Source organism: Vitis riparia, chromosome 1 (assembly GCF_004353265.1).
Source record: "Vitis riparia cultivar Riparia Gloire de Montpellier isolate 1030 chromosome 1, EGFV_Vit.rip_1.0, whole genome shotgun sequence".
NCBI classification, from domain to species: Eukaryota; Viridiplantae; Streptophyta; class Magnoliopsida; order Vitales; family Vitaceae; genus Vitis; species Vitis riparia.
Genome location: NC_048431.1, coordinates 14,097,566 through 14,169,654, shown reverse-complemented (window position 1 = coordinate 14,169,654; position 72,089 = coordinate 14,097,566). Strand labels below are relative to the sequence as shown.

The 72,089-nt window shown below is 34.7% G+C and overlaps 4 protein-coding genes and 1 long non-coding RNA gene across 5 annotated transcripts; 3 read left to right on the top strand and 2 right to left on the bottom strand.

The window, feature by feature from the left end:
* Positions 1-7,854: 7,854 nt before the first annotated feature.
* On the bottom strand, positions 7,855-12,318 carry LOC117934472 (phosphate transporter PHO1 homolog 3-like). The gene is made up of 13 exons (XM_034856211.1): positions 11,526-12,318; positions 11,013-11,367; positions 10,866-10,914; positions 10,602-10,673; positions 10,339-10,468; positions 10,119-10,239; positions 9,553-9,811; positions 9,328-9,432; positions 9,194-9,238; positions 8,955-9,104; positions 8,452-8,733; positions 8,214-8,350; positions 7,855-8,103 (listed from the first exon to the last, which is right to left on the bottom strand). The coding sequence occupies exons 1-13, from the start codon at positions 12,109-12,111 to the stop codon at positions 8,004-8,006; spliced, it is 2,391 nt and encodes a 796-aa protein (XP_034712102.1). The 5' UTR covers positions 12,112-12,318; the 3' UTR covers positions 7,855-8,003.
* A 5,675-nt stretch (positions 12,319-17,993) lies between these two features.
* Positions 17,994-22,136, top strand: LOC117912389. The gene is made up of 2 exons (XR_004651009.1): positions 17,994-18,282; positions 21,696-22,136. It is a non-coding gene; the product is annotated as an uncharacterized LOC117912389 (long non-coding RNA).
* Positions 22,137-29,555: 7,419 nt separating this feature from the next.
* On the top strand, positions 29,556-33,728 carry LOC117923812 (phosphate transporter PHO1 homolog 3-like). The gene is made up of 13 exons (XM_034842281.1): positions 29,556-30,281; positions 30,410-30,767; positions 30,859-30,907; positions 31,123-31,194; positions 31,412-31,541; positions 31,680-31,803; positions 31,908-32,166; positions 32,263-32,367; positions 32,448-32,492; positions 32,600-32,749; positions 32,872-33,150; positions 33,245-33,381; positions 33,491-33,728. The coding sequence occupies exons 1-13, from the start codon at positions 29,696-29,698 to the stop codon at positions 33,588-33,590; spliced, it is 2,394 nt and encodes a 797-aa protein (XP_034698172.1). The 5' UTR covers positions 29,556-29,695; the 3' UTR covers positions 33,591-33,728.
* Positions 33,729-38,215: 4,487 nt separating this feature from the next.
* On the bottom strand, positions 38,216-42,639 carry LOC117922081 (phosphate transporter PHO1 homolog 3-like). The gene is made up of 13 exons (XM_034840099.1): positions 41,698-42,639; positions 41,190-41,547; positions 41,050-41,098; positions 40,763-40,834; positions 40,416-40,545; positions 40,159-40,282; positions 39,796-40,054; positions 39,600-39,704; positions 39,475-39,519; positions 39,218-39,367; positions 38,817-39,095; positions 38,586-38,722; positions 38,216-38,476 (listed from the first exon to the last, which is right to left on the bottom strand). Exons 1-13 carry the CDS (start codon positions 42,281-42,283, stop codon positions 38,377-38,379), a joined length of 2,394 nt encoding a protein of 797 aa, XP_034695990.1. The 5' UTR covers positions 42,284-42,639; the 3' UTR covers positions 38,216-38,376.
* A 7,910-nt stretch (positions 42,640-50,549) lies between these two features.
* On the top strand, positions 50,550-51,548 carry LOC117920401 (amino-acid permease BAT1 homolog). Its single transcript, XM_034837898.1, has 2 exons — positions 50,550-51,169; positions 51,224-51,548. The coding sequence occupies exons 1-2, from the start codon at positions 50,550-50,552 to the stop codon at positions 51,546-51,548; spliced, it is 945 nt and encodes a 314-aa protein (XP_034693789.1).
* The last annotated feature ends 20,541 nt before the right edge of the window (positions 51,549-72,089 follow it).

Below are 72,089 nucleotides of genomic sequence, written 5' to 3'. Positions count from 1 at the left end.
AAGACGCTACGGAGGGCCGAGTAGAAGAACTAGCATAGGTCTTCTTCAAAGCAGCCACCTCTTCAACGTTGCCATTCGCGAGTCCATGTAGCACACAGTAGTTGCAGATCACATCCGCCAACTATAATCTTTTGGGAATGCAGCAACCCATCTCGACACCATCTCGTCCATAGCCCTAAAACCAGATTCAAACAGTGTTGAACCTCTTTGAATTTAAGGTTTGGCTCAGCCATTTTGGTCATTTGTTTTGGCTAGAAGTTTCGTGTTTTTGTCTTGAGGTCTTAGCCAAAACTGGTAGGATTTAAGGGCCTAAAAGGCCACCATTTTCACTGTGTTTTGAAGGGAGTTTGGAATGTTAATAAATCATGTTTGTTTTTGGAAGAATATTTATTTTAATATCTCATATCTCTAAAGTCTCAAAATTTGATTTTCATATACTTGAGTTTGATTGGCTTGAACATAGATGGAAGATTCTTTCTGTTTCCTATAATGAGTTCGGTGTTGGTGTTGTTGATTAAGTAAAAAATAACAATAATAAGGACATTGAAGTATGTGGTCAGCTGTTCAATGAAATAGAAATAATGTTTGTGGTTGGACTTAATGAAACTATTGATCTGTGGTTGCCATGGAAATTATAAATTAATGGGATACAAAAGGTGAGGCCATGCATGGTTACAGCTGGCCATTGGGTTGTTTATGTTAATGTGCCCATGTTCTATTTTTTTTTTTTTTTAATGAAAAATGAGAGCGGGGAAGTACAGGCAGCTGCCACATTTCTTTTGTTAATCTTCTTTGGATTAAAAGAAAATGAATTTGAGATTGAGAAAAGTGTGTGACCTTCATTTTTTTCCTTTTTTTTTTTTTGAAGAAAGCCATTCCGATTTGTTTTAGAAAGTTATTAGTTCTTGTTTTATTTATTTATGTTTTAGAATATTTAAAAATCAATTTGAATTGTTTCTTATTAATTTGTAGTTGTTTAGAGTTTCCTTTGGAAAGTTATTAGTTCTTAGGGTTTTAGTTTACGTTTTAAAATATATGAATTCATGTAGTATAAATAATTTATACGGCCATGGAATACTTTCAACATGTTAGTGGTTTGTTTTATAAAATAAAATATATATATATATATATATATATTATATATATATATATATATATATATGTATATATATATATATATATATAATTTAAAGTTGACACGGTCAAGACATGGTGTCAATGGTTTGTATTGTTTTAAATTTAAAATTAAACAATTGGAAGCTAATATCAATGTAGGTTTATAATATCCATGCTAGTTTATGTAAAATTATTTGTTGGTAACTTTGAATATTCATGTCATTTTTTTTATTATTTGTTGTTGGATTTTGAAATTCCATGTTTATCTATATTATCCTTGGAATTATCAATTCTTATTTTATTGATTCATGTTAATTTTTAAAATTTTTAGTTGCTATTTAAAATATCCATGTTAGTTTATATTACCCATAAAATTATTAATTGTTATTCTAGTTGATCCATGTTAATATTTTTGTGCTCCTTTGAATTAGTTCTCAATCATTCATCTTATGTAGATTACGTGTGTTTCATAATTTATTATATTAATTTAATTGGTTTCATACTCCAAGTTTATTATTTTAATTTAGGATTTAATATCAATTTAGTAGATGTATATAATTTTATTTAATTAATTTGGTTAGTTTCATGTTATTGTTTACTTGTTTTAAAGTTTGCTAATTTTAGTTTTGAAGCATCAATATTTAATTTGTAGTTGTTTATATATATAACTTTAGTTAATTGATTTAATTAAATTGGTGCCATATTTTGCATGTTTTCACTTTTGTAGTTTTAGTTGTAATCCGTTGATTAATGTGGAATAGTTAGAATTCGTTTGGGTTTGTTTGATCCAACATTTTAAATGAATGAGCTTGACCTTTCCTTTATTATTATAATTTTATCGAACATCCAAAGTACATTAATTTGATTATTTAAGGATTAAGGAATTATTGATGCATGGTGGTCATTGCATTTCGTGTGGGATTTATATTATAATGTGCGGCCATAACATGTTCAGTTTCATGAATTATATTATTTCTATTATTTATTGGGCTATTACATTATTTCTATTATTTAATAAGTTTTTTTTTAAACTTCTTTTAATTTTAAATAAAAATTTTCAATTTTCCTTGATTTAGAATAGTTTTCCCAACTCTCACCTTTTTTTAATAAACATGAATAAATCTTCTCATTTTCCTTGATTTAGAATAGTTTTCCCAATTCTCACCTTTTTTTAATAAACAAGAATAAATCTTCTCATTTTCCTTGATTTAAAATAATTTTCTCAATATTATTCATGATTCAAAATTTCTCAATTTTCAAAACTGTCTCTGGCTAGGTGTGGCCTCCTAAGGTGGTCCCCCCACCCCCCAATGAGGTCCCTAAAATGCAACTTACTAAAACTATAGAAAGGTTCAAATGGGCCCAACCCACTCTTGAAAAATGAGGAGTTATTTGAAAACTCAAGGTGTTTGAGAAAATGATTTTAAAAATCATAAAAAATGCATGCCAAGAAGAAAACATGGCAGCATGAATTTTATTCGCCTATGAAAATTTCTAAAGAGGAAATTTTGAAAAGAAAATATAGCAAAATAAAACTCACCTTGGGAGGAGGCCATACATGGAATAGGTGGATGTCCACGTCCATGAGAGATGGTATGGGAAAGTTGGCCATGAAATGCCAAGTATGAAGAAGATCCAAGCATAAGGTGCAAAAGGAGAGTAGCCTTGCATAAAGAATTTTGGTGGGGACCACGCGCAATCATCTTGTTGTTCCCATTAGTCTCTTTTTTTAGTCTTGGAAATGAGCCTTTGGGATCAATTCCATACTCATACCCCCCACTTGGCGAGAAAGTGTTGTAATTTCCATAATTGCACTTGTGTGGTGGGTCCACATCCAATACTTATTCCCTTTTTCTCCACTCACATGGTATCATGATCACTAGGATTCCAGTTATACAAATTGATTAAACTGATCATTGAGCCTCTTCTTTAACTAAAGAAAACCATAGCCCCTCGAAATTCAACCCTTCTGAACCACAAACCTGAATAGCCGCAAGGATTAAAAAAAATCCAGTAAATTCCAACTTGGAAAGTCTTCTTGATTTGCAATTCTTTGACATTCGAATAACCATGGGAACCACCAAATTTATTTTGACAAATTGATAGTTCATGATATCCACATCCGCCAAAATACATCTTCTAACCCCACCGAGTGGTCAGTCCTTGGAGTTCCCATCCTGTTAACCTCACCATGCACTGGCTTCTTTTGCAACCCAGAAAAAAATCCATCTTAGAAACCTCATTCACTGGTGCCTTCACAGTTTCCTGTGTGACTTGGAGCTCATGTTTCAGATTTTTTTAACTAGTTGAATTTCGCCACCCGCGTTTTTGTCTCCAACTCAGTCCGCGATTCCGGGTATTCCTCAAATTTTCTTCTAAATTTCTCTCTCTGACAAAGCCACCTCTCTCTCTCTCTACTGAATACACTTCTCAAATAAGGTTACCCCACTTTGGCCTTGTTTCTGCTGTGGAAATCCTGAGAGCTTTCTTGGCCATATATTGTTCCATGCAAAGTCAGTAGCAACAAGAAGTGAAACCGAGCACAATTTGACTTAGTGAAAGCTTCAGCAACGGGTTCCAAAGATGGTGACTACACGGAAGATACATCTTGTATAGGATGAAGACGAGATTTCCACCATGGCAGGGATGCCGTTAATAATACAGAAAGCAATGGCAGTCTCAAATGAGAAGTTCACAGGTCCGGGAAATCAGCAAGGTTGATGAGACATTCCTTCCCCTGTTCTTTCTCTCTTAAAATCCTTAGGAACATCATTACTCACCCCATAACACAGGGAGGGCACCAGTAGAATTCCTCTTGGGGAGTCAAAATGAACCCAAACCAAACTCCAATAGTATAGAGAAAATATCAAAAGCACGATTAGCAAAACAGACTCACAAACAAAGAAGTCTTCTTAACCAAGTATCTGTCATGAGTCATTCCTGTGCTTATGAATAGAGAGGGAAGAAGCTAAACCCAGATTTATGAATGAAAAACAGAGATGTAATCTTCCAAGGCACAATGTAGTTAAAAAGAAAAAGATAATCAGATTATTTTCAAGCTAGACCAAAGGAGAAAGGGATAAATAAGCCACACCAAGCTCGTGAACAACCATAAAGAAAATCAATCAGGTTCAGATGCTTTCTCTGATACTCACATCTAAATAGCAAACTGATTTTTGAGCTCTCTGAAGAAAAGAAGAGAACAGCATGAATGAATAAAGGTGAAACCCACAGTGACCATACCTGGAGGACCCAAAAGCCCTCTCTAGAAGCTAAGGCTCCTCTGCTCTGCTCCTCTCCAATCCGTTTCCAGATGTTCCTCCTCCTCAAGGCCCTGCTCTCTAAAAATGCTCTTCGTTCAAATCCTCTCTACTCTGTTTTTCTCTTCTCCAAAGATGCTTTCCCAACCGCCGCCTTTTTCTCCCAAAATGGAAGGTCCTCTCCTTCCCCTAGAATTGCGTGCTCAAACCCTCACCGAAAATGGCAATAAAAAGGCTCAAATGGATGGCCAAGTGAGGGCACTTGTCCTCATCTGGGTAGGCCAAATAAAAGCTCAAATGGGCCTACTCTCTTTAAAAAAAGGGCCAAGCCCAACAAAGACAGCCCAAAAAAGAAAAAGGCCCAAGGGGTGGTCTACAAATATATTAAATTTAAATACATTTTAGTATTATATAATATTATTCAATCTAATTTTAGTAATATATCCTAATAAAAACATAAAATAATATTTAAAAATGTAATATTATTTTTGGATCATATAACATTAATTAAAAAGTATTTAATGTAACAAAATGTTACAATTACAAAAGTGTAACTATGTCATACATAGATTTAATTAAACAAAATTTTAAAAACTCACTATATAAAAGACTAATCAATGCAAAGGAATTTTACATATTAAAATCTCATATCAAATTCTCATCCAATTTAATGACTCGAGTAGAAAATTCATACTACATATATGGATTGTAATATATTAAATTTAAATATATTTTAATATTATATAATATTGTTCAATCTAATTTTAGTAATATATCCTAATAAAAATATAAAATAATATACAAAAATAAAAATATCATGTTGTTGCAAAATAACCATAAGTGGCAAATTTTGTGTCTAAATTTCTATATCATTTTTTACTAACAAAAAATTCAACAAAATATTTCATCGTCAAAATATATATCTTGAAAAAAAAAATCATCCTTAAATGTTTACTTTCATAGCCAAATTTTTTATGAATAACTTACTTATGTGAATGTCTTCATATCAATATATTTGGTGACAAAATCTATATTTTTGTCTCTAAATCTCTATAACATTTTTAGTAACAAAACATTAAATAAATTATTTCATCACCAAAATATATATCTTGCAACAAAAAAAAAAAAAATCATCCCTAAATGTCTACTTTCGTTGCAAAATTGATTATGAACAACTTATTTTTTTTGAAAGTTTGCATATTAATATAATTGGAAACAAAAAGATACATTTTTCGTCTCTAAAACTATATATATAAAAATATTGAGACAATTTTTTAATTTCGTCGTTAATTGATACATTTAGGGACAATTTTTTTCCCAATCTAAAATTTTTGTCGCTAATTATTCTATTTCTTGTAGTGCAACCTTTTATGCCATAACTCCAAGGAAGTATCCTATATAATATGTATGTCATCATTACAAAATTTTCCTTGGGTCATATACAAAGTGCAACATGCTTCTCCTTTTGCAACAACCAATGAGCCCTTATTGAGTTTCAATTTGCCTTTGCCAAAGTGGTTTTCATAACCTTGCTTGTCCAAGGGAAAATCTGACATTAGATTAAGGCTTAAATCTGGAACATGTCTTACATCTTTCAATGTCAACTTACACCCCATATTGGTTTCAAAACAAACTTCACTCATCCCTACAATCTTGGAATGACTAGAGTTTCCTATCTTGACTATGCCAAAGTCTCCAACTTTGTAATAAAAAAACAACTTCAAGTGAGGAATAGCATTGTAGAAGGCTGTAGTGTCTACAATCCACTCAACTCCTTGCTCATCTATATGCAAAACACTCATCTAAGAGTACTAAAACTTTATCATTGTTGGATACAGAGGCTATGACATTTTTGTCATTTTTTTTTCTTGATTCTACTTATTTTGTTCTTTTTTCTAAATTCGACAATTCCTTTTCATATGCCCTTCATTTCCACAATGGAAACATTTGATTTTATCGCTAGACTGGGACCTTCCCTCAAACTTTGTCATGAATTTTCTATCCTCTATTCCTATTTCTTCCTTTACTTTTTGTGATGAAGGCCTATGCATTTTCTGTTTCATAAGCCTCCTTCTTGTCTTTTCATTGAACAAATTTCCCTTCACAAGCTCCATAGACAATGCACCATTCAAAATAGAGTTGCTAATAGTCACAACTAAAGTTTCCTAACTATCTAGCAATGAATATAAGAACAAAGATGCTTGCATCTCATCATCCATAACAATTTTCACAGCAACCAATTAATTAACAATACTCTAAAAAGAATTCAAGTGATTTGTTACTAGTGTTCCTTCCTATAACTTCATGTTTACTAACTTCTTTAACAAGAAAATTTTATTACCAATAGTTTTTTGTTCAAACACTAATTCCAATTTGTTCTAGAGATTATAGGCATTTATTTCATTTGCTACATGATAACATGAGGATGTGTTAATCCATTGCCTAATATAGGCAATTGCCTTTTTGGTCATCTTATTCCATTCCAAATTAGAAATATCTTTGGGTTTAACTTCTTTATCCTTAAGAGTATCTGACAAATCTTTAATGGTGAGAAAATCTTCCATCGTGGACTTCCACATGGCCTAATTTGAATTGTTAAGTTTTATCATGGAGGTTGAGTTCTCTTCTATCTCCATCACTTTCAAGAATAAAAGTTCCCACAACCAGGCTATGATACCACTTATTGGGAAGTTACAAAGACAGATCTATACTATTCACCTACCAAGGTTAAAAGATTCCTCCACGATAATAACAACCACTCAATAATAATAACCACTTCTCAACAATAATAACAACCTAACAAGAATCAAGAATGATAATCCAAGAACATTCAACCAAAAATAGGACACCAAATATAATGTGGAAAATTTCTCCAAATGGAGGTAAAAAACTATAGAGAAACTTCAATAAAATAGGGATACAATAATTAAGTCCTCACAGGTTTCTCCACCTTGAAAACTTCTATAAATTTCTCAATGCTTGAGGTGGGAATCCATCACCCCAAATAACAATGAATAGAAAGAAATCAAGGAGAAAATATACCACAGAAATTCCCCAAAAAGGTTGATCAAGAAACTTGTAACTTTACCCTTCAACCCTATAATACTGCCCAAAAAAACAACCCTGATTTTCTTTCCTTTTTTCAATCAAATCCCCTACTCTCATAATACTAAAGACCTAATGCTATTCATATATCTATATTTGGGCTTAGGAAATACCCAAATATAAAATAGCCTAATACATGGGCTCATGGGCTAGACAAACTTAGCCCAATAGTTCATTTAAGATTAAGCTTCTTGAAATTCTTGATTTTCAACGAAGAAAGAATAGAGGACATAATAGAAATTGTACCTGCATCATTCTTTAAATTAATAACATTTCAGTTTGATAAAAAATATGTTTCTCGAAGAGAAGTTGGAACTTTTTTGCTTTCCATTTCCTTTTTTTGTATTTCAGAGTTGAGAAGGTGATGGTGGCATAGGACAAAAGAACTGCGATTATGAGTCAATTGAATAGAATTACATTCACAAGGAATTGACATTTTTGTGCTGCTTCTACCCACTTGGACATTTGCTGAACATTCTTTTTTTATATATATATACGCTCTTTGGAAACTATTTCTATAGCCTAATCATCTTTGTCATCATCCTCATCATGGTTGAAGGGTAATGGTACTGACTTGAATGCGCGGTATGCACCCACATTGTTCAAATGTTCGTTCTCCAACCTGATCATTCAACAGAAGGATTAATTATTAGAAATTGGTGACTATCTTGCAGGGTAAATATCACTCACAGTATGCATCACAAATGAATTTTCTCATATCCTGACTAGTACCTGAAGAAATTCCATATGCCACGACGGATGATCTCCAAGCTAGCAAAAATTGCAATCATGGCTTCCCTATGTAGGAAAGAGACCTGGAAATTCAACACTGTCTGTAACCAGGCAAATCTCAGCAAAACATTCAGCACCTGCGTATTTCATGAGATTTGTCTAAGATTGTTAGGGTCGGATTTTAACTGAAATACTTTTCTAAGTGCTGAGAATTTCATAATTTCCAGTACTTGCTCACCATAGCTCCAAAATATACGCTTTTGTAGGGGATGAGGAGTTTGTCTCTCAACCAGCGGTTCTTGGATTGCCTTTGCAGAAGACCCCAGTCAACTACCAGGTCCCAGTATGTACCACATACTGCTGCAATGACCGAGAAAATCCAGGCCATAATGTTCCAGTTTATTTTCCCCCTGTCAAGGCTGTAAGCTGTCCTCACACTAATGGCAACCAGGGTCGAGAAATATTTCAGCCCATTGTATCCTTGCATCGGATCCTTCTCCTCAAACAGCCTTCGCAGGCACTGAAAAATTGAAGTATCATTCTTTCAGTAACTATTGCTAATATGAAGAGACTGATGAAGGTTTCAGAGAACCTTCTTTTATTTTCTTTTTCTTTTTGTAAGCTACATGGCAGGGTTGATATAAATCAATGTTTTTTCATGTTCAATTTTCAATTGAAATGGCAATCTGAAGAATGCGACCAAGTTCAGTTTACAATTACTTCATTTGATAGAGCTCGTACCTGAAAGAGGCGACACCAGTATGGAATTGCAACAACAATGAAAGAGAAGGCTTTGAAGACATCATTTGTGCTGCAAGTGTTCTGTCTGAGTTTGTAGTCTCCCCAACCATAGTAGCAAACATAGAACTCCAGGCTCCTAAAGGCTTGCAACTGCAACACAGACATTATTATTATTATTATTTCAGGCAACGGAAAAGGTGTTGTATGGACAACCCTATGGCACAAGGCATTGTATGTACCTGGCTAGTGAGTTGATCTGCCAAGAAGAAATCTGGGAGTGTGACCTGCAGAAACACATCACATGTAAACAAACCCATGTCCTTTCAAGTTTTTTTCAATCTTTTTATGAGTACATCATAATTTTTCATTTTACCTTGTAAAGAGGAGCACAGAGACTGTGAAATAAGCATGTGAGGAAGAAGAATCGACTTGAGCGAAGGATGATGTTGAATGGGCAGAGGAGTATGATAAGTATAAGCTACATAGAGAATGAAAGGAATCGGTTTAACAGGTGTATCTGAAGACATCAAAGGGGGCTAAAGGAATTGGGGGGGGGGGGGGGGGGGGGGGGGGGGAGGGGTTCAATTTAATTTCTTACCACAACTAGTACCAGAGGGATAAGTTCAGTGACTGCTTTATAGTCCTTCGTTTTGGGGTCCATTTCCATGTCGAGGTTTGAGACCACACTAGCCAGGGCTAGCGTTGCCAGACAAAAGCTGAGGAGGAGAACTTCTCGGTAGCCCATCTCTGTTCCTTGCTTGAAACCAAATATGAAGGAATAATTGACTCGGTACCGCCTCCAGAAGTAAATATTAGCAGCATACATGAGCATGTGTAGGACAAAAAATCCAAACAGGCTGCACAAAATATAAAATGACTTGTCAAACAATTGCAGATTTTATTGGGCTTTGGGAGGTTAAAAAACGAGGCTTAAGATTTAAAGATTCGTTTTTACTGGACAAACACTGGGCCAAGTGACTCGGTATCCAGCAAGCATTGGGCCGGATTTGTTTAACTAGGATTCTAGGCTGACAGCAACCTAGCCTTATATATATATAATACCGTCCAACAAATTGAAAGGGATAAGATTTTTCTTTGGGTTGAGATGACCGGAGTGCAGAAGTGCCAACACAATATACTAAGCTGAAGAGTGAGCGCCCGTACCTGTAAAGGGGAAACATAGTTTCCATGTACTGGGTTGCCCCTGGTTGATCTATGAGGTTGCGAGCCCGTGCAATCAAAACAAGAGCCACTATCAGAGCTGCTGTGCATCCAGCAAAGAAACCTGAAAATTTTCCAACGAACAAAGCGAATTCAAGATGGGCTATGTAGGTGTAATCCTTTCATAAGACGTTTACAACATGTTGAAGGTTGTAAAAATTACCCATGAAAAATGTTACTCTGTGCCTTTCTCTCTTTGCTTTTGGTCTCAATATGCTCATGCCTTTACTGCGGTTTGCATTTGAGAAATGTTTGATGAATGTGGCTTCCACTCTTTCCATGAGTTTGGTTACCTGTAATACCACACGCCTAATCAACTTAACCATCACTGGAAACACTTCCGGTTCATAAGCAACTCTCCTTTTTTCAAGAGAAATGTAAAGCAAATTCTTCCTAGTGTAAATTATTAATATTTATTATCTGCACCTCATCAGAGCTACCAAGGTAGGAGCTATCCACCATTTTCAAGTAAGCTTTTGATGCATTTCTTGACGTGATCTGCAACAATGAGGCAAGAAATTAATATAAAAGTCTAATAGCCAACCCTATGCAACAAGAGAACGAAAGGAATTGGAACCGCTCTCAAATTGATTTGCACTTCTTACACACAGCCCATTGGATGACATACAAAGATCTAGAGAAACTTAAATGCTTCTATTGACATTTGAACCATTAGGAGGGAAGACATACCTTGTCGTATTTCTTCATGATCTTTGACAATGCCATGGTATTCAAGAAGCTGATTTATTCATTGGTAAAGAGAAATATTAGACAGAAATTGATGGAAATAAGGGAGGCCTACCAAATTTAGTGATTAACAGAGTTAGCATTCATTACCTGTAGCTCTTTAGAAGCCGCAGCTTGTTATAAAATACAACCAAAGCCTGCTTAAGCCGTTGTTCAACTTTCTTCAGACACTCTGTATTGAAGTTTGGCTCTGTCCACTTGGGAATATTGAGGAGGCCTTTAATGGTTGATCGAGGAGTCTCAAGAGTGTTGTTGATTTTCAAACGTTCGAGTATTTGTAACGGAGCAGGTCTAGCTGCCCTGAAGTTATTTGGCTTCTGTTTCTCAATGTTTTGGTGGATAGCATTGTCCTCCTTGGTTTCATCCTTTCCATCGCTCGATTCATCTGGTTGCCTCCTCCTGCTGGTGGGTTCGACATCTAGTAGAAAGTCCTTGAAAACTCTTCCTGCACATTAAGCATATATATAAGGCATCCATCCCAACATCTTATTTGCATGGCCAACGAAGTTGTTTGTCGGCCATATATCAATTAGCCAAATAGCACTACACACACAACACTTGTGGGGATTTCACATTGTTCTTAGCTTCGTTAGAAATGCTTACTGCTTGCTGCTCTGGCCCCAGATGGAGCGGAGGCTGACAATGCAGCCGATGAAGCTGCAACATCAGAAGAAAGGCGAGTAATCTCATTTGACCTATCAGCCCAACCATTTGGATTCTCCACTTTTATCCGAAAAGCAATCAAGGCATTCATTTGCTTGGTCAGCACGTCAGCCTCCTTCAAGACCTCCTCCACCTTAGACCTGTAAAACTTATTAACTTTATTGAACTCATCATCTAGCCTTCTGAAAAACACCAGCTCGTATTCTCCTCCTTCTTCCCCCGACATCAAAAACCTAGTCTCGTAGCCCTGTGAGCCATCTTGGGCCACAGAATTCACCACAATGACTTGGCTCTCCGCGTCTGGCGAGGTTAAGTTTGTGGGTTGGTTTTGTGACTTCTGTCTCTGTATTAGACCACTGAAAGCTCTGTAAAGCGATGACGTCCGCTTCACCAAGCGAGCCGGTGCCCTATCCCTTGCATGAAAAAGCTGGATTTCTTTCAGCTGTGTCTTGAGATAATTGTAATCCATATATGCTGCCTGCCATTCCGGCACCATCTGTGCCGTGAACTCCTTCCCGAACTTCATCTTCTTGCTGCTCGAATAAAAGCACAGTATGAAATGCTAGCACATCAATGTCAAGCAGCCCATTATATAATGCAGAGTGGTTCTCTCTGAAAAGTTAATGAGACAGTGGGAGGGAAGGCGGATTGGAATGGCAGGCGGGATGTTGTCGTTGAATGTGCATGGTAATTGAAAAAACATTATTTTGACCCAAAAAAAGGAAAGCAGTCATAGTTGACAAGCTCAACACTCTCGGGGACTCAACCACACGCCTTTTGCTTTTTCAGATCCTTTGAATTCTAGTGCGTGAACTGATGTCTCCTCCTGAATTTATTCGTTTGTTTGCTTCTCCTCTATCAGTGCCACCAGCTACAAGCTTAGCTTCCAATCTCTTTCTTCTCATTGTTGTGGCTAACATTCTTTTCCTCTGCCACAGTGGTTGGCGCCTTTATATTATTATTTTGTTCAGTGCTCGAATTATTACACGTGATAGGGTCCTTATTTGTCGTGAGCCGAGACAAAAAGCTATAATAATATTCATTATAATAAAAATTTATGTGACCACCCACAATGATTATTATAATATACACTCCTTGCTTCATGACTTTTCTGGTTTCGAAGAGTTTTCGGGCAAAGCAAATTTATTGAACCTCATGGCCTGATGCTCAATCCATTGTTTATTTATAATTTTATACGCACCATAAAGTTCAAATGACATGTTTAATCTTGATGATTATAAAAATAATAAATTGTGAAGGGTACGTGGAAAGAAAATCCATGGGTCCTAGTTCGTTTTTGTCCTTTCTCTAGTGGTTAATATCTTTCAAGGAATAAGTGAAGCTTAATTAAATTTATAAAAAAATATTAATGAGTTTGGCATGATAGAAAATGGCATACTTTTTCCTCTAGCTGGGTGAACCATAAGTTTATGGATTCATACTCACCTAATAAAGGTCATTGAATACCTATATTAGAAGTAGCCTCCACGTGCATTATGAAGAAAAGTATGCAAAATTCTATATTTCTTATATTAAGCATTTGTTTGGAATCGTTTAAAAAACAATGACAATAAAAAAATATTTTTTTATCTTTTATTATTAAGAATAAAAAACATGATGTTTTAAAAGAATATTCTTTTAGTTTTTTTGTTATTTAATTTTTAAGAGTTATTTTAAGAAATAATTTTACAAACATATTAAATGATTAAAAATAAAAAATTAGATATAAAAATTATTTTAAAAATATATTAAAAATATTTTAGGTTTTCAAGTAGAATTTTATTTTATAAAAATTTAAAAAATATTTTTTAAAACTTTTTTTCATAATTGTTTTGGAAAACATTATCAAACACGTAATATTTTCCTCATATTTTTTGAAAAAATGGATTTTGGAACGGGTGTTTGTTTGAGGGGGTTAGGGTGTGAGTAATTAAGAAAATAAGGGTTTTCTTATTACAAATTGTCCAGTCTCATTACCATTGAGGTGGACTTGGTTGACAAGGACCGTTGATAGAAAGCTTGTTTCAGCAGGGAAGGGAAAAGACTCTTTTAACCTCCACACCCATGAATAGGATGGGGGATATGAATTGCTTTATGCATTTATCATGATTTCTCCGACTTACCACTGGTAATTATCTAGTATATACACATGGGTTTTTTTTTTAACTTCTACAGCAACTTTAAATTTTCTTTTTTAGAAAATGGTTTTGCCAAAAATATTGATAAATTTACGGTATTTTTGTTATATCGGAAACATTGGAAAGTATCCCAAATTTCAAATTAGTAAATATTTCTTTTTGTAAAAAATATTATATAATTTTTTTTAAGTTGATATATTATTATAATGTTATATTATCTCGTAAAATAAGAAAAATTGTTGAAATATTTGCATAAATATTCTAGGTCATGAGGAAAAAGTTATAAGATGAAGATAGATTATAGAGATTGTAGAAACTATGTGAGGTGAATAGAGATCTGAGAAAGAACAGAAAATACTTAATAAATTAAGAGAACTCGTGGTTCAAGGTATGAATACAAGGAATAAGGAAATATGAGATGTTTCAATAACCCAAATAGTGAAATGATTTTCTCTTGTCATGGATATGAGCATGGTTGGTTGAACCACGTTAAAACCTCATGTACCGTGTGTGGTTGTTTTATCTTTGTGTTCTCAATCTAACAATATTTGCATGAAAGCTTCTGCTTGCACAATAAAGTGTCTTTTGAAGATACAGTTTTCATAATTTTCCTATCAATGATATATGTTAAAAAAAATTTTGAATTTAAAATAAAGGTATATTTTCAAAAAATACTTTTCATAATTTTCATATCAATGATACACATTATTAAAAAAATTAAATTTAAACTAAGGGTATCTCTTTAAGAGACACATTCCATAATTCCAAAAAATTAAATTTATAGTAAATGTGTCTTTTCAAGAGACATTTTTCAAAAAAAAAAATTATTAGTCAAACATGTTAAAAAATTAAATTTAGTATAAAAATTGAATTTATAGTAAATGTGTCTTTTTAAGAGACATTTAAAAAATATCATTAGTCAAGCATGTTAAAAAATTAAATTTATATTAAAAGTGTCTCTTGAAGAGATACCTTTTAGAATAACATAAAATCAAATTTATACTAAAAGTGCATCTTCAAAAAGTACCTTCTACAAATTTCATATTTATTACATAATAAAAAAAAATTAAATTTATACTAAAGGTGTGTTTTATGAGATACTTTTAATAAAAATTCGATTTGGTTTTGAAGAAATACTTTTATAATTTTTTTGAATTGTGGATGGTGACTCTTGAAAATATAATTTTCATTTAAATTTAATTTTTTAATGTGTATATGTAGACCCCTTTGTAGACAGGGCCCGGGGTAGTTGAATTTTTTTTTTCTTTTCATTTTTGGAGGGGGGACCTCCTTATGCGGGGAGGAGCTACAGCCTACATGGGCAAGTGGCAAGAACGCACCACCACCTCGCCATGGTGGTGGTTGAGATGAGGTTTGTTCAAGACACGGAATGACGAATGACGACTGTGGGAGCAGTGGAACGGGTGAGGGAGAGGTCTTCGTTCTGAAGAGCTGTTTGAAAAGGGGGGGGAGGGACGTCTGAAGGGAGGTGTGGAGAGACAGAAGGAGCTTCACTGGAGGAGCTCAGGTATGGCCCATGCTTTGGGATTTCTTGATTTTTTTCTTCCTTGCCATTACTGATCTTGAACATCGTTTGTTGTGGATTGGATCTTGTTGAATCTAAGCTTGCTTCACACTTGCTTTGTTTTAGTTCCTTCTATTTCTCCTATAAATGAGTGGGATATTGGGTTGTTTTCTCATAATTTGATATTTGTTTAACCCCTAAGTGCTCATTGTTTGTTCCACCCACTTGTGTCCGTTTAGTACATCATGAAAATGGGGTTTAGTTTAATTTTAGAGCATGTTCTGCTTCTTATAATCCATCCAAAGCTTGCACATGAACCTGTATATACATCCTCCATAAATCATTTAACTAATCAACTTTCATACCTACCAATGCCCATCATTACCCAGATCTTCATCGACACACCCCTCATACCCATTTCTCTCACTACCCATGGCTACCCATCACACCCAAGATGCCCCACCAGCCGCCCACTGCTCATGTCTCATTCACGCATAAGCACCATGCATGCATAGTCATATCCATTTCTCTCACTTTGAATCTCATTCTCATGCCCACTGAACCCGCCAATCATACCCTTCAACCTCGCTCCGGGCACTCTCCGGCGCGCTATGATCCAGACTCAACCCCTGCGGATTACCTTCTCCACCAGCATGCGCATCAAACTCAAGCACGAGCTCATCATCAAACAGCTTCAAGACCATAGACGGGCGCGAAGCCAACATGCACATCACCGACAGGGGCTGCATGATCCTGCAGTACGTGAGTAACGTCATTATCCACGGCGTCCACGTTCACCACTGCATGCCCTCCGAGAACGCCAACATCCGGTCATCCCTCACACACGTGGAATGGCGTGGGAAATCGAACGGCGACGAAATCCATAACCGAGATGACCAAGGGAGCAAGCCCCATTCCTGTCGATAGTCTCTTCAGTACCGGGATCCATGCCGACACTAGTATCTGTTGGTGTAGCCATGCCCAATCTAGAAACGAGGAAGAAGGGATGGAGGTCAGGACCCTGGGCGTTTTCGCCGATCAGCAAAGATGAAAAATTCCTGGTGATTCCACCAGCTACAAGCTTAGCTTCCAATCTCTTTCTTCTCATTGTTGTGGCTAACATTCTTTTCCTCTGCCACAGTGGTTGGCGCCTTTATATTATTATTTTGTTCAGTGGTTGAATTATTACACGTGATAAGCTCCTTATTTGGCGTGAGCCGAGACAAAAAGCTATAATAATATTCATTATAATAAAAATTTATGTGACCACCCACAATGATTATTATAATATACACTCCTTGCTTCATGACTTTTCTGGTTTCGAAGAGTTTTCGGGCAATTCAAATTTATTGAACCTCATGGCCTGATGCTCAATCCATTGTTTATTTATAATTTTATACGCACCATAAAGTTCAAATGACATGTTTAATCTTCATGATAATAAAAATAATAAATTGTGAAGGGTACGTGGAAAGAAAATCCATGGGTCCTAGTTCGTTTTTGTCCTTTCTCTAGTGGTTAATATCTTTCAAGGAATAAGTGAAGCTTAATTAAATTTATAAAAAATATTAATGAGTTTGGCATGACAGAAAATGGCATACTTTTTCCTCTAGCTGGGTGAACCATAAGTTTATGGATTCATACTCACCTAATAATATTAGAAGTAGCCTCCACGTCCATTTTGAAGAAAAGTATGCAAAATTCTATATTTCTTATATTAAGCATTTGTTTGGAATCACTTAAAAAACAATATACCATAGAGCACGAATGGCATGAAAGCGAGTAGAGGAATAGATAGGGCGCAATTGACAGCTCAATGTTGATGTTGAATATGGATGGTTGATTCTCCTCCGTTTACAAAACCTGACATTACCACTGAGGTGGACTTGGTTGACAAGGACCGTTGATAGAAAGCTTGTTTCAACCGAAGGGAAGGGAAAAGACTCTTTTAACCTCCACACCCATCATGATTTCTCCGACTTTGCACTGGTAATTATCTAGCATATACACATGGGTTTTTTTTTTAACTTCTACAGCAACTTTAAATTTTCTTTTTAGAAAATGGTTTTGCAAAAAATATTGATAAATTTACGGTATTTTTGTTATGTGGGAAACGTTGGAAAGTATCCCAAATTTCAAATTAGTAAATATTTCTTTTTGTAAAAAATATTATATAATTTTTTTTAAGTTGATATATTATTATAATGTTATATTTTCTCATAGAATAAGAAAAATTGTTGAAATATTTGTATAAATATTCTAGGTCGAGAGGAAAAAGTTATAAGAAGGAGATAGACTATAGAGATTGTAGAAACTATGTGAGATGAATAGAGATGTGAGAAAGAACAGAAGATACTAAATAAATTATGAGAGCTCATGGTTCAAGGTATGAATATAAGGAATAAGAAAACATGAGATGTTTCAAAAACCCAAATAGTGAAATGATTTTCTCTTATCATGGATATGAACATGGTTGGTTGAACCACGTTAAAACCTCATGTACCGTGTGTGGTTGTTTTATCTTTGTGTTTTCGATCTAATAATATTTGCATGAAAGCTTCTGCTTGCACAATAAAGTGTCTTTTGAAGATACAGTTTTCATAATTTTCATATCAATGATATATTGTAGACCCCTTTTGTGGGGGACCCGGGAGAGAGTTTTTTACTTCTTTACATTTGTTTTTAAAATAAGGGGAGGGGACCCTTTTTCTGCTAGGGGAAAGCGGCATTGGACGGGTAACAAATGGGGGATGGCAGCCATGCTGGTGGTTGAAAAACACCATGCTGCTGATGGGTGAACAGGAGAGTTGGTGATGGCTTGTGAAAGAAGGGAGAAACAGGGAAAAAGAAAAGCTAACGGGGGGATCCGGGGAGAGCAGCTGAAAAAAGAAAAATCTGAGGGAGAAGGAGGAGGACTTTTGGGGCAAAAGGGATCTTGGAGAAAAAACAGAGCAGAAACGGAGAAAATAGAAAAAAAACAGAGTAAGGAAGGAGGGTGGAAGACAAGTGAATCCGGATCAATGAGACACCCCAGGTATGTTCTCTGCTAGTTATGTATTTCTTCATTTCTGGATATTATTTTGCTTGGTATCTCTGTTGATTTTTCCGTCATTCATGCATTCATGTTGCCGGCTCTTACTCTGTTTCTTTGATATTTTTTTTATTTTTTTGAAAAACTGGTGAGATTCTCTTCATCATATCCAGTACAAGGTGTTTCGGATTATTTTTCGCACTTTTGCTTTGGATTCGCTTGAGTTTTTTTTTTTTTTTTTTCTTTCCACCCATACCCAGCCCATTGATCTTTGCGAAATGAAACTAAGTTCAATCGTTTGTACATGCTTTGTTTTACTTTTTCTTCTTCGTTTCCCTTTTTGTTTCTGGTATTTTTGGAGTTGGGTACCATGATTGGGATGGTTGTCTGGGTTGGGATACTCCTGAGAGAGCTCATCATCAGAGTTTTCGAGAAACATTGTCTTATTGTCCATTCTGGGTAGCAGCAACCTGCAGTTGCGTCAGTATCAGGATTCAACCATTTTTTTTCCAATGATGCTGATCAAAACCGTGATAGTGTGGTCCTTGTTCTCTTAAATCATGGAAGCATGAAATCTGAACATGACATCCTTAAAGAAGAAGGAAAAGGAGAAGAGGAGCAAGAGGAGAGAAAAGTCGAACCACCTTCAGCTAGAAAGCTCAGTCCCGTGCCCACATCCTCTTGACATCACACCCACGTCTGCGTTATCCATGCATGCATGGCTGCCTAGGTTTTTTTTTTTTTTAGCCTCCTCTAAGGTCCCGAATCTATCCAGCCTCTGTAGTGGCAGCGAGGATATAATAAAAAAGAAAGGGATAGAAGGGATAGAAGGCATGAGAAATAAGAAATGTGGCTCAACAACCTCTAACCTACAGCTCCATGGTCCGTGACACGAAGGTTCTCGTCAAGCAAGCGACCTTGAAGGCTGTTCTTGGAGCAGCACTGGGTTATGGGTCTGCACTTTTTGAGCATATTATTTCGAACGCTGTTATGAGGAGTTTTATGAGGACACACAAACCGAGTTCCTGAAGTTTGGGGACATGGTGAACTTTAAAGTGTACAGAAAAGGTCATACAGCCATTCCTCAGCATTCAATCGATTCAATATTGGCAGCTTCTAATGTGATTGTGAGCATTATGGGTTTACTTGAGAAAACAGAAGAAAGAAATGGTGTATCTCAGGGAATTAAGCGAATGGTTAGTGTGGGTATGGCAGAGAGGTGCATTGGAGAATGAGCTTGCTTTTTTTTTCTTTTCATTTGTTTATTCCTTATAGACTTGCTGTACACGTTTGGTGGCCATTTCCTTTTTTTTTATTATTATTTTTTTTTTGTTGTTATTATTTCCTTAGTTTTCTCCAATTTCTTATGTCAAAGATTTCATTTCTAAAATTTTAATTTCAAGATAATTTTTTTTTTTCAAGGCCCCAATATTAATTTAATTTCTCAAAGCTCCAATTTTACTTTAATTTTTCAAAAACTCTTTTTTTTTTAAAAAATAATAATAAAATAAAAAATATATATATGTATATTTAGTTTTCAACATTTTGACTTCCTAAAATTTAATTATTTTCAAATTTAATTTTCTTTTATTGAAATAAAAATAAAATTCCGTCTTTAAATATTTTTTCGGGTTTCCACTTTTTGAAATTTAATTTTTCGGCGTTTCGTCCTTAAAATAATTTTTCGGGTTTCCACTTTTCAAAATTTAATTTTTTTTGACATTCCATCTCTAAATAATTCTTCAATTTTCCAATCCCCAAGTTCACTTCCCAATTTTCACAATTATTTACCTAATCTTTATAATTTCATCATTATTATTATTTCATTCATTTATTTATTCACTCATTCGTTTATTAAAATTTTGTCTTTAAATAATTCTTCAAAATCCCGATTCCCAAATTTAGTTCTCCGAAATTCCAATTCCTTTCAAATTTAATTTCTAAAATTCTCATTCTTGTATTTAATTTCAAAAATTCCAATTTTCAAATAATCTTCGAGACTCCAATTTTCAAATAAATTTCAAAAATTCAATTTTCTCTCGAACAATTTTAATTCCACTCTGGTTTTCAAATAATTTTCTATCTTTCTTAATTTTATATAAGCAAGAACGATTTTTTCGTAATTCCGAATAATGGAATTTATGGGATTAATTCATGCAAAATCAATCGGGTTTTGGTGGGGGCCCCACATACGTGATTTTATGATCGATTGGAGGATTGATTGATTTGATTGCTATATGTGATTGACTTACACTATTCTATGATACACACACGATTATTCTGTGTTTAATTGCTAACATTTGTTTTCATTGAAGTAAATCGGTTCATCACTCAGGTACATTCTTTGTCTTTCCTATTCATTCAGTTATTTTTGTTTTGAGTGATATTCATTTGGTATCCATGCTCGACATTATTTCTTAATTGTGCACTAACCTCACTTCTTGATAGCACTTCATGGATCACTACCCAGGTACGCATCCACATCCGCTCTGGTCATTTTCGGTATGCATGTTTAGATTCTCACGTGTGCATGATCACTTTGAGTATTCATTGATTTCCTCATCAATTGCCATGATTGCTTCATTTTATTAGTAGAGACCCGACTTTAGGGACTTAAAGGGGTGCTACGGTCTGTACCGTACCTTCCCGATAAGTAACCTGACCCCCGAATCCGATCCGGTTTTTCGCAAACCGCTTTTTCCAAAATAAGGAGTCACACTTAGGGTTTTTCTTTCTTATTTTGTTTACCCTTTTAAAAATAAAACAAAAATAAGTGGCGACTCCAAGTCATTTTCTTAATCAAATAAAATCAATTTTTCAAAAATAAAAATCGAGCTCGCCGTCGAGTGGGAAACGCATGAGCCGAAATGCGGGGTCCACAAAATGGCGACTCCGCTGGGGAAACCCCATGTACTTTTAGAGGGTCAAGCTTGAACTTAGGATGAAGCAAATATGGCGTTTGATGAGTCGGTCAGTGGATACCTGTCTCTTAATTGCACATTGAGAGTTCCCGATACTATTGGATGCATGCTTGGGTGTTTGTTTTTACTGGGGACATCGACATGTTGATTATGAGATTGATTATCTTGATTGGGGCTTCCGATGCCGTGATTTTTTTTTTCTGTGCTTCATCGCTATATTTGTTTGAGACATTGACATGCTAATTATATTGATTGATCATCTTGCCTTGCTTAGCATAGTCATTCTGATTTTGCCATGATTGTTCTGTTCACCTCACATGCATGGATTCACTGGTGTATATTCATTTGACTTGATGTGTTGATTCTCTGGCTTGTATATTGCCTTGATCGTCTTTTGAGCATGATGTCTGTATCACTATTCGTCTTGATCGTCATAGTTTGTGTGGACTTGAGTGATATACCTGCACTCTGCTTGACTGTATGGTGCATGGTCAGTTTCTTTCAAATTTCTAATCGGAATCAGATTCTCACCGGGAAAGACAGTATGTGACGACACGCCTGACTCCCCGCGTGCATGGCGTGCCGACTCCATCATCTCCGTGGTTGGTCTCCTCACTGCCGTCGGCAACGGCGGCAGCAGCTATGAGGACAATCCTCTCGCGTGGAGGGTTGCGACGTCGAGTTATAGTCCGCACCAACCACCCTTTAAGGCGCATGTAGTGGCCATCATTGCCTCGTTTCCTAACTCCCAGCACTAAGAGTTTTATTTTTCTTTGTTTATTTTATTTTAGTCATTCTCTTTTCCTTTGTTTCACATTGTCAAATGACCCCTATAAAATCCCTTAAAATTTCAAAGTCCTAGATTTACTGATCTATTCATTTGTTCTCAAAAATATATTTATATTTATGTAGCATTTCCGAAATAACCTTCTCAAATTTAATTCTAAATTCAGTTCGTATAACTCCAATTCTTGATATTCAATTTTCCCGAACTCCAATATTTCTTTTAAAAATTCAAATTATTAAAGCTCAGTTATTCAAAAATCTGACTTCCTAATTTAATATTTAGTCTCAAAAATTTCACTATTCACTTTCATTCGTTTAAATGTTATTTATTATTATTAATATTATTATTTCATATTTATTTAATTATTTCATTTAAAAATTCAAATCATTCAAATTCAATTCTTCAAAAATTTGACTTCCTAATTTATTTTTCAATTTCAAATATTCGACTATTTACTTTCATTTGTTTAGATATTATTCTTGTTATCATTATCATTATTTCGTATTTATTCATTCAATTCTTTTAAAAATTCTAATAATTAAAATTCAATTCTTCAAAAATCTGATTTCCTAATTTATTTTTCAATTTCAAATATTCGACTATTTACTTTCATCCGTTTAGATATTATTCTTGTTATCATTATCATTATTCTGTATTTATTCATTTAATTCTTTTAAAAATTCTAATCATTAAAATTCAATTATTCAAAAATCTGACTTCCTAATTTATTTTTCAATTTCAAATATTCGACTATTTACTTTCATCTGTTTAGATATTATTCTTGTTATCATTATCATTATTCCGTATTTATTCATTTAATTCTTTTAAAAATTCTAATCATTAAAATTCAATTATTCAAAAATTTGACTTCCTAATTTATTTTTCAATTTCAAATATTCGACTATTTACTTTCATCTGTTTAGATATTATTCTTGTTATCATTATCATTATTCCGTATTTATTCATTTAATTCTTTTAAAAATTCCAATCATTAAAATTCAATTCTTCAAAAAAATCCGACGTCGTAATTTAATTTTCAATCCCAAAAATTTCACTATTCACTTTTATTCGTTTAAACATTATTTTTGTTAATTAGAATTATTATCGTTAATTTTATGTCATTCTAAAAGGTATCTCTTCAAGAGACACTTTTAACATGCTTAGACTAATGATATTTTTTAAATGTCTCTTAAAAAGACACATTTACTATAAATTCAATTTTTACACTAAATTTAATTTTTTTAACATGCTTGACTAATAAATTTGTTTTTTGAAAAAACACATTTACTATAAATTCAATTTTTTGGAATTGTGAAAGGTGTCTCTTAAAGAGATACCCTCGGTTTAAATTTAATTTTTTAATAATGTGTATCATTGATATGAAAATTATGAAAAATATTTTTTGAAAATGCACCTTTATTTTAAATTCAATTTTTTTTTAACATATATCATTGATATGAAAATTATGAAAACTGTATCTTCAAAAGACACTTTATTGTGCAAGTAGAAGCTTTCATGCAAATATTGTTAGATTGAGAACACAAAGATAAAACAACCACACACGGTACATGAGGTTTTAACGTGGTTCAACCAACCATGTTCATATCCATGATAAGAGAAAATCATTTCACTATTTGGGTTTTTGAAACATCTCATGTTTTCTTATTCCTTATATTCATACCTTGAACCATGAGCTCTCATAATTTATTTAGTATCTTCTGTTCTTTCTCACATCTCTATTCATCTCACATAGTTTCTACAATCTCTATAGTCTATCTCCTTCTTATAACTTTTTCCTCTCGACCTAGAATATTTATACAAATATTTCAACAATTTTTCTTATTCTATGAGAAAATATAACATTATAATAATATATCAACTTAAAAAAAATTATATAATATTTTTTACAAAAAGAAATATTTACTAATTTGAAATTTGGGATACTTTCCAACGTTTCCGACATAACAAAAATACCGTAAATTTATCAATATTTTTTGCAAAACCATTTTCTAAAAAGAAAATTTAAAGTTGCTGTAGAAGTTAAAAAAAAACCCATGTGTATATGCTAGATAATTACCAGTGCAAAGTCGGAGAAATCATGATGGGTGTGGAGGTTAAAAGAGTCTTTTCCCTTCCCTTCGGTTGAAACAAGCTTTCTATCAACGGTCCTTGTCAACCAAGTCCACCTCAGTGGTAATGTCAGGTTTTGTAAACGGAGGAGAATCAACCATCCATATTCAACATCAACATTGAGCTGTCAATTGCGCCCTATCTATTCCTCTACTCGCTTTCATGCCATTCGTGCTCTATGGTATATTGTTTTTTAAGTGATTCCAAACAAATGCTTAATATAAGAAATATAGAATTTTGCATACTTTTCTTCAAAATGGACGTGGAGGCTACTTCTAATATTATTAGGTGAGTATGAATCCATAAACTTATGGTTCACCCAGCTAGAGGAAAAAGTATGCCATTTTCTGTCATGCCAAACTCATTAATATTTTTTATAAATTTAATTAAGCTTCACTTATTCCTTGAAAGATATTAACCACTAGAGAAAGGACAAAAACGAACTAGGACCCATGGATTTTCTTTCCACGTACCCTTCACAATTTATTATTATTTTTATTATCATGAAGATTAAACATGTCATTTGAACTTTATGGTGCGTATAAAATTATAAATAAACAATGGATTGAGCATCAGGTCATGAGGTTCAATAAATTTGAATTGCCCGAAAACTCTTCGAAACCAGAAAAGTCATGAAGCAAGGAGTGTATATTATAATAATCATTGTGGGTGGTCACATAAATTTTTATTATAATGAATATTATTATAGCTTTTTGTCTCGGCTCACGCCAAATAAGGAGCTTATCACGTGTAATAATTCAACCACTGAACAAAATAATAATATAAAGGCGCCAACCACTGTGGCAGAGGAAAAGAATGTTAGCCACAACAATGAGAAGAAAGAGATTGGAAGCTAAGCTTGTAGCTGGTGGAATCACCAGGAATTTTTCATCTTTGCTGATCGGCGAAAACGCCCAGGGTCCTGACCTCCATCCCTTCTTCCTCGTTTCTAGATTGGGCATGGCTACACCAACAGATACTAGTGTCGGCATGGATCCCGGTACTGAAGAGACTATCGACAGGAATGGGGCTTGCTCCCTTGGTCATCTCGGTTATGGATTTCGTCGCCGTTCGATTTCCCACGCCATTCCACGTGTGTGAGGGATGACCGGATGTTGGCGTTCTCGGAGGGCATGCAGTGGTGAACGTGGACGCCGTGGATAATGACGTTACTCACGTACTGCAGGATCATGCAGCCCCTGTCGGTGATGTGCATGTTGGCTTCGCGCCCGTCTATGGTCTTGAAGCTGTTTGATGATGAGCTCGTGCTTGAGTTTGATGCGCATGCTGGTGGAGAAGGTAATCCGCAGGGGTTGAGTCTGGATCATAGCGCGCCGGAGAGTGCCCGGAGCGAGGTTGAAGGGTATGATTGGCGGGTTCAGTGGGCATGAGAATGAGATTCAAAGTGAGAGAAATGGATATGACTATGCATGCATGGTGCTTATGCGTGAATGAGACATGAGCAGTGGGCGGCTGGTGGGGCATCTTGGGTGTGATGGGTAGCCATGGGTAGTGAGAGAAATGGGTATGAGGGGTGTGTCGATGAAGATCTGGGTAATGATGGGCATTGGTAGGTATGAAAGTTGATTAGTTAAATGATTTATGGAGGATGTATATACAGGTTCATGTGCAAGCTTTGGATGGATTATAAGAAGCAGAACATGCTCTAAAATTAAACTAAACCCCATTTTCATGATGTACTAAACGGACACAAGTGGGTGGAACAAACAATGAGCACTTAGGGGTTAAACAAATATCAAATTATGAGAAAACAACCCAATATCCCACTCATTTATAGGAGAAATAGAAGGAACTAAAACAAAGCAAGTGTGAAGCAAGCTTAGATTCAACAAGATCCAATCCACAACAAACGATGTTCAAGATCAGTAATGGCAAGGAAGAAAAAATCAAGAAATCCCAAAGCATGGGCCATACCTGAGCTCCTCCAGTGAAGCTCCTTCTGTCTCTCCACACCTTTCTTTAGGCGTTCCCCCCCCTCTCACCCTCCTTTTCAAACAGCTCTTCAGAACGAAGACCTCTCCCTCACCCGTTCCACTGCTCCCACAGTCGTCATGCGTCATTCCGTGTCCTGAACAAAACTCATCTCAACCACCACCATGGCGAGGTGGTGGTGCGTTCTTGCCACTTGCCCATGTAGCTCCTCCCCGGAGAAAAAAAAAAATCAACTACCCCGGGCCCTGTCTACAAAGGGGTCTAAATTATATTTTCAAGAGTCACCTTCCACGATTCAAAAAAATTAAATTTATACTAAAAGTGTTTCTTCAAAACAAACCTTTCTATAATTCAATCAAATCGAATTTATATTAAAGGTATCTCATAAAAGACACCTTTAGTATAAATTTAATTTTTTTTTATTATATAATGAATATGAAAAGGTACCTTTTGAAGATGCACTTTTAGTATAAATTTGATTTTATGTCATTTTAAAAGGTATTTCTTCAAGAGACACATTTAATATAAATTCAATTTTTTAACATGCTTAAACTAATAATTTTTTTTAAATGTCTCTTAAAAAGACACATTTACTATAAATTCAATTTTTATACTAAATTTAATTTTTTAACATGCTTGACTAATAAATTTTTTTTTGAAAAATGTCTCTTGAAAAGACACATTTACTATAAATTCAATTTTTTGGAATTATAGAGGTGTCTCTTAAAGAGATACCCTTAGTTTAAATTTAATTTTTTTAATAATGTGTATCATTGATATGAAAATTATGAAAAATATTTTTTGAAAATACACCTTTATTTTAAATTCAATTTTTTTTTTAACATATATCATTGATAGGAAAATTATGAAAACTGTATCTTCAAAAGACACTTTATTGTGCAAGCAGAAGCTTTCATGTAAATATTGTTAGATCGAGAACACAAAGATAAAACAACCACACACGGTACATGAAGTTTTAACGTGGTTCAACCAACCATGCTCATATCCATGATAAGAGAAAATCATTTCACTATTTGGGTTATTGAAACATCTCATATTTCCTTATTCCTTGTATTCATACCTTGAACCACGAGCTCTTTTAATTTATTAGGTATTTTATGTTCTTTCTCAGATCTCTATTCACCTCACATAGTTTCTGCAATCTCTACAGTCTATCTCCATCTTATAACTTTTTCTTCTCGACCTAGAATATTTATACAAATATTTCAATAATTTTTCTTATTTTACCAGATAATATAACATTATAATAATATATCAACTTAAAAAAAATTATATAATATTTTTTACAAAAAGAAATATTTATTAATTTAAAATTTGGGATACTTTCCAATGTTTCCGATATAACAAAAATACCGTAAATTTATCAATATTTTTGGCAAAACCATTTTCTAAAAAAGAAAATTTAAAGTTGCTGTAGAAGTTAAAAAAAAACCCATGTGTATATACTAGATAATTACCAGTGGTAAGTCGGCGAAATCATGATAAATGCATAAAGCAATTCATGCTGTTGAAACAAGCTTTCCATCAACGGTCCTTGTCAACCAAGTCCACCTCAGTGGTAATGTCAGGTTTTGTGGACGGAGGAGAATCAACCATCCATATTCAACATCAACATTGAGCTGTCAATTTCACCCTATCTATTCCTCTACTAGCTTTCATGCCATTCGTGCTCTATTTCTTCCTCTCTTTGCGAGACTGGACAATTTGTAATAAGAAAACCCTTATTTTCTTAATTACTCACACCCTAACCCCCTCAAACAAACACCCGTTCCAAAATCCATTTTTTCAAAAAATATGAGGAAACTTGACTTAGATAGCTTGCTTTGATCATTAGTCCTTACCATTTTGGATGATTGAAAATTATTATCTTTCCATGGAGCCTACATTTTTATATATTAAGGTAAATATTTGTTATACTTTGACCAAGCGATCAGAAACATATAAAAATGAAAAGAGTGCTATGCAAGTTTTTATTCTATTGCCGTGATCTATGACTGAAATAAGGGAAATTCAATTTTTAACATGCATGTGCTCCACGTTACTACAGTGAGCATAATGATTAAAACAGAAAATATTTTAAAATTTTGGAGTAGAGATAACAATGGGATGGTTTTCTTCAATTACTTGATACGCTTAAATTTAAAATTTAAATAAATAAACTTCAAATTTTGTAAACAGATCCAAAACAGATTCAAGATTAGTTTAAGTATTATCTTGTATTGTCCCACGGCTTCGATTATATATAAAATTTAATTATAAAAATTAATTTAATTTTTATTTTTTTATTTTTAATATATATATTAAAATATTTTTAAAATAAGTTATAAAAATGATAATATTTTAATTATTTATAAAATATATTTATTTTAATATAATTAAAAACAATTAAATAGGGCATAGTTGGACCGGCATATGAAAATTTTTTATACCCATCTCTTCTCGCTCTTCCTTATTTAATTTTTTAATGAGATAAAAATAAAAAATATTTCAAACAAATATGATGGGATTAGGATGAACGCGACACACACCGCTTGTGATCTAAACACACCCCGTTGTGATCGATAAGGATAAGGAGGGCGACATGATATGCCAAGGTAATGTTTCAGTTGGGGTGGAGGTGGATGACCGCATTGTTCTCTCTCCTGCGTTATTATTGGAAAAATGAAGAGTTTGATTGAAGATTATTCAATGGAACTAAAATGCTTTCTCTGCTCATGCGATTTCTTCCTTGTCTATTCAAAAAAGCAGGTTTTTTTTGTCGGTGTAACTAGATACATGGCTTTGGAAAATTAAAGCACGCCTTTGCACAAAAAGGCTGGGCTGGTTGAGATTATTCAATGGATTTGGTAGTCGCCTTTGAAACTGCTTTAGAAGAAACAGAGAGGATTACCAAATCCTCTTTCGCACCCAACTATAATATGAAGTTCCTTTTAGAGATGTATATTAAATACACTGATGAAAAGAGGAATTAGTATGAAATTCATCGTTTAAAGGGTCTGGGTAGGGCTTTAGAGGAGTTTTAAGAAAGAGAAAATAAACAAGTGATGAGTCGACAATCGTCCATTTCTATTTTGTAATGATGCCCCAGTGAGTCAACCGTGACCGCTTCAACTCTTTGAAATAAACTTTTCAATGCCACATTTCCAACAAAAAAAATAAAAAACGCAATATAAAACTGTTGATGCAGTATAAAACGACAGTTTTGGAGCTTTTGGGTGTCTTTTTCCCATGCGAAGCAGCAGTGAACCTGTCTGCGCCCTCACTCTCATTTCAAATTTCACCACTTGAACTTTGAGCCAGTAAAACTATGGGCGTTGTTTCAACCGAAAGAGTCGCAGTAGGACAACGCACAGTTATCGGTGGCTATTGAGGTGTGCTATGGTTGACCCGTACGGTTTGAATTTTCACTTACAAATTGTTGAGAAATTTGCACCACCACAAGTACCTTTTCAACTCCTTCATTGTCTTCCAAGGAAGCGTCTCTCTCTTTGTGCTGCCTTCCCTCAGTGCTCTTCCCTGTCGAGGCAATTATAGAAGAATCGCAGCACAAACACTCCTTGATAAACCCCCCTTCATCAGCAATTCATACCGCCGCAGCTAGAACATGAAGTTCGGGAAGGAGTTCAGGGCACAAATGGTGCCGGAATGGCAAGACGCATACATGGACTACAATTTTCTTAAGACCCTCCTAAAGGAAGTGCAGCATTTCAAGCAAAGAAACAGACCACCAGTCACACCCAACCGTGGCCTGAAGCGGAAGATGACATTATACAGAGCCTTCAGTGGCCTAACACGACACAACAGCCCCCCGAGCCCTTCCGAATCCGACATTGAAAGCCAAGTCATTCTGGTGAATTCGGTGAGGACGGACGGGGACGGGTCTGAGAGCTACGAGACCAAGTTTCTCATGTCAGCAGACGAGGGAGGAGAATACGAGCTTGTCTACTTTAGAAGGCTCGATGATGAGTTCAATAAAGTGGACAAGTTTTATAGGTCTAAGGTGGAAGAGGTGATGAAGGAGGCAGCCTTGTTGAATAAGCAAATGGATGCTTTCATTGCGTTTCGATTAAAGGTGGAGAATCCGCAGGGTTGGTTTGATAGATCAGCTGAGTTAACTCGTATCTCTAACGATGTCGCCACTTCAACCGCCACGTTAGCAGCTACTACTCCATCTGGAGTCCGAGCAAGCCGTAAGTTTGTTTAATCGAAGCCTAAGCTAGTACTTCTCTTTTTTTTCTCTTAAGCTAGTCTATGATTTGGATTCAACCTTGTCAAAAAATTTATAGATTAATTTGCATATCTTATAATTGATGCACAGGGAGAGTAGCTCATATGGATATAATAGAAGAAGGAGGATCGATCAGTAATCATGAACAGTCGGATGAACCAAGTGATGAACAGAAAGATGTGAACATAATCAAACCTATAAACACAAGTGTCCAAGAACAGAAGCCAAGTAGCATCAAGGCAACAAGACCAGCTCCATTAGAAGTACTTAAACGTGTGAGGATAAACAACACCGTGGAGACTCCTCGTTCCACCATTAAAGAAATCATTAGTGTTCCTAAGCCAGAAGAGCTGAATTTTACTCGAAAGAATCTAAGGAAAGTTGAAGATCAACTTAAGTGCGCTTTTGTCGAATTTTACCACAAGCTTCGGCTCCTTAAGAGCTACAGGTAAGAATTGCTATTTTCTCACTAAATTTGGTGGCTTTCTATCCTTCAAAATTCTTGTTATTAATCCTTTCAATGATCATCAATAAAACAGCTTCATGAATACGTTGGCATTCTCGAAGATCATGAAGAAATATGATAAGGTACCCCTCTGAAAACCCTGATTGCATTTTATATTTAGGTTCATCTTTCTAAATTAAGGTCAAATTTAAGGCAAGATTTCTGTTAATTCATTTCAAATGGAAAGCCTTTAAAACCTTAATTCTTTATTGAATTTACTCTGGTATTTCTTTGGGATGGACATTATTCTAGTCTATTTTACCTTTTATATATGTCATGTTTTGCGTCATTTTTGCAGATCACTTCTAGAAATGCATCAAAATCTTATTTGAAGATGGTGGATAACTCCTTCCTTGGCAGCTCTGACCAGGTGGGCTTACTCAATGTGTAGGATGATGCCACGACTTAAAATCTTCTCTAGGCTGTTACAAAAGAGCCTCATTAATCTTTACAACTTAAAGAAATAGACTTTACTCTTTAATTTATATGATTAATTAATGATCCTTTTGATCATCTAGGGCCTAATGGCTCACCCAACACATTGTTTTCCTCATTATGGATTTGTTTTGGCATATATGTTTGTAAAGGTCACCAAACTTATGGAGAGGGTAGAAGCTACCTTCATCAAGCATTTCTCCAACTCAAATCGAACTAAAGGAATGAAAATTTTGCGACCACAAGCAAGGAAAGAAAGGCATAGACTAACATTTTCTTTGGGTAAGATTTGTACAATCATATAGTGGCTCTTCATATTATTAGTGAGAGGAAGGATTTTTTTTTTTTTCCCTTACCATTTGAATTATATACATGGGTCTTATATTGTTTACCGGAATTTGCTTATTGGAAAATTTTCAGGTTTCTTTGCTGGCTGCACAGCTGCTCTCATTCTGGCCATTATTTTGATCGTTCACACCCACCATCTCCTAGATTACAAGAAAGAGAATGACCAGTACATGGAAAACTTGTTCCCTCTTTACAGGTAATTGACATCGGCCTCTAGTGAAAGTTAGGAAGCCACTCGTACTTTCAGTTTTTTACAGAAAAACAGAGACAATCTGCTTAACGAGTTGATCTAAATCTCAGCTTGTTCGGGCTAGTTGTTCTGCACATGCTTATGTATGCGGCAAATATATTCTTCTGGAGACGCTACAAAGTCAATTATTCATTTATATTTGGATTCAAGCGTGGAAAGGAGTTGGGCTACCGGGAAGTTTTCCTTCTTGCTTTTGGTCTAGCAGTATTAGCACAAGCCTGTGTGCTCTTAAACCTCGATATGGAGATGGACCCAAAAACAATGGAATATGAAGCTCTCACTGAACTTCTTCCCCTGGGTCTAGTAATGGTATGATTATCTTATCTAATCCACCCTATTTCTTGGTCCCCTCCAACTTCTGGTATATGCAGGCAACTTACTGGCTTCTTTCTTCTTTCTATGCAGCTAGTAGTTGTCATATTAATCTGCCCCTTTAACATAGCATATCGCTCCAGTCGATTCTTCTTACTCACATGTTTACTTCATTGTCTCTGCGCACCTCTCTACAAGGTAGTATATTGTGGCAAGGTTGGCATAATTTGAATGAATAAGGCTTTATTTTCTTACTAGTTTCTTAATTTCCTCTGCAGGTCACACTCCCAGACTTTTTCTTGGCAGACCAACTAACTAGCCAGGTATGTATAATCTGTCGGCCCATGAATGGACCATGCCTACAAATTAAATGACTTTGTTCTGTTTGAAATAATTAGGAGTACTTATTGTTATTATTATTCTATTGCAGGTGCAAGCAATTAGAAGTCTGGAGTTTTATGTCTGCTATTATGGTTGGGGAGATTATAAACATAGACAAAACACCTGTAAATCAAGTGGTGTATACAATACTTTCTACTTCATTGTCGCTGTGATTCCCTACTGGACCCGCCTCCTTCAGGTATGCCCATTTCTTTTTTCCTCTAAACTAACTTTGTGGTTTGAGAGGAGTTGAAGAACGCTATTAGAGACTATTAAATAAAACATGCTCTTAGAAAGAATTCCTCCATGTTTTTTTCCCAGTGCCTCAGACGCCTGTTTGAAGAGAAAGATCCAATGCAAGGATACAATGGGCTGAAATATTTTGCAACAATTGTGGCAGTTTGTGTGAGAACAGCTTACAGTCTTGACAAGGGAATGGGGTGGAGAGTCATAGCGTGGGTTTCCTCCATAATTGCAGCAATATCGAGTACATATTGGGATCTTGTTATTGACTGGGGCCTACTGCAAAAGAACTCCAGGAACCGTTGGTTGAGGGACAAACTCCTTGTCCCCCACAAGAGTGTATACTTTGGAGCTATGGTAAGAAGGGAGTGAACATAAGATCCAACACTTTCTATTACTGTTAATCGACTACTAGATCAATAATTTCTAATAATGTTGGCGACATATGCAGGCCTTGAACGTGTTGCTGAGACTGGCCTGGATGCAAACCGTGTTGAATTTCCAGTTTTCCTTCTTACATAGACAGGCCCTGATTGCAATTGTTGCCGGCCTAGAAATTATTCGCCGTGGCGTATGGAATTTCTTCAGGTAATTTCATTCATTTAGGTATAAATTTGAAGTTCATAAGCAAATTAATTTAGTAAGTTGTGATAGCCAGGGTTGGTTAAAATATTCCATTTTCAATGAATTGAATCAGGCTTGAGAACGAGCATTTGAATAATGTTGGCAAGTATCGTGCATTCAAGTCAGTACCTTTACCTTTCAACTACGATGAAGAGCAAGAAAAGGATGAGTAGCTGTGCAGACAACATTAAACCGACGATGTTCTTAATTTTTTGTTCAATATTTCAATATCAAAGTAATTAATTAACATTGGACCGGAAACCTTAAAACTTGAATAAATAGTTTAAAATATAAATAATATTATTCCTCTCTAAACTTTTATTACATTATTTTATTATTTAATTGTTATGTGTTGATTGAATGAGTTAAGATGCAAAACATATATTAAATGGGGGGAAATTTTCACTTGTTTTGCACCACTCCGGGGAAATTTTCCATCTTTTTTTTTTAAGTAGGGGATCCCTATGCATGAAGGTAGCTGCATTGGACAGGTAGCAGCAAGAGGGAGATGGCGGCCATGCTGGTGGTTGAAAACGCCATGCTTGCTGAGGGATGAACAGGAAGGCAAGTAGTGGCTTGCCAAGGAGGGAGAGGAGGGGAAAGAAAGCTGGAGAAAGAGAGAGGAACGGAGGAGAAGGGGATCAGAGAACAGGGAGAGGAATGGAGCTGGAGTCTTCCCGGTTTTGGAGTAACAAAAAGCGTGAGAAGCTGACCAAGCTTTGAGAAACCTAGGTATGACCGTCATGGATCTTTTATTTCTTTTCGTCAGCATGTAGTCTCTTTCTCTTTTCTTGGTATTTGATGTGAATTGCTTGATTAGGGGTTTAGTTCCATGGTTTCTGTTTGGTTTATTGTTGTTATCTCCTTCATTTTCTTTGGGGTGACTTGAGAGCAACACGGCTCTGTTTTAGTTGCATTATCATCATGTGGGAGTTTTTTTTTTTTGTTTTCATTTCCATGGGATGCACTTAGTTCATATCTACTTCTAAGCTAGGGAACCAAAAACACGAAATGTGGCCTTCACCGGTTCATCTTGGTTTCATCCTCCATACTCTGTTTTTCTTGGTTGCTGTCCTCTGTTCTCTGTTGGTACTTTGGATGCGTGGCATTATGTGCATCATTCGTTGATAATGTTGGAGATTGGTTCTTGGATGTCGACGAAACTTGGTACCTGAGCTTGTGAAAAGGGGAGAAGACTTGGTGGCTTCATGGGAATACCAATTCATGAGAATGGTGGCTCCATACAAAGAAGTTTTAACAATGATGAATTTAAAGCAGTTGAGTTAGAAGCTTTTATTAGATCCATTAAGGATGCGAATATTGATCTTAAAAAAGGAGTGGTAGCCTTGTCGAAGGAGCTCTCGTCGGATAAGGACCAGATTCTCAGAATTAGTGCGGACTTTGAAAATTTCTGGAGAGGCAGATGGAGGAGTAGATGGGGTGTGTGGTCAGTTTCTTTCAAATTTCTAATCGGAATCAGATTCTCACCGGGAAAGACAGCATGTGACGACACGCCTGACTCCTCGCGTGCATGGCGTGCCGACTCCATCATCTCCGTGGTCGGTCTCCTCACCGCCGTCGGCAGTTGCGGCAGCAGCTATGAGGACGATCCTCTCGCGTGGAGGGTTGCGACGTCGAGTCCTAGTCCGCACCAGCCACCCTTTAAGGTGCATGTAGTGGCCATCATTGCCTCATTTCCTAACTCCCAGCACTAAGAGTTTTATTTTTCTTTGTTTATTTTATTTTATTCATTCTCTTTTCCTTTGTTTCACGTTCTCAAATGACCCCTATAAAATCCCTTAAAATTTCAAAGTCCTAGATTTACTGATCTATTCATTTGTTCTCAAAAATATATTTATATTTATGTAGCATTTCTGAAATAACCTTCTCAAATTTAATTCTAAATTCAGTTCGTATAACTCCAATTCTTGATATTCAATTTTCCCGAACTCCAATATTTCTTTTAAAAATTCAAATTATTAAAGCTCAGACTTTCTAATTTAATATTCAGTCTCAAAAATTTCACTATTCACTTTCATTCGTTTAAATATTATTTATTATTATTAATATTATTAATATTATTATTCCATATTTATTTAATTATTTCATTTAAAAATTCAAATCATTCAAATTCAATTCTTCAAAAATCTGACTTTCTAATTTATTTTTCAATTTCAAATATTCAACTATTTACTTTAGATATTATTCTTGTTATCATTATCATTATTCCGTATTTATTCATTTAATTCTTTTAAAAATTCTAATCATTAAAATTCAATTATTCAAAAATTTGACTTCCTAATTTATTTTTCAATTTCAAATATTTGACTATTTACTTTCATCCGTTTAGATATTATTCTTGTTATCATTATCATTATTTCGTATTTATTTATTTAATTCTTTTAAAAATTCCAATAATTAAAATTCAATTCTTCAAAAAAATCCGACGTCGTAATTTAATTTTCAATCCCAAAAATTTCACTATTCACTTTTATTCGTTTAAACATTATTTTCGTTAATTAGAATTATTATCATTAATTTTATGTAATTCTAAAAGGTATCTCTTCAAGAGACACTTTTAATATAAATTCAATTTTTTAACATGCTTAAACTAATGATATTTTTTAAATGTCTCTTAAAAAGACACATTTACTATAAATTCAATTTTTACACTAAATTTAATTTTTTAAACATGTTTGACTAATAAATTTGTTTTTTGAAAAATGTCTATTAAAAAAACACATTTACTATAAATTCAATTTTTTGGAATTGTGAAAGGTGTCTCTTAAAGAGATACCCTCAGTTTAAATTTAATTTTTTAATAATGTGTATCATTGATATGAAAATTATGAAAAATATTTTTTGAAAATGCACCTTTATTTTAAATTCAATTTTTTTTTTAACATATATGTGGACCCCGCATTTCGGCTCATGCGTTTCCCACTCGACGGCGAGCTCGATTTTTATTTTTGAAAAATTGATTTTATTTGATTAAGAAAATGACTTGGAGTCGCCACTTATTTTTGTTTTATTTTTAAAAGGGTAAACAAAATAAGAAAGAAAAACCCTAAGTGTGACTCCTTATTTTGGAAAAAGCGGTTTGCGAAAAACCGGATCGGGTTCGGGGGTCAGGTTACTTATCGGGAAGGTACGGTACAGACCGTAGCACCCCTTTAAGTCCCTAAAGTCGGGTCTCTACTAATAAAATGAAGCAATCATGGCAATTGATGAGGAAATCAATGAATACTCAAAGTGATGATGCACACGTGAGAATCTAAACATGCATATCGAAAATGACTAGAGCGGATGTGGATGCGTACCTGGGTAGTGATCCATGAAGTGCTATCAAGAAGTGAGGTTAGTGCACAATTAAGAAATAATGTCGAGCATGGATACCAAATGAATATCACTCAAAACAAAAATAACTGAATGAATAGGAAAGACAAAGAATGTACCTGAGTGATGAACCGATTTACTTCAATGAAAACAAATGTTAGCAATTAAACACAGAATAATCGTGTGCGTATCATAGAATAGTGTAAGTCAATCACATATAGCAATCAAATCAATCAATCCTCCAATCGATCATAAAATCACGTATGTAGGGCCCCCACCAAAACCCGATTGATTTTGCATGAATTAATCCCATAAATTCCATTATTCGGAATTACGAAAAAATCGTTCTTGCTTATATAAAATTAAGAAAGATAGAAAATTATTTGAAAACTAGAGTGGAATTAAAATTGTTCGAGAGAAAATTGAATTTTTGAAATTTATTTGAAAATTGGAGTTTCGAAGATTATTTGAAAATTGGAATTTTTGAAATTAAATACAAGAATGAGAATTTTAGAAATTAAATTTGAAAGGAATTGGAATTTCGGAGAACTAAATTTGGGAATCGGGATTTTGAAGAATTATTTAAAGACAAAATTTTAATAAACGAATGAGTGAATAAATAAATGAATGGAATAATAATAATGATGAAATTATAAAGATTAGGTAAATAATTGTGAAAATTGGGAAGTGAACTTGGGGATTGGAAAATTGAAGAATTATTTAGAGATGGAATGTCAAAAAATTAAAATTTGAAAAGTGGAAACCCGAAAAATTATTTTAAGGATGAAATGCCGAAAAAATATTTAAAGACGGAATTTTATTTTTATTTCAATAAAAGAAAATTAAATTTGAAAATAATTAAATTTTAGGAAGTCAAAGTGTTGAAAACTAAATATACATATATATATATTTTTTTATTTTATTTTATTTTAAAAAACTAGGTTTCTCAAAGCTTGGTCAGCTTCTCACGCTTTCTGTTACTCCAAAACCGAGAAGACTCCAGCTCCATTCCTCTTCCTGTTCTCTGATCCCTTTCTCCTCCGTTCCTCTCTCTTTCTCCAGCTTTCTTCCCCCCCCCCGCCCCCCCCCCTTCCTTCCTGGCAAGCCACTACTTGCTTTCCTGTTCATCCCTTAGCAAGCATGGCGTTTTCAACCATCCCCTTCTCCTCCGTTCCTCTCTCTTTCTCCAGCTTTCTTTCCCCTCCTCCCCCTCCTTGGCAAGCCACTACTTGCTTTCCTGTTCATCCCTCAGCAAGCATGGCGTTTTGAACCACCAACATGGCCGCCATTTCCCTCTTGCTGCTACCTGTCCAATGCAACTGCCTTCATGCATAGGGATCCCCTACTTAAAAAAAAAGATGGAAAATTTCCCCCGAGTGGTGCAAAACAAGTGAAAATTTCCCCCCATTTAATATATGTTTTGCATCTTGACTCATTCAATCAACACATAACAATTAAATAATAAAATAATGTAATAAAAGTTTGGAGAGGAATAATATTATTTATATTTTAAACTATTTATTCAAGTTTTAAGGTTTCCGGTCCAATGTTAATTAATTACTTTGATATTGAAATATTGAACAAAAAATGAAGAACATCGTCGGTTTAATGTTGTCTGCACAGCTACTCATCCTTTTCTTGCTCTTCATCGTAGTTGAAAGGTAAAGGTACTGACTTGAATGCACGATACTTGCCAACATTATTCAAATGCTCGTTCTCAAGCCTGATTCAATTCATTGAAAATGGAATATTTTAACCAACCCTGGCTATCACAACTTACTAAATTAATTTGCTTATGAACTTCAAATTTATACCTAAATGAATGAAATTACCTGAAGAAATTCCATATGCCACGGCGAATAATTTCTAGGCCGGCAACAATTGCAATCAGGGCCTGTCTATGTAAGAAGGAAAACTGGAAATTCAACACGGTTTGCATCCAGGCCAGTCTCAGCAACACGTTCAAGGCCTGCATATGTCGCCAACATTATTAGAAATTATTGATCTAGTAGTCGATTAACAGTAATAGAAAGTGTTGGATCTTATGTTCACTCCCTTCTTACCATAGCTCCAAAGTATACACTCTTGTGGGGGACAAGGAGTTTGTCCCTCAACCAACGGTTCCTGGAGTTCTTTTGCAGAAGGCCCCAGTCAATAACAAGATCCCAATATGTACTCGATATTGCTGCAATTATGGAGGAAACCCACGCTATGACTCTCCACCCCATTCCCTTGTCAAGACTGTAAGCTGTTCTCACACAAACTGCCACAATTGTTGCAAAATATTTCAGCCCATTGTATCCTTGCATTGGATCTTTCTCTTCAAACAGGCGTCTGAGGCACTGGGAAAAAAACATGGAGGAATTCTTTCTAAGAGCATGTTTTATTTAGTAGTCTCTAATAGCGTTCTTCAAGTCCTCTCAAACCACAAAGTTAGTTTAGAGGAAAAAAGAAATAGGCATACCTGAAGGAGGCGGGACCAGTAGGGAATCACAGCGATAATGAAGTAGAAAGTATTGTATACACCACTTGATTTACAGGTGTTTTGTCTATGTTTATAATCTCCCCAACCATAATAGCAGACATAAAACTCCAGACTTCTAATTGCTTGCACCTGCAACAGAATAATAATAACAATAAGTACTCCAAATTATTTCAAACAGAACAAAGTCATTTAATTTGTAGGCATGGTCCATTCATGGGCCGACAGATTATACATACCTGGCTAGTTAGTTGGTCTGCCAAGAAAAAGTCTGGGAGTGTGACCTGCAGAGGAAATTAAGAAACTAGTAAGAAAATAAAGCCTTATTCATTCAAATTATGCCAACCTTGCCACAATATACTACCTTGTAGAGAGGTGCGCAGAGACAATGAAGTAAACATGTGAGTAAGAAGAATCGACTGGAGCGATATGCTATGTTAAAGGGGCAGATTAATATGACAACTACTAGCTGCATAGAAAGAAGAAAGAAGCCAGTAAGGTGCCTGCATATACCAGAAGTTGGAGGGGACCAAGAAATAGGGTGGATTAGATAATCATACCATAACTAGACCCAGGGGAAGAAGTTCAGTGAGAGCTTCATATTCCATTGTTTTTGGGTCCATCTCCATATCGAGATTTAAGAGCACACAGGCTTGTGCTAATACTGCTAGACCAAAAGCAAGAAGGAAAACTTCCCGGTAGCCCAACTCCTTTCCACGCTTGAATCCAAATATAAATGAATAATTGACTCTGTAGCGTCTCCAGAAGAATATATTTGCAGCATACATAAGCATGTGCAGAACAACTAGCCCGAACAAGCTGAGATTTAGAGCAACTCGTTAAGCAGATTGTCTCTGTTTTTCTGTAATAAACTGAAAGTACGAGTGGCTTCCTAACTTTCACTAGAGGCCGATGTCAATTACCTGTAAAGAGGGAACAAGTTTTCCATGTACTGGTCATTCTCTTTCTTGTAATCTAGGAGCTGGCGGGTGCGAGCGATCAAAATAATGGCCAGAATGAGAGCAGCTGTGCAGCCAGCAAAGAAACCTGAAAATTTTCCAATAAGCAAATTCCGGTAAACAATAGACCCATGTATATAATTCAAATGGTAAGGGGGAAAAAAAAGTCCTCCCTCTCACTAATAATATGAAGAGCCACTATATGATTGTACAAATCTTACCCAAAGAAAATGTTAGTCTATGCCTTTCTTTCCTTGCTTGTGGTCGCAAAATTTTCATTCCTTTAGTTCGATTTGAGTTGGAGAAATGCTTGATGAAGGTAGCTTCTACCCTCTCCATAAGTTTGGTAACCTTTACAAACATATATGCCAAAACAAATCCATAATGAGGAAAACAATGCTTTGGGTGAGCCATTAGGCCCTAGATGATCAAAAGGATCATTAATTAATCATATAAATTAAAGAGTAAAGTCTATTTCTTTAAGTTGTAAAGATTAATGAGGCTCTTTTATAACAGCCTAGAGAAGATTTTAAGTCGTGGCGTCATCCTGCACATTGAGTAAGCCCACCTGGTCAGAGCTGCCGAGGAAGGAGTTATCCACCATCTTCAAATAAGATTTTGACGCATTTCTAGAAGTGATCTGCAAAAATGACGCAAAACATGACATATATAGAAGGTAAAATAGACTAGAATAATGTCCATCCCAAAGAAATACCAGAGTAAATTCAATAAAGAATTAAGGTTTTAAAGGCTTTCCATTTGAAATGAATTAACAGAAATCTTGCCTTAAATTTGACCTTAATTTAGAAAGATGAACCTAAATATAAAATGAAATCAGGGTTTTCAGAGGGGCACCTTATCATATTTCTTCATGATCTTCGAGAATGCCAACGTATTCATGAAGCTGTTTTATTGGTGATCATTGAAAGGGTTAATAACAAGAATTTTGAAGGATAGAAAGCCACCAAATTTAGTGAGAAAATAGCAATTCTTACCTGTAGCTCTTAAGGAGCCGAAGCTTGTGGTAAAATTCGACAAAAGCGCACTTAAGTTGATCTTCAACTTTCCTTAGATTCTTTCGAGTAAAATTCAGCTCTTCTGGCTTAGGAACATTAAGGATTTCTTTAATGGTGGAACGAGGAGTCTCCACGGTGTTGTTTATCCTCACACGTTTAAGTACTTCTAATGGAGCTGGTCTTGTTGCCTTGATGCTACTTGGCTTCTGTTCTTGGACACTTGTGTTTATAGGTTTGATTTTGTTCACATCTTTTTGTTCATCACTTGATTCATCCGACTGTTCATGATTACTGATCGATCCTCCTTCTTCTATTATATCCATATGAGCTACTCTCCCTGTGCATCAATTATAAGATATGCAAATTAATCCATAAATTTTTTGACAAGGTTGAATCCAAATCATAGACTAGCTTAAGAGAAAAAAAAGGGAAGTCTGTTGTTCATGGAAAACTAGTACTAGCTTAGGCTTCGATTAAACAAACTTACGGCTTGCTCGGACTCCAGATGGAGTAGTAGCTGCTAACGTGGCGGTTGAAGTGGCGACATCGTTAGAGATACGAGTTAACTCAGCTGATCTATCAAACCGACCCTGCGGATTCTCCACTTTTAATCGAAACGCAATGAAAGCATCCATTTGCTTATTCAACAAGGCTGCCTCCTTCATCACCTCTTCCACCTTAGACCTATAAAACTTGTCCACTTTATTGAACTCATCATCGAGCCTTCTAAAGTAGACAAGCTCGTATTCTCCTCCCTCGTCTGCTGACATGAGAAACTTGGTCTCGTAGCTCTCAGACCCGTCCCCGTCCGTCCTCACCGAATTCACCAGAATGACTTGGCTTTCAATGTCGGATTCGGAAGGGCTCGGGGGGCTGTTGTGTCGTGTTAGGCCACTGAAGGCTCTGTATAATGTCATCTTCCGCTTCAGGCCACGGTTGGGTGTGACTGGTGGCCTGTTTCTTTGCTTGAAACGCTGCACTTCTTTTAGGAGGGTCTTAAGAAAACTGTAGTCCATGTATGCGTCTTGCCATTCCGGCACCATTTGTGCCCTGAACTCCTTCCCGAACTTCATGTTCTAGCTGCGGTGGTATGAATTGCTGATGAAGGGAGGTTTTATCAAGGAGTGTTTGTGCTGCGATTCTTCTATAATTTCCAAGACAGGGAAGAGCACTGAGGGAAGGCAGCACAAAGAGAGAGACGCTTCCTTGGAAAACAATGAATGAGTTGAAAAGGTGCTTGTGGTGGTGCAAATTTCTCAACAATTTGTAAGTGAAAATTCAAACCGTACGGGTCAACTATAGCACACCTCAATAGCCACCGATAACTGTGCGTTGTCCTACTGCGACTCATTCAGTTGAGACAACGCCCATAGTTTTACTGGTTCAAAGGTCAAGGGGTGAAATTCGAGATGAGAGTGAGGGCGCAGACACGTTCACTGCTGCTTCGCATGGGAAGAAGACACCCAAAAGCTCCAAAACTGTTGTTTTATATTGCATTTTTTTTATATTAAATGGGGCATCATTAACCCAGACCCTTTAAACGATGAATTTCATACTAATTCCTCTTTCCATCAGTGTATTTAATTATACATCTCTAAAAGGAACTTCATATTATAGTTGGGTGCGAAAGAGGATTTGGTAATCCTTTATTATTTATTCCGCCATGCCTCTCTGTTTCGTCTAAAGAAGTTTCAAAGGCGACTACCAAATCCATTGAATAATCTCAACCAGCCCAGCCCTCGACTTTTGAATGATATCACCAGCCTTTTTGTGTAAAGCCGTGCTTTAATTTTCCAAAGCCATGTATCTAGTTAGCGGAACCACCGACAAAAAAAACCTGCTTTTTTGAATAGACGAGGAAGAAATCGCATGAGCAGAGAAAGCATTTTAGTTCCATTGAATAATCTTCAATTAAACTCTTCATTTTTCCAATACTAACGCAGGAGAGAGAACAATGCGGTCATCCACCTCCACCCCAACTGAAAAATTACCTTGGCATATCATGTCGCCCTCCTTATCCTTATCGATCACAACGGGGTGTGTTTAGATCACAAGCGGTGTGTGTTTAGAATGCGTCGCCTTCATCCTAATCCCATCCATATTTGTTTGAAATATTTTTTATTTTTATCTCATTAAAAAAATTAAATAGGGAAGAGTGAGAAGAGATGGGTATAAAAAATTTTCATTTGCCGATCCATCTATGCCCTATTTAATTGTTTTTTAATTTTTTTAATTATATTAAAATAAATATGTTTTATAAATAATTAAAATATTATCATTTTTATAATTTATTTTATATATATTAAAATAAAAAAATAAAAATTAAATTAAATTTTGTAATTAAATTTTATATATAAGCGGAGCCGTGGAAGTTGGAACAATACAAGACAATACGTTGAATTAATCCTAAACCCCTTTACGATTTTTTTAAAAATTTATAACTTATTTTAAAATTATTTTAATATATATACTAAAAAAAATTTAAATTAAATTTTATATATAATCGGAACCATGGGATAATACAAAACAATACTTGAACTAACCTTGAACCCGTTTTTGATCTTTTAAAAAAATTTGAAGTTCCCTTATTTAAATTTCAAACTTATTTCATTAAGAGCAAAACAAATTAAGTAATTAAAGAAAATTACCCCATTATTATCCCTACTCCAAAATTTTAAAATATTTTCTGTTTTAATTATTATGCTCATTGATGTAGTAACGTGGAGCACACGCATGTTAAAAATTGAATTTCCCTTATTTCAATCATTGATCACGGCAATAGAATAAAAACTTGCGTAGCACTCTTTTCATTTTTATATGTTTCTGATCACTTGGTCAAAGTATAACAAATATTTACCTTAATATATAAAAATGTAGGCTCCATGGAAAGATAATAATTTTCAATCATCCAAAATGGCAAGGACTAATGATCAAAACAAGCTATCTAAGTCAAGTTTCATGTCAATTTCAGATAAATTATAAATTATAGAATGTCGTTAGTTATGGATAACTACCATAATTATTACAGATATAGTATTAACAAAAGGTTTATGAAATAATATTAGTTACAAGAGCGGTTGGCCTAGACTACTGTAACACGCAACAAACATCTCACTATGAAAGGATGAACTCAAAATGAAGGACCAAATCACGTGACCCCCTAATGAAATTGCATGTTGTACGATTTTGATTAATTAGCCTGCCCCAAATGTGGCAGGGATCTGTCCTCTTGACCAGCCACGCAGCGCTCTTATCTCCTCTCCCATCACATCTTTCACTAGCGTCCACTTCCTTTAATTTCAGCATACAGCTGGTCCTCAAAACAAACAAAAGCATCTGTTCCATGTGATTCGCCCCTTGCGTTTTATCTTACTTCAACATTTAGTGTCATGAAGAACTATAACGAAGAAAGAGGAGGGAGGATGAGGGTTGGTATACCAGCTCTGCCCATCCTTTCAGAATTTCATTATTCATTTGAGAGGGATTTTAACTTAGGAGCCTCTCAGATCTTTTCCTAGGTATTATAGACAACAAAGGGAAAAACAAGTGTGAAGCCGGACATTAATTATTGAATGGAGATCTATTTAGAGAGTTGGCCAATATGGTCACACTTAAGTTGTACCATAATTAATTCTCATCTATGGGAAGGTGAACAAAAAGTTTCAAGCTATACCGACGACGATGATTATGCGCTGTAACACCAACACAGAAGAGACCAAAGTCCCTCTGGTGCTATCAGTTGAGAATGATTTTTTACCCTATGAGTCAAGTTAGAAACCTGGCAAGCTGAGATGGTTAATAATTAGAGGGCCTACTTCCCATAAAAAATTTTGTTTTTAAGCTGAGATGGTTAATAATTAGAGGGCCTACTTCCCATAAAAAAATTTGTTTTGTGATGTGACACCATTTTATGTGAGATATTTGTTTGTTGGCAAATCCCTGTATCATATGTGCCAGTAGAGGAAAGGGAAGGCTGAAATGATATTTGCGTATAATATTGGAATGTGTCGAGAGTTGGCATCCTAGCTTGAATTATCAATATTTTTTATAAACGGATGATCATTCAACTAAAAAAGTTAATGATTCATAGTACAATGATCGAATTGGTGATCGAATCGATGATGTTATAAATTTATAATTTATATATTATTTAATAATTAAAATTTCATTTAAAAATCATAAAATTATTTGAAAATCATAATACTAGTTCCAAATGAGAAATTTAAATTAAAATCAGAATTTTAATTTAAAATTAGAAATTTTAAAATAAAAAATTTATTTAAAATTATATTTAAATTAAAATCACAAGTTTTAAAAATCATAAAATATAAAAAAACAAATTTAAAATAAAAATAAATATTAAATAATAATGGAGATGATTCCAGAAAACAGGAGAGAGAGGGGACGGCGCGGGAGGGAAGACTCTTGGTGCTCTACATGGGTGGGGGGAGGGGGCATAGACTATTGGTGCTCTGTGTGGGGGTGAGTCTCGTCAATAGTAGGCATAGGTAGTGCTTTGTGTGGGGGTATGGGCTCGTCAACAATAGTTGTTGGAGTTGGGGAGGTGGTGGGGTGGGGTGGGGAGGGGGTGGAACTGGGAAAAAAAATGCTTTTACAATCATCAAAATGATGTTGTTTTGATTCCAAAAGCATCAAAATGATGTCGTTTTAATGTTATAATAAATAAATAAATAAATAAACAAAATAAAAATAGTTGAATTGTCCAATTCAGAGGGAATCGGTTGGTTCGCCTGGTTCGCTGGTCGAATTGTAGGTTCACCCGGACCAATTCTGATTCAACCATCTTTTGGTCCAATTCATCGGATTGGACTGAAACCATGATTGACCGATGGTCAAACCAGTCGAACTGGTTAGTCTTGTCCAACTTTTAAAACCATGTGAATTTTGCATGTGTTTGATTGACCATATATCGTGTTATACGATGTTGTATGCCAATTTGATTGTTATACTATATATTATTTATGATGCGTTATGAAGCTCTCCTATTTTGAAGAGACCATCCTAAAAACTTGCATTATATTATCATTCATTGAGTTATACTCACTTTATGGTTTTTTAGTCTTTTTAGATGAGAACTTTGTAGAAGCAAATATTGAACTAGTTCTAGAGGATGAACAACAAGGCATATAGACATTGTTGCCCTTTCTTTTATGTTTTTTTTATGGAATGATGGAATATAGACATCTCCTTACAAATGTATAGGGCTTGTAACTAGGCTTTGATTCCAACTTTTGTGTACTCATAAAAATAATAATGTTAGGATCGAGCTCTTAAAAACAAGACATAATGTAACAAAGTTAAATTTGAGTTTCTACTAATCTATCCTTGATTTGCATTGATATTGATTTAAACATTTAGGTATGCATAAACTTGCATTGTATAGGATATGGGTTTATTAGGAGTTAAACAAAAAATAAAACTCACGAGTTCTTTACAACATTGATGAATTATTCACAGTCAATTCATGGACTTAGACAATCCATCTAAGGTTATAATACATTACCTCTTAATTAAAACAATGATTTGTCTTGGTTATTAGGATGAGTTTTCTTTAGTGAGTGTACTAGTTTATATAGTTACACATTAAACAGGAATATGGTGAATCATAACACACTATAAGAAAAAAAGGTAATAATGAAGCTTTTTATGCGTCAGTAAATGTATACGATAACGCTTCTCGAAAGCATCCTTTTCGCCTCTGTCAAGGAATGGGTGCAGACAACCATGTCGCTTCTAGAAAGCGTCATTGTTGATTGATCTATATTAACACGTTAAAAACGTCATTATTGATCTACCTAGGTTAACACTTACACTAGCGCCAAGGAATGACCAAAATATCATTTGTCTATTTCGACACTCAAAAAAGTGTCATCTTATGTGGATAATAATATTGAAAATCCCCTTATTGAAATGATATATTTTGTATGTCCTATTATATATAATTTTTGCTGCATGATTATTTATAAAGTACAAAACAATAACTTCAATATTAATAACTACATCTTCCAAAAGAAATTGAATAAATTTGGGAATAATATCATGATAAAGAACTAATGTCTACATAGTTAATTAATATGCAAATTTGTAAATGTATCAAAATATTTACAAGCATATTTTCCAACTTCAACATATATAAAACAAGTACACATCTACCAAAAAACAAGGTCTCTAAATTCCTTATCAAAAATAATATTACAAGAAGAAGAAGAAGAAGCCAAAAGTATTTCTGTTGGTTGCATATCCACTCCTGAACTTGAAATCTTTTACCTGTATACATTAAAAAAAAAATTAATAGAAGAAACAAATTATGTTTAGTTAATATACATGCAATGAAAGTTAAATTTAAATCTATAAATGGTCCATGAAAGAAGTGAAAATGAGAATAACTAGGTATTTAATGAGATGTTATGCTTCAATGAAGATGAAAATTTGTTTAATTTGATACTTGTTTATAAAATATTAATAGACTTTTTAGTTCATTATTAAGTAGGCTTTCAATGGTATAAATTCTACAATATGGAATGTAATATAATATTTTCTTATCTATGTCTAACATAGGAAACTCATTTCTCATAAATAAATATATGAAGATACCAATAGGTATGGTTTATAATTAATTTCAATCATAAATAATCATATCTAGTAATATAAGACATTATTTTCTTATCTATGTCTAACATATGAAACTCATTTCTCATAAATAAATATATGAAGCTACCAATAGTATGGTTTATAATTAGTTTCAATCATAAATCATCATATCTAGTAATATAAGTGTAGACCCCCATTTGGGGCTCGTCTTTCATGCAGCTTGTTTTGCCAAGTGTCGCAACCATAGGAGGCCACATGGCGTCTTTTAATTGGCTGCCATGGAATCAGATAGTGCTTTTTGAAGAGCTATCAGGAGGCGACACCTGGAGGGGGAGCTGCAGGGGAGGTACGTTTCTGTTGTGGGGGAGCGTCTCCTGAAGGGGGTGGTGGTTGTTGCTGAGAAGGAAGTGAGGGGCAGACGAGAGAGAGAGGTTTTTGGGGGCTGCAGGGGGAGTTTTTTTTAGAGAGAAGAAGGGAGCTTTTGGGTAGGAGGTTACAGAGAGGCTTGAAGGAAGAGAGAGGATTCTGCAGGGGTGAGGGCTTTTTGAGAGCTTGGTGAGAGATATCCTAGGGGGGGAGACGACAGGAAGCTAGAAAACAGGGAGTGACTTGAGGAAGTTAGAGAGGAGGGTCTTTGCAGCCGGGGAGAGAAGGAATTACAGTGAGATATTTTTGGGAGAGTGGAGAAGAGGTGCTGGGAGGAGATCGTTCTACAGGAGGTATTTTGGAGTAGTGTTTGAGGAACGTTTGAAGCTGAACGGAACATCAGCACTCTCAGGTATGAAAGCAAAAGGTTTATTGTTAATTTTTGATTCTTATTGCTCCTCCATGGTTGTTGTTGATATTGTGAATGTTGTTTAGTTTGCTGGGATGAAATCTTGCTTTCACGGTTGCCATTTTTGATTTTGGTATACTCTGCTTCTATTGTGAATGTGCCTGAATGTGGTGTTTAAAATGGATTTTCTCACTCTCAGAGGGTTCATGGATGGCTCATGAAATGAAACCTCTGAGAATCACTTCACTCGTTTTCTTTTATGCTTCATACTCCATCCATTTGGCTCTGTTTCTGGGTCTTGATCAATGCTAAAGCTGTGGGAAAATGGATCCGGTTTTGGACTGTGTGCTCCTTCAAAGATCTGACATGGAGGGGGCAAGGAGAGCTGTGGCTTTCTCTGGACCGCTTTCTCCATTGTTATGCTTGAACCATCTGCCAAATCAGTAGCTTGGGTTCGTGGGACTGCAGAAGTTAAGAAGCTCGCTCTTCCTATAAGTATCCTTGTCGGCATTACTGCTGTTTCAGGAGCATTTGTGCAGGGATTGTGGCGACCATGCCTTCTACTACCAGCTACCTGAGGTGAGGTTTGGGGTAGCACCTTCCCAAGGTAGTGGGCTTCGAACTGTTTACCTCTTTGGAGATGGCTTGGTTCAAAGCAATCGGATCTAGCTCAGAGCTTCAAGAAATCATTATGGTCATGACTCCAGGGCTGTTCTTTAGTCTTGCATTGGTTTGTGATGGTTTAAGACTATATTGTGTGCAAATACCAGTGGTTTTTCTCTTGGATCATCATGGACTTCATGTAGCTGGGAACAAAGGGATTTATTGAAATGTTCTGCTATCTCTGAGCTCTCAAATCGGTTAGGAAAACTAAAGGCTGTCAATGGTTCGTGTTTAGAGAGGTTGGATGCGTGCTGATATTGGTGTGATTATGTGTAAATCATATGGAACTCATTTAAGTTATATCTCGCTACCATCTAAGATGCTTGTTGAAGTTGATAGTGCTGGCGTTGCCTTTGAGAAGCAACAGGATACCGAGCATGAAGTTGACGTTTCATGGAGAGAGGAATATTTGCCCAGAAAATGTGACAGTAAGTGCAGAAGGAAACACTGATTTGCGATCACCCCACGGCCTAAGAAGTGTAAATATATCAGTATTGGGTGCAAGCGTTTCGGGTAAAAGCTTATAAATGGGTGCAAGCCAGAGAGGAGGGAGCAGGGTGCTTTTTGTTACTGGCTGAGAGATAGTTCTGTCCTCGAACGACGCCGGCGGCTTGTCGCCGGCGGCGAAACACCTTCGTCACCAGCCAGAACTGAGGTTGATTTTGATGAGTGCAACCTTAGATGTAGAGTTTTTCTTATCCTACTTTGATGGGGGCTCCAGTTGCCCACATTTCGGGTTTTATATACCCAGCTGAAACATATTTCCTGGAAAAGATTCTATAGATGACGGGATACAGATTGGCTTCTTACAATCATATTGATGATTTTTTAGTTGACTAGCACCACTCGCTGATCCAGACGGCGTTAGTTCAAGCGGAACCTGAGCATCTTCTCTCTCTCTATTGAATCTCTCACGTTCCTTCTTTATGTCTTATCTCTGAGAACCAACAGCCAAGCAAACCTCGCCGCTTGAGTGTAAGCTTCACTCCCTGGGCAGTTTGGATAAAAGCATGGATACAGAATCGCGAGTCTAGCCATTCCTACACTGCTCGCTGCAAGTTGCAGGACCCTGCTGCCAGTCCATTTCGGGACCCTGTATGAAGAGGAATTTGAGATCAGTGTTGAAGAAGAAAGTGCCCAAGGTATTGCCACTGTTCAAGATGCCGCGGATCTCATTGAACAGTTCATTACAAATAAGTGAGATAAAATATGGCGGCAAAACGCCCTACAGTGTCTCATTTGCTTGTCATCAAAGTTAATTTGGTTTAAGTTACGTGGAAAGTATCACAATGCTACTGGAGCAATCATCTTGTTTTTTTATCATATGGGGATCTTTCTTCTTTGGTGGACTTTCAATCACGATCAGTGCAGCCAGAGTGGTATATGCTCTGTCAAGAGATGAAGGGATTCCTTTTTCATCCATATGGCGAAAAGTCCACCCGAAGCATAAGGTTCCTTCAAATGCAGTGTGGCTTTGTGCAGTCATCTGCATTCTTCCTGGGCTCCCAATTTTGAAAATCAATGTGGTCTTTACGGCTATAACTCCAATATGTACAATTGGATGGGTGAGTAGTTATGCAGTTCCAATCTTTGCAAGAATGGTGATGGCTGAGAAGAACTTCAAACCAGGGCCCTTTTATTTGGGTAGAGTGAGAAGACCAGTTTGCTTGATAGCCTTTCTATGGATTCGTTACACATGCCGTGCCTTCCTTTTGCCTACTTTTTACTCGATTACTTGGGCTGCTTTCAATTATGCCTCGGTGGCATTAGGTGTGGGTTTAAGCCTCATAATGCTTTGGTGCATGTTGGATGCAAGGAAATGGTTTAGAGATAGAATCATAGAGGGTAAAGCTGGAATTGCACCTACAGTTGAAGAATTGGCTAGAACCAAGGCTGATTTGCAACATGCGTCAGCTTAAAAGGAAGAAATTGAGGATGTGAAACATGACTTGCAACGAGCCAGAGCTGCCATTGAGTATGAGAAGAATGGATATGCAGAGAATTACCAGCATGGTCAGCTGATGGAGAATAACCTGATCTCAATGGCCAGGGAGTTGGAAAAACTTCGTGCAGAGTTTGCTAATGCTGATAAAGGAGCCAGTGCTGCTGCTTCTGGTGGGAATCCAGGTTATAGTGGAAACTATGGCGGCCCTGAAACTGGATATGCAGCAAATTCTTATCTTACAAACTATGGCATGAATCCGATACTGGCAAGCGCAGAAAGTTTTCCTCAATACGAACCTGGACCTGGTTCCTGGGGTGCATACAATAAACAGCAGCTCTCTTAGTCTTGGTGATGGTTATGTGGCATTGTTTGTTCGGATGCTTGGGCTAGATAATGATCCTCTTGATAGGGAATGGGCAGTAGTAGCATTATGGAAATGATCACTTGGGGAAAAGACCTAAATATGCCGAGGGGAATCTGCCCCTCAGAGCGTCATGGTGGTGAGGTTCAATGCAACCTTTTCTGGGTTGCAAAAGGCGGAGAAACTACACAATGTGTATGCTGAAAATCAACATGGGAGAGCTGAGTTCCAGCAGATCAATCTCAATAATGGCAAAACAAGCAGCACCTTGGTATAATATTCAGCAGTCCATCTGGTACTGATTGCAGCAGAAGTTCTTCAACGCTTCCAGAAATACATAGAAATCTTGTCACAGATAATCAATGGCACACCCTTCACCCTGTTTGCTCGGATCTACTAAATTCCCCAGGGATTTGGGACACCCAGTGAGTTGGAATTCAGGTCTTTAAGGTTGGGATGTTAATGCAAGGGAAGGATGGTCGCTATGCTTCAGTTTTCCAGCAACATCAGCAGAGGATTGAGTTATTCATGCGCTCATGCTTGGGAAAAGGGTATTAGGGATATTCAGAAAACTCCGGGAGGTCTTCTTTACAGGCAGGAATGGAGTAACACTCAGTCAATGCTCAAGATACCTTGACTTTAGGATCCCACTCCGGTATGGTTTGCATGGCCTCGTTGAGGCCACGTGTCACCTTCATTTTCTTCCTCTTTGATTTTTAAAAATAGTTTTTCAAATCCCATTTTTTAAAATAATTTTTCTAAACCCCATTTTTAAATGATTTCCCAAAATCCAACTTCTCAAATAATCTCAACTTCCTCATCTTCCATCTTTAGAGATTTTAGGTTTTAAAAGCCTCATTTTTAATCAAATGTTGGTGCCATTCTTCCTTTGGGCATGCAATTTTCATTTCCCTTGTTTTAAACTGTTTTAAAATAAGCAAAAATCAAATTTTGTAATTCCTAGTGATGGAATTTACAGATTTGGTTCATGCAAAATAAATGGGCTATGGTGGGGGCCCGACATCAAATAAATTTCCTTTAAAATAAAAATGGAATTGAATGGAATGCCATGCATGATATTGGTGCTTCTTTATTTGGGTTAGTGGCATGTGTGACATATTTCGTGATTGTTATTGTGCACTAACCCCTTTTCTTGATAGCGCATGATGACTCATTTGATGTCAAGGTACGCTCCGCTCTCACTTTGGTTATTCTTCATTGAGTGTTCCGATTTTCATACGTGCATAATCATTCTGGGTATTCACTGATTTTCTCATTGATCGCCATGTCAGCTTCATTTTATTAGTAGAGACCCGACTTTAGGGACTTAGAGGGGTGCTACGGTCTTTATCGTACCTTCCCAATAAGTAACCTGACCCCCGAACCCGATCCTGTTTTTCGTAGATCACCTTTTCCAAAATAAGGAGTCGCACTTAGGGTTTTCTTTCTTATTTTGTTTACCCTTTAAAAATAAAACAAAAATAAGTGGCGACTCCAAGTCATTTTTTGAATAAATAAAATCAATTTTTCAAATAAAAATCGAGCTCGCCATCGAGTGGGAAACGCATTGAGCCGAAATGCGGGGTCCACAATAAGACATTTAATATTAACCACTTGCAAATGCCTTAATTTCTTCTTACAACTTTCCTATATTACCAAATTTAGTTAACTAATAACATTCCATAAGGAAAAAAAGAGTATTAAACTAAAAATTAATAGAGCATAACCAAGGAAATAGAAACCTACAAATCATTGGTTAAATGTCATAATAACAACCATTCTAAAACTTGCCTTTATTTCCAATTCCAAAATTATAACCCAAATATAATAATTAACCCTACACAAAAAAAAGCTCTCTACCATCCCTCCATCCAACAACAACCTTTTGATGCAACAACAACCTTTCCAACAACAATAACAACTTCTCCATACAACAATAATAATTTCTCCATGTAACAACAACAATAACAATAACAATAACATTGATGATCGATGGTGATGATTATATTAGTAATAATTTGATTTGTTTAGTCCAAACATATAACAATAACAACTTCTCTATGCAACAACAACAATAATAATGACAACATTGATGATAATGATATAATAATTTGATTTATTGAGTTCACAAATTATATGCTTCTTCTCCATACAACAATAAAAAAATAATTTCTCCATGTAACAACATTGATGATGATGTAATAATTTGATTTGTTATATTAAAATAGTTTATGTATAAAACTATTATCTTCTATTACTATGGAGGAAAAAATTACTTATCATGAGATGAGAACATATGAGAATCGTCAAAATGTGATCTACAACTTTTACTGGACCGAAATGAGGGCATCTGCATACATAAGATGGTAAATTAAAAAAATTTGTCCATTCAAGACTTCATTAATAATGAAAATCAAGCATTGTAGATGTTAATTTATACCTTTAGGCATGGGTAAGAATTAATTGAGTTGCCAACATAACCCACTCATATCGTACTTCATTAAGCTCAACTTCACTATACGATTTTTTTCCTTTAAACTAATAATTAATTGTACATACATGATGATTAGTTAAGTTAACAAAAAATTACTAAAGTATAGAAACTAATAAAATTTATTAATGAGTACATACCTTTGTGGATAGGAGGCTTGGATCAACAATTATATCTTTCATGTATCTCATCACATAATAGCCACACTCCACACTACCTAGTTGTCTTGGGCACTATAGGCACACATATGAATTATGGTACCATAAAAACATTAATATCATGATGTTTTATGTCATTATTATCTAAGTGACAAAACATAAAACCATATTCAAATTTTATGGGTTGATATAAGTGGTCATATGATATATCTTACTCTAAATAAGTAACTTACCACTACTTTTACCCATGTCGGCTCCCTCTTTGATGATCTTTGTTTCTCTAGTGGATGAATTCGTAGTGCCCTACATGGAAAAAAAATTAACATTTTAGATACTATGCACTATATTCAAGTATGGAAATGAAAACCCTTACATGTTAACAATTTCCTTAAAATCATCACATGGTTGCTTTTGCATCGGATCAAGGTAGTACGCAGTCATTGTCCTGATATCCAATGCCACCAAGACCCAATGGAAACTACAATAGTACATTAGACATTATTTACTAATTAGCATTGATTAAGCTATTTAACATAAAAAAACTTAATATTTTTCATAACTTACTTAGGGTTATATGGAATAAAAATGTAGTTAGCACATTTTGCATGCGTTAAACGATTTGCAATCAACCTTGACCTATTTTCCTTTGTTGTCTCACTCATTCCAGCTTTAGAGACTAAAGCTGGATTGATAAAAGCAAATTGTTCGGTGAGCCTAGCATCACTTAGCTTTTTCTGCAGGTGCCTGTTTAAATTCCACAAACCTTGATAAGAAATGAATATTTTACTTTTATATATATAAAATTAACACACATTAGCAAGTTATAAAATTATTTACCATATATAATATATGACACAATTAGTTGACACTTCCTTAAATGAAATTATCATATCCATGTCTTCTTTCATAAGGAAGGTCTTAAAACTCTCGCCAAATACATCATTTGGGACCTCCACACCTTGTGTTTTCCCCTCATTTAGCATGAGACCTCAGTGGTGCATCAAATTGTTGATATCTTGAGGGTTTTCACCAATTTTCAATTCATTTTCTGTTGTTTTTTGTATTTTCCCTTTTTGAGATCCCTATAAAAGAAAGCACCATATTTTCAAATGATATATGTCTCTTTATAAACTATTGCAAATGAAAATAACACACCTTGATGAATTTAGTACTCAAATTGACTAAATGGGTTGGCCATAAAACTTGGTAGCCCACTGCCGCTCCAACTGTTGTAGTTTGACCAGGAATGAGAATAGGAAGTGGTGTATTTGACTCATAGGGAGCATCCAAAACAACTAGGTAATTTGGACCACAATCCATTACAATTGTTCCACCAGCCACTGTATTTTCTCTGGTCCCTACCGCCAACTCACATTTTCTTGCCTTCAAAAGTAAATTAAATTGTTAATTTCAATATAAAAAAATAATCAGTAAATGAAGTTTAAAGTGCATTGACTATGTTAGGGCTATATTTAAGGCATAAAATTGCATATTTTATAAGTACTAGTTGTAGTGGAATAGAATATTACTAGTATTAATTATATTTTAATAGAATCTACCTAAAATGCAAGTATCAATCTAACAAAAATATAAGCAATTGGAAGAAATTATTTATGAAAATTATCTAGGAATTTGTTACAATTATGTCATTGAACTAGAAAATGTAAACTGAAAATAACACACTTTCATGTGTGGTTCTATTTTCACAGGTAAGGTCTCCTCCTCAACTTTACGAATTGGTTTCTCTACTACTTTTGGTAGAAGCAACAGTTTTGATTTCATGTTGGAACTATTCACATCGGATTGTGGTGTAGCAACTCCTATCTGAGATAGTCTCGCTAACACATCAGCCTCAAACTTAACTTCACGTTCTTGAGTTGCTTTTAAAATATCTCTCACAACACGTTCTGACATATTTTAGAAATATTGTCCAGGCGTGTAGTGCTTCCCTTTAGCCCGAACCCGACCAATATACTCAGGAGTACCTAGTGCTTGAGAAAGTATGTCATTGCTCCCACTATAGCTTATGCCACTCTCTTGAGACTCTTTCATCAATTCATCCTAAAACAAGAGGAAGTTATGAAGTTAACTTTGAAATAGGTAAAACCAAATAAGGTGTTTAAAGATATGATTTTTGGGTATAAAATGTCTACTTACTATCATTTCCACTACCGGTATGACCACATCATCATAGCTGCCATTTTTTTTTTTTTTGCATTGCCCTCTTCCAAAGTAAACTCCTATCAATGCTTTATGTGGAGCCGGCTTCAATCATCTAATAGAAATGGAAAATTAAAGATAGTAATTAGATGACACATATGTTTTTATTTTTATTTTTTTGTCAGAAAAGAAACAATTAAGAAACCCATATAAACTATTCCTTCATTACTTATACAATCATATAAAATTAAACCACAATAAGAACTAACAAAAACTTACCATCTCTTCCTCAAGTCTAGCATACCCTTTTCTACTTAGATGATGATTATATATATGCTTTTTCCTTCTCTATTTTTGTATTTCCCTATATTCCTACAAATTAAAATGGATGCTTAGTATATATATGTGGATGCATGTAGTATGTTTAATGTTAATTGTATTTGTACCTGGAATTTTTCAGAGACAACCTATTTCTCACAAAAAATTCCAATCTTCATCATCGATAAAATGATATTCAGCTAGTGGTTTCTTAAGAAGCTCTGGCTCATCTTTGAAAAGAAGAATATGTTTCACAGTCAACGTGTTCTTAAAAGATCGGAAACATTTTCCCAATGTAAGCATACAATTCCTTTTGCTTTTCTTGTCTAATGTAAAAGCAATCTACAAATTACAAAGTCATTAGTACCTCCAAATTTTAAAGAAATATAAAAATCGTAGAAAACTTATTTACGTTAAAAAAAAATAATAATTAACCTTAATAGAGTCCCACAACTTATCCTTCAATTTTTCAGGGACATCTCGCCATGTGTTATATCTGATTGGTACCATCATACGTGCCAATACACCTAAGTAGCTTGTTAGGTGCACAAAATATTTTCCTACATAGATACCATCAACATTGTACTTTATAACCAACTTTATCCCTCTATTCCTATTCCTTATATATATATATATATATATATATATATATATATATTTGTAGGGGTTTTCTCTTCCATTGAATCCATGCCTATAATACATCAATGAGAAATGATAAGTAAACCCATTAATTGCAAGTAAAATTGAATTTTTTATAACATGCACTCATATTAGTAGCATGAACATACTAGGAATATTTTACATGCTAGATAACAACATTCACATGTTGTCATGAAATATTTAAAAATAATAATAATAAAAACTTACTAGAAGATCCTCACCAAACTTTTTTCCTATGGAATTAGAAATCATAAGCTTTGAGTTGAGACAAATTGATATCCTTGTATTACCCTTTAGATCACTCTGAGATATGTGTATAATAATAATCATGAAATAGGGAATCAATAAATTTATAGACATGATGAATTTAATGACCTTAGAAAATAAATAAACTATTTACTAAAATGCAGAATTTCAATATTAAAAAGTTAATGAGATAGTTACAACATTCACAACAAAACAACAAGGTCCTAAATTTAGTTACATAGAAGATTTGTTATCAATCCAGAATCCCTCACAGTCTCCTCGAATGCAAATGATATCAGAGTCATCCATTGTATCAAATGATTCAACTTGTGGCAATGTGGTAATGAGAGGATGGTGTTCAATAGAATTATCCATGAAGTCATCAGAATCCTCTATTGAAATGGAGAAGTCCCTTTGAGGAGTTGACAAAACAACTGACCATTTTGAATCAAGTTGGTCTTGTACATAGAATACTTGCTTGGCTTGGGAGGCTAAAATGAATGGATCTGATTTATAAGCCATCTTAGTGAAGTCACCTAATGTCAGCCCAAACTCATCAACTTTGATGTCGTTCTTATTATCAACCCAATTGCATTTGAAAACTGGAATCCTAAACATGGTATAATCAAGATCCCATATCTCAGTAATAATGCCATAGAAACACAGCTCACCAAATACTAGATTCTTATCCTTGGCACTAGAAATTTGCATTGTTGTTGCTACAATGTTGACTCCACTATTCTGGGTAACTAGTAATTCATCACGGTCTTTTGTATTGTAGTGACACCCATTTATAACATAGCCATGATACTTAGACACGTAGTGGGTAGGACCATGTGCTATCCATCTTAGGGTTTCAGATATAGGTTCTTTGTCAACAATGGCAACTTCTACCTGTTTGAATGGACCATAGTTATTAATATTTTTTATGATTAGTGCTAAGAATGGTGCAATTTTTACAATAAAATCAATATGTTTTTTCGCAACCAATGAGTGAATGTTCGCATGTTTACTTCTTGTAGCCACTTTTGTCTCTTAGATTGACGAGGATTGTTCAATTTCAACCATTTCATGTGTTCTCTATAAGATGTGTATAAGAAAGTAACAATAAGTTTCCAAATTTAGTTTAAGTAATCTACACATAAAATCGAAATAGTTGACCCTTACTCGATATAAGGTTGGATGATAGTTGTATTTTCTAACACATAATGATGTACTTGCAACAACAAATTGGAATCAACTTCAGTGATATGACCTCCAGGAATAGGCGCCCCAACTTTATGGTCAACATTAGTGCTACTAGGAGCCCCAATTGCATCCACATTTGATAAGTACTTTGTACAAAATTCAATAGCTTCCTCTGCAATGTAGCATTCAACAATGCAACCTTCAGGGTGGTTACGATTTTTCACATAACCCTTTAATACTTTCATGAACCTTTCAAATGGGTACATCCATTCAAAATAAACTAGTCCACAAAGTCTCACCTCTCTAACAAGATGAACCGTTAAATGAATCATGATATCAAAGAAGGATGGCAGAAAGTACTTTTCAAGCAAGCATAATGTCACAACAAGTTCATTTTGTAACTTATCCAATGTAGACATATCAACCACCTTCTTACATAAAGCATTGAAAAAAAAGTTCAATCTAGCAATAGCATGTCGTACATGCTTTGGAAAAAGTGATTGCAATGCCACTGGTAACAATTGTTGCATCAGTGTATGATAATCATGGGACTTCAGGCCATAAAGCTTCAAATCTTCCATTGACACAAGATTTCTAAAGTTTGAGCAATACCCTTCAGGAACCTTTAACTCAGCTAAAGTTTGACAAAATACTTTCTTCTCCCATCTAGACAATGTATAACATGTAGGCGGAAGGTAAGTTCGATTTGATTCAAACCTTGGTGCCAGTTCACACCTGAAGCCCATGTCCATAAGGTTTAGGCAAGAATTGAGTCCATCTTTTGTTTTCCCTGGGATGTTAAGTAATGTACCAATGATGTTTTCACAAACATTTTTCTCAATGTGCATTACATCCAAATTATGACGAACATGCAAATATCTCCAATACTCAAGTTCGAAGAATATAGACTTTTTCTTCCAACAATTGGTATAAGTCACATTGGATTTATCACGTCTTTCCCCTTTTTTCCCCATGAATTACAAATGGCATTCATTTTCAATAGTATTTCCTCTCCACTTAATGGTTGTGGAGGTGATCGAAACTCCTGTTCACCATTGAATGCCTTTTTATGTTTTCTAAAAGGATGATTGCATGGAAGAAAACATATGTGGCCTGTAAATGAGTTCTTTCTCCCATGCTTCAACCTATGTGAATAGGTTTCCGATCCACATATTGGACAAGCAAAATATCCTTTGATTGTGCAACCAGATAACTTTCCATATGTAGGAAAGTCATTTATTGTCCATAATAGAACAACCCTTAATGTAAAGACCTCTCTTTGATATGCATCATAAGCTTCTACCCCTATCTCCCACAAGGTTTTAAGGACCTCAATCAATGGTACTAAATAGATATCTATGTCATTTCCAGGTTGTTGTGGACCTGATATTAATAAAGATAACATCATAAATTTTCTCTTCATGCACAACCTCGGTGGAAGGTTATAAGTGATCATGACAATTGGCCAACAACTTTACCTGCTGCTCAAGGAACTATGGGGATTTATGCCATCTACTGAAATGGCAAGTCTAAGGTTTCTAGGTTCTACAGCAAAATCAGGCCATCTATGGTCAATTACCTTTCATGATGGTGAGTCAGATGGATGACGCATTTTTCCATCAAATTCTCCACCTTATGCATGCCATATGAGGTCTTTTGCTATTTTTGAGGACTGAAACAGTCTTTTAAATCATGGGATAGGTGGAAAATACCATATCACTTTAGCAAGAACTCCTTTACTCTTTTTGGTTCTTCTTCTATTCACCTGCCACCTTGAAGCTCCACATGTAGGACATGAAGATGCATCTTTTAACTCATTCCTAAAAAGTATGCAATCATTGGGACATGCATGTATTTTTTCATATTCCATTCCCAATGCATTCAATGTTTTTTTTTGCTTCATACATAGACAATGGCAACTCATTGTTGACATGCAACATATCACCAAGTAAGCTTAATAGCTCAGAGAAGCTTTTATCATACCACCCATATCTTCCTTTCAGATTGTATAATTTAACTAAAGCAGATAATTTGGTGAAGTTTTTGCAATCGAGATACAAAGGTTTTTCAGCATCTTCAAGCAACCTTTCAAATAATTTTGGATTAGTCTTACAATCATCTTGTGCAACTTCAACCATTTCTACTGTATGATCCACATTACCAATATGAATTCTATAAAAACATTCAGCCCTTGTAGTTGGGGGTCCACTACTTAGAGCTACCTCCCCATGCCAAAACCAAGTATGGTAACTTTGGTCAATTCCATAAAAGAATAGGTGTTCTCTAATCTTTTGAGGAGTATTGAAGATCAAATTTCCACACTATAGACATGAGCATTTGATGGAGTTTTTATTTGCAGAATTTTAAACTACAAATGAAATAAAATTTTCAACCCCATCCTCATAGTCTTTTGATCTTCTATCTTTTGACATCTAGGAACGATTCATTTGCCTATAATAGGTGAACTCAATTCCTATATAGCAAACATAAACAAACAATGGAAATGGAAAAGACTTAGAAATGTTACCTTTAGAAAACACTCAAAACTTTCAATTTCTCATTTGTGACATCCAAAATTTCTTTTTAATTTTCTATGGACAAACAATTAGGATTCAGATGCGATAAAAAATTTGAACCTCATCCACAATCAAAAAAAGATTGGCAATATGACAATAGAACCTTTTGATGCATGTTTTTATGCCTTTTAACATGTCCAACATCCAAAATTGGGTAGTAGTTCCTATCCCATGTAGGAATACATAATCCCTATTTGTTAACTGCCAATATACTCAATTTCATTTTAAAGAAATTTCGGCAGCATTTCCCCATAGTTCTCCAAGTACACAAAATGAATAAGGTATAATATGTGACCTTGTTCAAATATGCACCCAGAGAACAAGAGGAAAGACTACCAAAATTTCTAACAAGTGAATTAAGAACAAGCAATTAACTTCATAGATATTATGTTTTCCTACACTGTCCAATTGGACAATTTAAGCATCATTGCAAAAAAAAAAAAAAATATATCTTTATCACATTCTAGACAATTTAAAAGTTGTCAACTTGAAAGTGGCTTGGATAAAACCTTTTTCACCTTTGAAAACTTAAATGTCTTTAGTATGTAATAAGAGAAACTTTTATCTTACAATGATAGTTGAATGAGAACTCTAAGGTTTCATGCATGCATGTTTGATTAAAATTAAAACACAATTACTTATTGAATAATCTAATAATTATAAAACACCTAAAGATGTTCCATAATTATTGGTATATTTCATGTTATCCATTACCCATTAAACAAGATTATTATAAGAAAGCATATGTATGACCCATGATTTGCGAATCAAGTCACACCAGTCTATGTCATAGCCTTGGGTCAAGGCCTTGGTATCAAACTAAGCTGGGGAATAACTTATAGAATTCAGGTACTCAATAAGATTTAAACAAAATTTAAAATAACATCTCCATTATATTCTTCAAACCACCCAAAGTAAAAATGGCATTATAATTAAAATATGTTGGTTTGTATAAGAAAAAATAGTGTACCTTCCTTAGTATGTCTTTGTCTCAAGTCTTGCATCACACACCTCTCGTAGTCCAATGTAGGTCACTGTCCCTTAAAATATGTATATGCAAAACAAATAATAAATGAAGAAATAAAATAAATCCATTAGTAGATATTAACAAATAAATACAAAATAAATTAAAATAAGAAAATAAACTAAGAAGAAAAGACATATAAGTAAGAAAAAAAGGATTTTCACACGTACAACAATGGTTAGATATTTTTAAAAATTTATAAAATTATTAAAATCAAACTATTTTAGTTATTATTATTTTTAAATAGTAATTAATACTCATATAAAATAAAATATATGCATGGTGAGAAAGCTAAGAAGATTCTTCCTTGTGCCCTTTTTCATTTGAGATTCTAACTTTTGGTGATGACCTAATGGTGGGTGAACATTGAACCACATTGTCTGACCCGAGTCAAGTCCTTAGGGCAAGAAATATGACTACAAGATGGGTAGAACTTAAATGAATGAGATAGAAAAGCTTGGTCTAATTAAGGTGGCTTAACAATACTGTAATCATCTTGACTAGGTTGTATCATATTGTGAAAGAGAAGTTATAGGCTAGGTCTTCAGCATCCAGCAATTCCACCCTTTGATTTTTCCAACAAGTTGCACCATCTAATAATAATACCTATGATCCTATACCTTAGTTTTGATTCCTTATGTATACAAAGTAAATATAGTTACACTACATTAAAGTTATTTTTTTTTCTCTAAAAAGTAATGAGTGTAAATTTTAAAATTAGGCTAATATTCATTTTTTTTTCACTTCTTATTTTTTGTTTTTAAAATAGAAAATAGTAACAACTCTTATACAAAATATTTTACTATTTTTTGTTTTTAAAATAGAAAGTTAGAAATTGTATTTTAAAAGCAATATTCTATTTCAATCCACACAAATGATACAAGTTTGGAAATATTCCATTACCATATTTTGAGTAATATTTTTAAAGGGTTAATTTTATTCATTTCCCTTCAAGATTTGACTAAATATAATGGCACCCAATAATATGAAATTTGAATAAGTCCATAGACTCTTCAAGTCTATAATTAGAAGTTCCTAGTAAGTTGTCACCCATACCAATGAAATTTCTTAAGTCAACATTAATCTCTAACCTTTTTGCTATTTTTATTACCTATTTTGCCCCTTGACCACCTACTTAGTCGTCTTTACTTTGACCATGTGTGTTTCTCTGACTTGCCCCTCTACTTTTATGAAAGAAGCATCTAGAAGAAGCCCATTCAAGTTTTTAATTTTTCTTTGTTTGAATCCTTCCTTGAAACCTTCTAAAATTTCCCTTATACTTGGCCTCAACATTACAGGGTCCAATAGAAGTTTGTGGGAAAGGGCATTTTAAGAAGGATAATTTTATTTAATTTATAAAAAAAATTAAATTTTATTTAATTATTTATATTAATTTACAAACTCATTAAACAAAGTTACCCAAATATATGTATCAGTAGTCATCAAACTCAAAGGAATTCTTGCCTTAAATAAAGTCATTAGCTTTAGTATAACTTTGTTTCTAACTAATTAAAAAACATTTTGGCTTTAATCCAATATTTGATTCTTCAAAATTTTGAAAGAAAATACAAGAGAAAGAAAACAATTAGAAAAATATAATTAAGGACGATAATTTTTTTATATTTAATTTTCTTATAAAAAATAATAATAAATAGAATTGAAATTAACTAAAAATTTATATATTTATTAAATTAAATAATCTTTATATAGAATACTGAGAAGTAACAGATAAAAATAGTTTTTTAATTTTTTATTTTCCTTAATATTTTTTCTTTTTCTTTATTCATCAAATATTTCAAGAACCCAATATAACCCAAAAATAAATAAAGAGAAAAAAAAATTAAAATTAATAAATTATTTTTTTTATCATTCTTCAAACTCATTCCACTTATTTTTCCTTTTTTTAAAGATTAAATGATTTAAAAATATAATAATTTCTAACTCATTTTTATTATATTTGATTTTCCTTCATATTTTTTTTAAATAATTTTTTTCTATATATATATATATATATATATATATATATATATATATATATATATTTATTTATTTATTTTAAAAAAAAAAGTGCAACAGATGAACCCACATTTAAGTTAGTCGGCAATCCCACAAAACCCAACCCAACAAAGCACTGTTTAGTGAAGCTGTGAAGGTAGAAGACCAATATGAATGGATGAATAAGCATCTAGACCTTGGTTTGCTAGTTTGGGACAATAGCCATGGGCCAAGAGGCCCCACATGAAGTGAAAAATGGGCCTAGTACAGTCACCAATTATCGGCCTAGGTCTATTTAGGCAGACCATCCATTGGGTATGGACTTATAGCTTGGATAAGCAACTTTGCAACTAATTCAACTGGAATCAAAGACCGTGTCCAAAATACTTACAATTGAGTCGTTCTTGACCTCATCTATATTCTTTTAAAATTTAGTGAGTCCTAAAATTGTAGTCCTCCTACGTTATACTATCATTATTATTATTTTAAGATTAAAAGGCAGTTGTGGAATCATAGTTTGGTCAACATTACCCATTTTTATTGATGCATGTATTAGTCAAAGTGTAAACCCTCAATTTACTAATTTTCTAGGCACATAATAAGTATTTATATCATAAAATTGTACAGTGAACCTAGTGATACCATTTCTAGACTAGGTTATGCAAGTTAGCAAGTGAGAGCAAGGCATAGAAGACATATAGAAGGGGTCGCAATGCATCGGGCAGCAATACTGATGCTAATGAAGCCAAGGAGAGGGAACCAGAAAACATCATGGCAGTGCGGAGAAGAGCAACACAAGTAAGAGAGAGATGAGAAGAATGAAAGGTTAACTCAGTTCTGAATGTCAAAACAAATGCCAGTAAGCTAGCAAAGAACATCATGGTGCTTATGGGGTGGGCTTTAAACACACAATTGACTTCTTTCTGAAACTTATTAGGCCCTGAGGTGATATCTTGTACCTAGGTTGCATACAAGGCCATCTTGGCTACAAGTCTTCGTTAATTAACTTCGCTTTTAACATGTATTGATGCGTTTGTATATTTAGATGAGATGGGTGAGCCACACTTCATCATCAATTATTTTTTTGCTTGTATCAAGGGGGCCTATGAACAACTTGTAGTCTCACTCCATACTTCAAACTCTGAGCCCATTAGCTAATTGTCAAGTGGCAGTTGAAAGATTCCAAATTTTACAATGAAAAAAACAGGTTGACCAATGATAATAGGAGGAACCAAACTCTTGAAATGGAAAGCAAAGAACTGATGATGGTGACAGAGAACCTAAGAAAGTGCAGTCATCCTGGACATTTCAAGAAATTAGAGAGTCTTAGACTCTGCATTTTATACATACGTGTAGGTGTTTCTTGCGAATTTGAGTTCGATTCTCTAAGGATTAGATGTTTTGTAGGCAATACTGTATCGATACGTCCAGATTGTACAAGTCTTGCCTCTCCAGTCATCAGTCATCATTCATGACACTGTAGGAAGGAGGAGGTGGACCAAACTGGGTCAGCTCATAGGCTTGCATCCAGCCATAGTTACCTTCGGATGGGCCCAAATCCAACCATATCCAAAATAACATACCAGACCTAGTCCAAATTCCTACCTCCTAAATTAAAATTTTAATTATTATTTTTATTTACATATTCTGTAGAAGTTTCTTCTTTAAATGGATTTTATTTTTTAGAAAACTTGTTGTGGAAAGTCTACAACCTGATTCCAACTGAGCCAGGCCCATATCTTTTGGACCTAGTGCCTCCCCCAACCCTTGACTGCCCAACAACTAAGATTCAAACCCAAGCCCACTAGAGAAAATTTTAAAACACGTCATTCCTTTGCCAGTTGTTCCACTCTTAATACCATTTAAAAAATCCCCCATTCTACAGCTTTCTCAACTACTACAGCCTCACCTGTCTTCTCTTTGGTGTACGGACACGGCACGTCCATACCTACAGACGGTAGAGGCTGCACCTTATTTCCCATCCTTGTGCTGGTGTGTGAACCACCCACCACATTAGCCCTAACCTTCATCTCGATCACCATGCTCGCTGCTACATCTCCTTGACACTACACTAGGCAAAAATAGGGTGGCACTTCCCACCACAACTGAAAGGAGAAGCTGGAACCACCTACTACAACTTGTAGCACGCCACGCATACTGTTTCTATAGATGTTATTTACACCAACCATTTGGTTATTTACACTATTATACAACAACAAGAACAAAAATACACTGTATTTATTTGGGATACCATTTCCTTGATTTTGTCCTCCCAAAATAATTTCCCCATCTATGAAACAACAATATCAGATATTTAGAACAATGAAAACCCTTCCATTTGTCTTCATTTGAACCAATCTATTCAAGTATGAGGAAAACAACATTAGTTGAGAAAGAGATTTACCTGTAACTATGATGCTCTGTTGTAGATTTTGGCAATGGTAACCTCCCATGCATGGAAGTTAGACATGACCATTCCAACGGATTAGGGCATTTTAGTGGTGGACTTTGCAAGGGAAATGGATTTTAGAAACTGATGTGGAGTTAAATGACTTTGCAAGGAGAATGGATTAGGGCACTTTAGTGGTGGAGTTAGTGAGAGCTATAAGGTTTCGGGGTTTCTTTAGTTCTGAAATGGTGGAGGGAATGTTTGGCGGGTACTCATAGAAAGGGAAAATCTTTTAATTAATATATATTCAGAACATATATATATATATATATATATATATATATATATATATATATATATATATATATATATATATATATATATATATAAATATATATACTATTATTTAATGTCACCTGATATAAGCGCCATGAAATATCACAACTATGACACTACTATAAAGTGTCATGGCATTACTAGTTATTCTTATAAAGGCTACATCAAGCAATGATACTTTAAATAAAGCGCCATGAAATTAAAAAAAAAAACTACTATAAAAAATGACCTTTTTGGAAAAACGCCATTGTATATCCCAATATAATGATACTTTATGAAAGCGCTGAGGATAAAAATGTCATAATTTTCTATTTTTGTAGTAGTGACATTGATTATTAAGTAATCATGATTCATTAATTAGTGAGTAAGTTTCATGGACTTTCAACCTTGAGTGATATTGAACTAATGTTGAGCTCTTTGGTTGTTTTGACCTACGTGTGAGACCTTAAGATGGTCATGTATCCCATATGGATTGGATTACTATTGATTATGATAGGTGGGAATAAGTATTCCCAAGATAAATATCATGATATCTCATGAGATTGAGACAGTGTGACCTCTATAGTGATCCTAAGGATATGTAATCGTAAAATTTATGGTCACAATAATTCCTTTAGTAGAATTTGACATATGTTCTTTATGAATTAAATTATGTTAGTTGATCAAATCATAATAGAATTTGTGACTCAAAGATGGTAGTGGTAATCTTGAGATGTTAACATTGTTCGACTCGTAAGGACACCAATTCATAAGGAGCTTACATGAAGTCATTAGTAGGCCACGAACCTAAGCATTTTGTCTCAATCTAATATCATAAGATGCTAGAGTGTAGTTGACTCTTTGTAATGGGATGTTGAGTCAAATTCAAAATTAAATTAATTGTGAAAGAACCAATATTTTACTTTAAGTCCCCGTATATTCCTAAGTGGCATATTACTTAAGGGATATACAAGTTATACATTCTTATGTGTACATAAGGGCATTTTGGTAAAAATATAAGGTTGCACTAAATCTTATGAATGGTTTTTCTAAATTAGGTTAATTAGTTAGTTGGAGCTCAATAAGGTTAATTAATTAATTAGGATCCTAGTGGGCTAGATTAAGTGACCTAAGCCATGATAGGCTCAAGTCACATATGCTTACAAGGAAATTACATAAACCCCCTTAAGGGTTAAGGCTTTACTCTTACTCTTCTAGTTTTTTAGAATCTAGATGGAGGAACTCTAGCCTTTATCCCTCTGAGAGGATTCTACTATTCTCAAATGCCTAGATCTAGAAAAGAGAGTTATTAAGTACAAGATCTCTTGGTTTTCAAGATTTGCATTGACTTCTTAACCAACTTAGATTGATCTAAGAACATCCAAATTGCAAGTATGTTTTTATGAGCACATAGATTTACAGTCTTATACAATTCAATAAATTTACAGTCTTATATAATTCAATATTTTGAATGCTTTTATTATGTAGATCTAGAGATCTTTATGATGGTTTTGAATAAACCCTATCAATCTAAGGTTTGGAATGGAGCAATCCAAATATTCCAACAATTGGTATTAGAGCCATAGATTACGGAAAAGTATGTTAGAACCTTTTTAGGGTATGCTTACTTGTTTTTACAGGGTTTATTTTTTAGAGAATTCTAGATTGCTCTATTTCCTAGCTTTTGATCGCATAAGGTACATGCATCTATTATAAGCTTCTCTAAAACAAAAGCAGCAAAAACCTATGGCTATTAAAAACCATAAAAATACTAGATCTAAAGAAAGAAAACTCAAACCTATGATTTGAATGTTCTTATATCGAATCCCATTTAATGAAGACATTGTGGTCGTCATAGAACTCGTCTACTTAATGATCTTTTACTCGATCTCTCTTTCCATGGATGCTAGGCACAAAAGAAGAGTGGAATTTTCTCTCTCTCTCTCTCTCTATCTCTCTCTCCCCTCTTGAGGATGACTAAGGTTCCTTTCTTTAGAATTTCAGAAAAACTAAACTACAAGATTAAAGTTCTAACTTATAAGGGGGGTTTTTTAGGTTTCCTTGTGGATTGAAATGACTTGAGCCCAAATTGGGCTTGGGTCACCTAATCCAACCCACTTGGGTTCTAATTAATTAATTAGCCCTAATGGGTTTCAATTATTAATTAACCCATTTTAGAAAGTCAATTCACATAAAATCTAGTGTAATCTTGCATTTTTACCAAAAACACGTTTATGCACACTTATGAATTACATACTCAAAATACCCTCAAAATGTGTGCTCCCATTAATTAAGAGCTCGAGTGGGGAACATTAGGACCCATAGGAAAACACTAGCTCCCTTAGAATCCAATTCTGAAGTTAACTTAACACTTCACTAAAAAGGGTCAATTGTACTCCAATATCCTCTGAAATTACAATGAGACAAAGTTTAGGTCCACCATATACTATTCATTGTATGCAAACTCCCCATGAACTAGTGTCTGTAATCTAACAAGGTAGTACTATCAACCTATCAAGATTACATATCAAATTCTTGAGTTATAGATCCTCCTATTATGTGATCAATTGACATATTCTAACTCCAAGGAGCATATGTCAAATTCCACCAAGGGAATTATTACAACCATATATTTCATGATGACATTTTTTTTATCACCCAAGGGGACACATTGTCTCAATCACATGAGATATCATGTTGCCTTTATTGAGAATACCTATTATCATTACCTATTATCATTAGCCTCCATCGATAGTAACCCAATTTGTAAAGATATATAACCACTTTAAGGTTTCACACATACGTCAAAGTCTCATATTAATTTTTGCACATGCTCAATATCCTCTCAAGGTTGAGAGTCTATACAACATAGTAACTTGGTGAATTATGACAATCTAATAACCTTATGGCATGATTCACTATATGTCTAATGTGTAACCATGCATACTAGTATACTCACCATGGGAACCTCATCCTGATGGCCAATACAATTCATCCCTCCAATTACGAGGTTGTACACTACAATCTCTACAAGATTACCCAAATCCATGAACAAATTGTAAACAATTAAACATCTTACAAGGAGCCCATGATTTGTATATTTTATGTAAATCTTAATGCACTCAAGTCATGTACAATGCAAGTGATATAGGTTGAATGATCAAATCAATATCCATTCATAAAAGGGATAGTAAGGGAATAGTGGAGTCTAACTTTGTTACATTATGTATTGCTTTTAGGGGTTAAATCCCAACATGTTTTTCATCCCATGATCCTTAAGGATGAATGTATGTTTATGTGTATGAATTTGGATAGACAATATATTTTCCTTTTTATTCCCTTAAATTGGGTTTGTAACCTTTGTTTGAAGACCATAGGCTTTTAATCTCTTGTAATATATATATATATATATATATATATATATTCTTTCATGGAATGGTTATAACCTTCATGGTTGGAGCGTAGGATTGGTTTCAATGTAAATCTTGTTACAATATGAGATTAAATCCCATTGTGGGATCCCAATCAAGATAATGATTGATATTCAAAAGATCTAGAAGCAATCCAACCATGAAAATATGGTTCTTTTCTAAGAAAATTCAAAGAAAAAACGAGCAAAAACCATGGTAGCACATTAACTCCAACTTTGACTCAAAATTGGGGTAGTCTCCCATAAGTCACACAAGACAAGCCATATATGAATTTGAAGCTTAAGAAGTTAGGAATCCGATGCTTCAAGCAATTCACAAATGAAAGTTGAAATAAAGGAGATATGATCAATTGAAGCAAGGTTACTCAAAGGGCAATGCTACTTCAAAATTGAGTTTGAGCCTTTTTTTTTTTTTTGTGGTTTGGGCTTGGTTTTAGGCTTCTTGTCGGGATCAATTTTTGGAAGCAAGCTTTGATGCTTTTTTTTTTCATGGTTTGGATGTTTGATTCCACAGAGTAAACTGCCAAAATAATTCACATTATGATCCATTAGCCATGGGACTTGTTTTTGTTTTAATTTTCATGTTGATGTTTTTTGCTTTATATATAAATTTTGTGAAACTAAGGTTTAGTTAATTTCAATTTTGATGATAATAAAATAAAGTTTGAAACTAATGATTATATTTCAAGTGTGATTAGGCAAGAAGATTTCCAAAGTGACAATCACAAAGACAAAATCAAGTCAAAAGAAAATTAATAAGAAAAAAAAGACCTCAAAGAGAAGTGTTTTTCAAGACTTAAGCTTCATAGGATCTTTTTGTAAGATTGTTGATGTACTAGATTTTTCATGCATTATATTATTTATTTATGTACCAAAACCATCAAAGAGTTATTTTGTTTTAAATATTTTAAAATTGGATGATTTCATGTTTTCAACTAAAATCTTGTGTCAAATACTTTCCAAACTTGTTTAAAAGGTTTTAAGTTAAAAATGATGGTTATTAAGCCAAAAAAGGCTTAACCAATTGAACCAGATGATGAATCAATTTATCTATTTAGCTCAACCAATTGAAGGGTACAAAAATATTCTATTTCTTCTAGAACACTTGTTTAACCAGTTGAGATTGAACCTCAACTAGTCAAGGGGTGGTAGAGGTACAATGGTCACTTGCCATGCATTAAATGTTAACGACTAGTGAACCGATCAAATTAGAGCTCGATTGGATGAACCCCTAACAACTAGTTTGACATTTTTCCTCTATAGAAAGGCTCCAATTTTCATTGTTTCAAGAACTTAACTTTCTTAAACATTTCTTGAATATATTTGAGTCTTAATAGAATGTTTTTTAATGCACCATTGTTCTAAAACTTTCTTATCATTAGTGCACAAATCCTAGTTTTTCTTGTACATTTGATCCTAAAGTTTTGTACTAGGATATTGTGAAATTATTTCTTATCTTCATTTATAAATCTTTGAGAGAAAGAATCTAAATGTGAAATATCACTTAGGGATTTTTAAGTGTGGGGTATCACTTTAGGGGTTATTCAAAAGTGAGGTATCTTTTGAAGATTGT

Bases quoted from the DNA above. Each gene is read 5' to 3' on its own strand.
- LOC117934472 (XM_034856211.1), bottom strand. From the start codon at position 12,111: ATGAAGTTCGGGAAGGAGTTCACGGCACAGATGGTGCCGGAATGGCAG. The intron at 8,351-8,451 runs GTGAGCAAGTAC...TGAAATACGCAG, and splicing joins GCGTATATTTTGGAGCTATG to GTGCTGAATGTTTTGCTGAG. The intron at 8,104-8,213 runs GTACTAGTCAGG...TTGAATGATCAG, and splicing joins GGCATATGGAATTTCTTCAG to GTTGGAGAACGAACATTTGA.
- LOC117923812 (XM_034842281.1), top strand. From the start codon at position 29,696: ATGAAGTTCGGGAAGGAGTTCAGGGCACAAATGGTGCCGGAATGGCAA. The intron at 31,195-31,411 runs GTGGGCTTACTC...ATGTTTGTAAAG, and splicing joins TCCTTGGCAGCTCTGACCAG to GTCACCAAACTTATGGAGAG. The intron at 32,750-32,871 runs GTATGCCCATTT...TTTTTTTCCCAG, and splicing joins ACTGGACCCGCCTCCTTCAG to TGCCTCAGACGCCTGTTTGA.
- LOC117920401 (XM_034837898.1), top strand. From the start codon at position 50,550: ATGCTACTGGAGCAATCATCTTGTTTTTTTATCATATGGGGATCTTTC. The intron at 51,170-51,223 runs GTCAGCTTAAAA...GCAACGAGCCAG, and splicing joins AAGGCTGATTTGCAACATGC to AGCTGCCATTGAGTATGAGA.
- LOC117922081 (XM_034840099.1), bottom strand. From the start codon at position 42,283: ATGAAGTTCGGGAAGGAGTTCAGGGCACAAATGGTGCCGGAATGGCAA. The intron at 40,835-41,049 runs GTGCCCCTCTGA...TCATTTTTGCAG, and splicing joins TCATGAAGAAATATGATAAG to ATCACTTCTAGAAATGCGTC. The intron at 39,096-39,217 runs GTATGCCTATTT...TTTTTTTCCCAG, and splicing joins ACTGGTCCCGCCTCCTTCAG to TGCCTCAGACGCCTGTTTGA.